Source organism: Vombatus ursinus, unplaced genomic scaffold, assembly GCF_900497805.2.
Source record: "Vombatus ursinus unplaced genomic scaffold, bare-nosed wombat genome assembly UNPS02011572.1, whole genome shotgun sequence".
NCBI lineage: Eukaryota > Metazoa > Chordata > Mammalia > Diprotodontia > Vombatidae > Vombatus > Vombatus ursinus.
The window spans coordinates 1,782,240-1,840,281 of NW_020951350.1; the positions used below are offsets into that span (position 1 = coordinate 1,782,240).

At 38.2% G+C, this 58,042-nt stretch overlaps 1 protein-coding gene across 1 annotated transcript; it reads right to left on the reverse strand.

The window, feature by feature from the left end:
* Positions 1-23,960: 23,960 nt before the first annotated feature.
* Positions 23,961-53,258, reverse strand: LOC114039017 (alpha-1-antichymotrypsin-like). Its single transcript, XM_027856591.1, has 5 exons — positions 53,156-53,258; positions 49,744-50,393; positions 40,789-41,062; positions 36,687-36,834; positions 23,961-24,341 (listed from the first exon to the last, which is right to left on the reverse strand). Exons 2-5 carry the CDS (start codon positions 50,375-50,377, stop codon positions 24,144-24,146), a joined length of 1,254 nt encoding a protein of 417 aa, XP_027712392.1. The 5' UTR covers positions 50,378-50,393; positions 53,156-53,258; the 3' UTR covers positions 23,961-24,143.
* Between the last annotated feature and the right edge of the window lie 4,784 nt (positions 53,259-58,042).

The window sequence follows — 58,042 nt, forward strand, 5'->3', positions numbered from 1 at the left end:
GGGCCATATAGTCTTGTAAGGAGGGCAGTTAGGTGGTGTAGTGGACACAGTACTGGCCTAGGGTCAGAAAGACTCTTCTTTGTGAGTTCAAAATCTGACCTCAGACACTTACTAGTTGTATGACCCTGGGAAAGTCACTTAACCCTGTTTGCGTCAGTTTGTCATTTGTAAAATGAGCTGGAGAAGAAAATGGCAAACCACTCCAGTGTCTTGGCCAAGAAAATCCCAAATAGGCTCACAAAGAGTTGGATGTGACTGAAATAACTGAACGACAACAACAACAATAACAACAACAAGTCACATGAGGAAATATGAGAACCAGAGGCAGAAAGCACAGTAAAGAAAATTTGGGTAAAGATGAACAGGACAGGAACAGAAGCAGCATCACCATTCATGTAAATTACTGCAAGAGAATTATGAAGCGCCTCCTATACTTGATCAATCCTCAACCAGCTATTTGACTCATTTTTATCATACTAGGTCCTAAAATAACACCAAGGCATTTTGGAATATTTTCTCATTAATTGTCAACATTGCCATCTCTTTCTCATTAATTTATCAATTGGCTCACCCCACCCCCTCTGGCACCCCAGTTTATTGGAGAGAGAGAGTGACTAGACCTGTGATAACGTTATGATAGGGAGCTCCTTGGAAGGATCTGTCTCTACCAATAAAGATTGGCACCTTATATATACATCCAAGGCTGATGCTCTATCCACTGTGCTACCTAGCTGTCCCCACAACTCATATTTTTAGAGAGTTGTCTAGAACATTAAGAAGTTATGTGAACTGGGGGCAACTAGGTGGCACAGTGGATAGAGCACCTGCCTTGAAGTCAGGAAGACCTGAGTTCAAATCTGACCTCAGACCACACACTTGACACTTACTAGCTGTGTGACCCTGGGCAAGTCACTTAATCCCAATTGCCTTTAAAAAAAAAAGTTATGTAACTTGCTTGGAGTCACAAAATCATTATGTATTAGAGTCAGGGCTCGACCCTAGGTCTTTCCAGTACCAAGGTCAGCTCTCTCCACTGTACCAGTTTATAAGGTAATTATTTAACAGAATGGAGAAACCTCTTTCCTCATAAGTAACTGTTTACCCCTCAAAACTTCTAATCCCTTAGGGTTAAATACATAATAAATATGTGGGCAAATATTTATTAACAATGTAGTCCACAATAACACAAAGTCATAAACAATTACTTAAGATACTTTAACTGTATAAAAACACACACACAAAAAAACTACAAAAAAGTCACTTCTACCTATCACTTTCAAAGCACATGACTTCTGAAACACAATTCCTACATTCAGTTCACAGAATATATAATCAAAAGAAGTCCTTTCTCAAGAATTCCCTTCATCCTTTTCATGAGATGTCTTCAATAGTTCTCTTAAACCATTTCCATTATCTTTCTCTTCCCAATCTCTCAAAAACTGCCATAATAGAACCCACAAAGAATGATAGTTAAAAGGGATATTCTCAAAGCATCCCTACCTCATAAATAGATTATAAACAGGAACTAGAACCTCTATGAGAGGGACTTTTGAAGTTACAGGCCACCTGGATGGAAAGAGAAAAAAGGTGAGGGAGCTCAGGGAACAGATCACAGGTGTGGCACAGAGGTACAATACAGCAGTGGTAGAAGATTTCAATTGTCTAAGCATTTCTGGAGCTCTCTGGCAAAAGTAGAGCAGCTAATAGTTTCTTGGTTTCCCTTAAATAAGGGCTGTTTTGAAATGTGGAGGAAGTGCTTTAACATGAGGAGATCTGCTATTTTGGACACAATTCTAACCTACAACTAGTCAGGAAAGATTGATGAAGTAGAGGTCATGAGAACTCTGAGGAGAAGGGACTACTCCATGTTAAAAAAAAATTTTTTATGGAAAAGGAGAAAGAGGCAGAGAGCTAAGATGACAGAGCAAAGGCAGGGACTCAATAGAAGTCTCCCCCAAATCCCTCCAAATACCTTTAAATATTGACTCTAAACACATTCTAGAGGGGTAGAACCCACAAAAAGCTGGAGTGAAACAATTTTCCACCCCAATATACCTTAGAAGGTTAGCAAGAAAGGTATTTACACCAGGGTAAGAGAGGAACACAGTCCAGTACAGGCTGTGCCAATGCACACCAGGCCTCAACAAACCAGAAGCTGGCCTCAGGGGGACTGAATCAGTGGCAGCAGCGGTGGTTTCCAGACTTCTCAGCCCATAGACATCAAAGACAAATTAGAAGGTCAGCAGAAAAGGTCTGTCACACCTGGGTGAAAGTGACGCACAGTCCAGCACAGGCTGCACCCCCATAGTCCCAGACCCAGCAAACCAGGAGCTGGCCTTAGGAGTCACTGAATCAGTAGCAGCAATGACTTCTGGAGCTTTCATCCCACAGACATCAAGGGAGTCAAACAACTGGTCAGAAGGACATTACAGGGGTCTTTTTGCTAGCACTGAGTCAGGACTGTTGCTTTGCCCATACTTGGATCTGGGTTGCAGTCCTGGGTGACAGTCCCAGGGCAAGGGGGAGAACCAGCACACCAGAGCTTGTGGCTACAGTAAAGTGGGGACCTTCCTCAGAGTTCCAGGGCAGAAAAGAGTGCTTGTGGTCACTCACAGACCAGAGCACAGGCCAGGAGAGTAGTAAACATCTCTCCTTAGATCATACCACCTTGGAAGAACTGAAAACATACAGGTCCCCAGGAGTATCTGAAAACAGCTGCACAAAAGCCCTGAAGCTTGGGACAGTGCACCTTCTCCCCTGGAAGCAGAGCCCTACCTTAACAAAGAGTTAAAAGTCAAGTAATATCCTGGGAAATGAGCAAACAACAGAAAAAAAAACTCTGGCTACAGAAATGGTGACAAGGAAGATCAAAACACATACTCAGAAGAAGACAACAAAGTCAAAGTTCCTACATCCAAAGCCTCCAAGAAAAATGTGAATTGGTCACAGGCCATGGAAGAGCTCAAAAAGGATTTTGAAAATCAAGTAAGAGAGACAGAGGGAAAATGGGGAAGAGAAATAAGAGTAATGCAAGAAAATCATGAAAAACAAGTCAACAGCTTGCTAAAGGAGACCCTAAAAAGTACTGAAGAAAATAACACCTTAAACAACAGACCAGGCCAAATGGTAAAAGAAGCCTAAAAAGCCAATGAGGAGAAGAATATCTTAAAATGCAGAATTGGCCAAATGGAAAAAGAGGCACAAAAATTCACTGAAGAAAAATCTCCTTGAAAAGAACAATTGACCAAATGGAAAAGGAGATATAAAAGCCCACTGAAGAAAATAATTCCTTAAAAATTAGAGCAAATGGAGGCTAATGATTTTATGAGAAATCAAGAAACAACAGAACAAAAACAAAGGAATGAAAAAACAGAAGACAACGTGAACCATCTCATTGGAAAAACAACTCACCTAGAAAACAGATCCAGGAGAGATAATTTTAAAAATTATTGGACTACCTGAAAGACATGATAAAAAAAAGACCTAGTCATCATCTTTAAAGAAATGATCAAGGAAAACTGCCCCACTATTCGAGAGCCAGAGGATAAAAAAGAAATTGAAAGAATAAACAAATAATCTCCTGAAAGAGTTTCCAAAATGAAAACTTCCAGGAATACTATAGCCAAATTTCAGAGCTCTCAGGTCAAGGAGAAAATATTGCAGGCAGCCAGAAACAATTCAAGTATTGTTGAGCCAAGTCAGGATGGCACAAGATTTAGCATCTTCTACATCAAAGGATCAAAGGGCTTGGAATATGATATTCCAGAGGGTAAAGGAGCTAGAATTACAACCAAGAATCACTACCCAGCCAAACTGAGTATAATCCTTCAGGAAGGAAATTGGCATTCAATGAGATAGAGGATTTTCAAGCATTCTTGATGAAAAGACCAGAGCTGAATAGAAAATTTGACTTTTAAATACAAAACTCAAGAGAAGCATAAAAAAAGTAAACAGGAAAGGGAAATCATAAGACACTTAATAAGATTAAACTGTTTACATTCCTACATGGGAAAACTATACTTGTAACTCATAAGAACTTTCTCATTGTTAGGAGAGTTAGGAGTGTATATAGACAGAGGACACAGGTGTGAGTTGAATATGAAGGGATGATATCTAAAAATAAAATTAATGGATGAGAGAGGATTGTACTGGAAGAAAGGGAAAGGAAGAAGTATAATGGGGTAAATTATCTCACATAAAAGAGGCAAGAAAAAGCTTTAACTGTGGAGGGGAAGAGGAAGGAGGTGAAGAGGATTGAATGAACCTTACTCTCATCAGAATTGTCTTTAAATGGGAATAACATACACACTCAATTGGGTATAGAAATCTGTCTTACCCTACAAGAAAGTGGGAAGGTAAGGGGATAAGAGAAGAGGGGTGATAGTAGGAAGGGCATATTGGGGGAGGGGGTAGTCAGAAGCAAACCACTTTTGAGGAGGGACACTTTGGAGAAAGGAGAGTGAGAATAGAATAAATGAGGGGGGTAAGAAGATGGAAGGAAATAGTAACTGAAAAAAATTTGAAGCAAGTTTCTCTGATAAAGGCCTCATTTCTCAAACATTTATTAGAGCTGAGTCAAATTTATAAAAATGAAAGCCCATTCCCAATTGATAAGTGATCAAAAGATACAAGTTTTCAGATGAAGTAATTAAAGCTATCTATAGCCATATGAAAAAATACTCTAACTCACTATTGATTTGGAGAAATGCAAATTAAGACAATTCTGAGGTACTATCTCATACCTATTAGATTGGCTAATAGGACAGAAAAGGAAAATGACAAATATTGGAAGGAATGTGGGAAAAATTAATGCACCGTTGATGGAGTTGTGAACAAATTCATCATTTATAGTCCAAAGAGATATAAAACCATTCATACCCTTTGACCTAGCAATACCACTACTGGCTCTGTATCCCAAAAGATATTTTTTAAAAAGGAAAAGGGCCTATATGTATAAAAATATTTATAGCAGTTCCTTTTGGGGGGGCAAAGTATTTGAAATTAAAAGGATTCCCATCAATTGGGAATGGTTGAACAAATTGTTGCATGTGATTATGGTGGAATACTATTGTGCTGCTAGAAATGATGAGCAGGATGTTCTCAGAAAAACTTGGAAAGACTTGCATGGGCTGATACAAAGTGAAATGTACAGTGTACAAAGTAACAGCGATATTGTAAACTGAAAAGCTGTGAATGACTTAGCTGTTCTCAGCAATACAATTCAAGACAACTCTGAAGGATGAAAAATGTTACCCATCCCCAGAGAAAGAATTGATGGTGTCTAAATGCAGACTGAAGCATACTTTTTAAAAATATATTTTTCTTGAGGGTTTTTCTTTTTGGTCTATGGTTTGTTTCACAACATCACTATTATGGAAATGTTTTGCATGACTATATATATATATGTATACATGTACACATACACATACACATACACACACATGCACACACACATATATTATATGTACGTGTGTGTGTGTATATATACATATGTATATATATGTATGTATATATATAGATATATATATATAGATATATATATATATCAAATTGTTTGCCTTAGTATCAGAATCAGAGGTAGGTGGGAAGGGAAAAAGGGAGAGAATTAGGAACTCAAAGTTTTAAAAACGAATGTTAAAAATTCTTTGTACATGTAACTGGGGGAAAATAAAACACTAAATAAATTTAAAAAGAAGAAGAAATCTAGTCATAGTCTAACATAGGCTTTTTAGGAGATTAGATTTCTAAGGGTATGAAGAAAGGATGTGAAGGATCCAAGGGCTTACAATTCTACAGGGGAAATTAGCTTAGGAGGGATGGGAAATTCCCAAGAATATTCTGAGGACATGAAGAGAAACATTTCTCATAAGGACATGTAAGAGTTGTCAATAGATAGAAATGTGGGTGAACAGAAAAATCAAATGCAAATGAAATGGGCTGCCTCCAGAGATAATGAGCTCTAACAGAGAACCTTGGGCAGCTCAGTGGTACAATAGATAGGGCACCAAGCCTGGAGTCAGGAAGATCTGAATTCAAATGTGACTTCAGATACTTACTGGTTGTTGTCACTGAGCAAGTCAGTTAACTCTGTTTGCCTCAGTTTCTTCATCTATAAAATAAGCTGAAGAAGGAAATGGCAAACCATTCCAGTGCCTTTGCCAAGAAAACCCCAAATGAGTTCAAAACGAGTTGTACATAACTGAATAACAACAACAACGAGACCCTCAAGAGTCAGTGCTTGACCTTATGCTGATAAGAGTTTTATCAATGACTTGGGCAAAGGCATAGATGGAATTCTTATTAAATTTGCCGATAACAGACAGTTGAAAGGAGTAGCTAACACACCATATGTCAGAATCAACAACAAAGTTCTTGGCAGGTTAAAACAGTGGACCATGTCAAGTGATATGAAATTTAATAGTGATAAATATAAAATTTTACATTTGCATTCAAAAAATTGATTTCACAGGTGCAAGATGGGGCTGGTTTGGTCAGACAGAAGTTCTTCTGGAAAAGATCTGGGGATTTTTGCAAACTGCAAGTTCAATGAGTCAACAGTATAATGTGATCATTAATGGAAATTTAGGTTGCACTTAGAGGAATAGAGAGCATCCACATGTAAGGAGATGATAATCTTCCTGTCCTCTGCCTGATCAGATGACATGGGAAGCATTGGGTTCCATTCTGGGCATCACATTTCTGGAAGAACTTTCATAAGTTGGTGGGTATAAAAAAGATGGCAGCTGGATTGGTGAAGAACATCAATCCATGAGGATTAGTCAAAGGGACTAGGGATTTTTAGCCTGGAAATAAAGACTTGTGGTAAGGGAATACTGTCTTCCATCACTTGAAAAGCTGTCATGTGGAAGGATTAGATTTATTCTGCTTGACCCTGGTGGTAGAACTAGGAGCAATTGGTAGAAATTGGGCCTGATATTAGGGAAACAAAACAGGACAAACCTTCCTAACAATTAGAGCTATCTCTAAATCAGGCCTACACAACATATGGCCCACAGACCACTTGTACCCGGCCAAAGAATTTGGGGTAGCCTGCAAAAAATGTAGAGGATGTAAAAGAAAGTGAAGATGTAACGAGTGCTTTATCTGTGCCCCTCTTAACTCGCCTTCCACTAGTCACTATTGTGCCTGCCATTTAACTTGGTGGGTGAGTTGCCACTTTGCACACTCTCCTGTTTGTCATGGGACCCACAGCAACCAACCATTGTCAGTCTGTCTCTAGTCTGAGAGGAGGGAGAGTTGTGTCTTTTCACTGTGTTTTCAGTCATTACTGGCAATGAACAGGGACAAAGTGAGTGCAGCAAAGTAATTTTTTAACATTAATGTGATTTCATGATGAATAAAAATCTTCAGTAATTAGTGTAATTAATTGATATTAATTGAAATTTCTTTTTTAAAATATGGGTTTTTTGCAAAATAGTTTAATCACTTTAATCACTTTAATACCTTTACTTGGAAAATAAACCACCAAAAACCTCTCTGTGGCCCCAAGAAGTTTAACCTATTTTAATTTTGGCCCCTGCCAACTGCCAAGTTGTGCAGGTCTGCTCTGAACAGACTGGGATGCCTAGGGATGGAGTAAATTGTCTCTCATTGGAAGTCTTCCACAGGTTGGGTGTGCTATTGTGAGGATTCTTTTGGAGTATGGGTATTAACTGGATGGCTGTTGTTTCCTTCCAATTCTTATGTTATATTGTTTTGTGAGTCTGATAATAATGGGGCCCAGTCTTCAATTATGCAAGGTTAGTGATTAGTATGATGGCTGTTGGCCAATGCTTTGAATTTAGAACTAACCTCAAGTGAAACAAGTCATCATTTGACCCACCTGGGTCAAAGCAATTTCCTATGGTCTTTTTCTAATTTTCCTGTCCTCTTCTAATCTTGTTTCCCCCAGCTCTGGATCCCAGACTTCTGATGTCTGACCATGATGTCTAGTCTAGTCTTTGGACTGGTTACCTCTTAGCCTTTAGATCTGGACTTTTGATCCTGTTTATTGTTTGGTCCTATTGCCTCCCTGGCACTCTGATTCTGAATTCAGGCCATATGCGGTTTTATTAATATCAGTTTGTTTACTGGCTGAATGACCAGAATTGAAACATACCTTGGCTAATCTCCTGTGTACTGGTGTGTCAATATAGGACATAGTGCTTTTGTTTTTTTCTTTTTACACAATAACAGCAATAACTGAAGTTAAACACTGTTCATTGACACAATGATTACAGACCCTCAGGTTTGGAAGGAATCTCAGAGGACATCTAGTTTACCCTCCCACCTAAGTTATAAAGTGTGTTTACTACACTCTCTGCAAGTGGTCATTCAGGATCTATGTGAAGAAGTCCAATGATGGGGAACTCTCAACCTCTGGAGGCAGTCTATTCCATTTTTTTTTGATAGCTCTAATTGTTAGGAAGTGTTTCCTCATGTTGACTTAATATTCATATCCATATAATTTTTACTAATTCTGACTATGCAGACAAAAAAAATCTAATCCTTCTTCTATTTGACCTATCTTCTTACCTAAACCTACTCTCATTTATTGTGGGAAGAGCACGTGACTTAACTGTGTGGCTTGGATAGAACACGTAATCTCTGTCTGCCACAGTTTCTCCATCTGTAAAATCAGGATAACCCCTCCCAGGGTTGTTATGAGCATGAAATGGCATAATATTTCTAATGCACTTTACAAACCATAAAGCATTTTACAAATGTTATTATTATTATTATCTAAGTTTAAGAAATTCTTTCCCCAAAACAGTATGACATACATAATCCAAGTATTATTATTATAATTTTACAGTTAAAGAAACTGAGTCTCAGTGCTTCTAGTCAGTCAATAAGAACTTTTTGGGGGGGGGGGGCTAGGCAATGGGATTAAGTGACTTGCCCAGGGTCACACAGCTAGTAAGTGTTATGTGTCTGAGGCCGGATTTGAACTCAGGTCCTCTTGAATCCAGGGTCGGTGCTCTATCCACTGTGCCACCTAGCTGCCCCAATAAGAACTTATTAAACACCTACTATGTGCCAAGCACTGTGCTAAGTTCTGGGGATTCAAAGAAAGGCAAATGACAGTCCCTGCCCTCAAAGCACTCACAGTCTAACTGGGAGAGACAGTAAATAGACAAATATGCACAAATAAACTATATACAGGATAAATATGAAATGACTAATGGAGGAAAGGTGCTAGAATTAAGAGGGATTGGGAAAAGTTCCCGTAGAAGGTGGGATTTTAATTGGTAATTGAAGGGAAACTAGGTAAGTCAGGAGATAAGAGTATTGTAGACTTGATGGACAGCCAGAGAAACTGCCTGGAGCTGAGAAAAATGTCTTGTCTGTGTTACATCAAGAAAATACAAAAGCTGAGAAGTAACAGGTAAAAGACTAGAAAACTGTGGAAAGACCTAGGTTAGAAAGGGTTTTAAATGTCAAACATAGGATTTTTTTATTTGATCCTGGACGCTATAGGGAACCACTGGAGCTTACTAGATGGGGGGAGGGGTGACATGGTTGGTCCTATATGCCTGCTCTCTCCTCCTCCCCAATGCCCCACTTTAAAGCTATGCATCCCTTCCACTTGCTCTCTGAAATGCTTATTCATTAGACTATAAACTTGCTTTCATCCTAAATCATTTCCTTTCCCACATCTTCCATCTTCTGGCTCACACTGAGACTTGACTTTATCCTGATGGCACAGCCTCCCTGACCGCCCTTTCCAGAAATAGTTGAACATTCATTTCCCCCAATTCACTGGTAAAAGCAGGGGAGTAAGAAGACTCCTTGCTCCCTATTGTCACTTTTAAAGTTTCCCTCTAACACCATCACTCAGTAACCTCTCCTCCACTGAGATTCACTCAGTCCAAATCTACCGTGTGATCAAAATTCTAGTAGCTTCAGTCTACAAGACTCCAGTATACTCCTTTTCACTTCTCAATAAATTCAATCCCTGTCTCACAGTCTTTCTCTTCTTCCCAATGCCTGCTTTCATGCTAGGGGACTTCCACATTACCATTGTTACTTACTCATTTCCATGATCTACTCTTCTACTCCACTTCAGCTATACACACAGATGGGCATGCCTTTGATCTTGCCATTGTATGCAAAAATAGCACTTCCATATCCATGAACTCTGAAATTCCCTTCTCTGTTCACAATGTATTGTCATTCTACCCCTCCTTTTGTCTTGAAACTCCAGACTCTATTCATTCTCACTGTGACCTCCAAACCTTTGACCCTTTGTTTCTTCCCCAGAACATTACCCCTGCACTGACTGCACTCTCCTTTCACCATCCAGATCCTTTGCTGAACCAGTTCAATTCTACACCCTCTTTTCTCTTGAGTCCTTTCCCTTTTTATCCTATCAAAGATACTGCTCTGCCAAGCCTCACTCCTAACATCTGCTCCCTTTGCTCTTATTTACCTGGTGATGAATGAAACTGGAAAAAAAAATCATGAACCTGAACTAACTGATTCCAGTACAAGTTTTTGTTACATAATCTCAACTAAATTATATAACAGCTAGGTGGCACAGTGAATAGAGTGCTGGGATCTAGAGTCAAGAAGATGTTAGTTCAAATCCTGCCTTGTGTACTTACTAGCTGTGTGACCTTGGGCAAGTCACTTAACCTCTGTTTGCCTTGGTTTCCTCATCTCTAAAATGCGGATAATAATAACACCTACATCCCAGAGTTGTTGTAAGGATCAAATGAGATAATATTTGTAAAGCACTCACCACAGTGGCTGGCACGTAATTAAGTGCTGCAGAAATGTTAGTTATTTTTTTAAAGTATATAGTTTTTCCAATTACATGTATAAAAAATTTTAACATTTGTTTTTTAAAATTTTGAGTATTTCAAATTCTCTCTTTCCCTCCCTCTCCTTCCCCTCCTTGAGACAGCAAGCAATTTGAAATAGATTATACAGATGCAGTCATGCAAAACATATCTTTGTATTAGCTGTGTTATGGCAGAAAACACAGTCAAAAAAGAAAGTATTTTTTAAAAGTATGCTTCTGACTGCATCCAGACTCCATCAGTTCTTTCTCTGAAGGTAGAGAGCATTTTTCATCCTGAGTGCTTCAGAATTGCCTTGGATCCTTGTATTGATAAGAATAGCTATGTCAAAATGTTAGCTATTTTTATTCATATTAACTGGACTATAACTGCTGTAAGGCAGTCTTTTTCTAGCTCCCAAATTGACTTGTTATCCCATCCAGTAAAGAGACTTTTCTAAACCTTTTCATCCTTCTTCAAACATTCCATAGTTCCCTCTCCTCCCATCCTCTCAGCTGAAAATCCTGCCACATATTTCACTGAAAATATTGAGACCACTCTCTGGGAGTTCCCTATTCTCCTCTCTTCATCTCGCATTACTCAGATGCCTTCTACAATTATCTCCTCCTTCATTCCTGTTTCATATGAAGAGATAAAGCCTTGCCAAGACTAACCCCTTTATATGCAAGTGTTCTCATCATTCCATCTTTTCTTTTCTACCATCCCCACTCTCAGTTACCTTCTATCTCTCCCTGTGTACTGATTCTTCCCTATTGCCTACAAATGTGCTCATAGTTCTCTAATTTTCAAAAAACTGTCCCTTGACTTATTTATCCCTACTAGCCATTGTCCCATATCTCTCCTTTTTGTGACTAAATTCCTTGAGAAGGCCATTGATAATCCCTGCCTCCACTATCTTCCATCTCTCTTAATGCTTTGTTCTTTGAGCTCCCAACCAGAAATCTCATTCTATCAGGATTAACTTGGACTATATAGGGATAAACATTATTTTCATCTACTTTCCTCCCAGGGTTTCATCCTCCATCAGTTTCCAATCTCATTGCTAGTATTTGAGTAAATAGAACTGACATAGATTTGAATGCTGTCCATATTTTAATATATAACCACATACACACTGAGAAAATACTTAAAATAATGCCATTTCCAGAAATAGCTGTTTTAGAAGAGGTCATAGATTTTGCTGAATGCAGGGGGAGTGTGATCAGGAGCCATGTGGCTAGCTTCTCTTCCACCTGTGTCTCCTTTAGAGAATGGATAAAGCATAGGAGTAGGATGGATAACAGCAGGTCAGAGGTGTCCACATTCCCAGGAAACAAAGGAGGGACAAAATGCCAAATAATGTCACCACAGCCTCATTCCTGCATCTTGGATGGTCACTGGCCACTTCTAAGATTCTGTTCCTAAAAACTTGAGTCTATCACAGGGAAATGGCAATATCTGACTTAGCTCAGCTGAACCAGCAAGAGCAGAGTTTAGAATATAGACTTCAGCTGGGATGGGGCTCTGGCTCCAACTGCCTCCATTTTCTATCCATTCCCTAGTTTAAAGTCTTTGGTCCTCTAAGCTAGCTTCTACCTATTTCTTTCTTTTTTTTTTTTTACTTTGCTCCCCCTCTACCCCATCTTCATGCCTCTTTCAAGGTCAGGGTTCCAAGGCAAAAAAAGCAATTCAAGTATTTTGCTCTCAGGTTAAGTCACAAACGTTATGAGCCTGGAGAATCTTGGAAAAGGGGGATGCTCTTCCACAGGCAACTCTGCCTCATCTCCCTTTCCTCCAGGTCCAAACCTTTTGTGAGCTACAGTAATGAAATATTTTCCACCTGAAATACTGCAAGAACTAAGATTCTGTAAATCTCTAAGAAAGATTCTTCAATTGTGAAATGTATGAGGTACAATGCAGATGAAAATCTCTCTAAATTTTAGCAAGTTTGATCCGAAAATGTGTTAGGTTACCTAAGTATTTATTGTATTCTGGAGATATTAAGATAAATTGGAGAGGTATGGGTTGTATTTGGGATTTTTGCTGTTTAACTAGAAATATTTAATTAGATTTAGAGAATTTTTTCTTCTCTTTGCCCTTTTTATATTTATAAAGTTATAGGTAGAGATGGATCCAAATGGTCAGAAATAAAAATAAAATAAACGTCAAGAAGAGATTGTTTGAAATTAGAATCCACTTCAGCTATTTTGAGTCTGTGATTCAGCATCTACCAAGCCTATGTACTACAATTCCAGAAGAATGGCTCTCAGGAACCACTGGGTCCAAGAAGTACCTAAATGACATCCCCCAAAAAAGGGCATCCAGTACTTGCTTAATGACCTGCTCATAGATCCTGGGGCCACTTATTCCACTTTTGAATAAAATTCCAATTGTTAGAAATCCTTCCCTGACATTTAGCATTCAACTGTTCTGCCTCTTTTCTAGCATTTGCCCATTGCCTCACCATCCCATATCCTGACTCCCTGCTGATGCTTCTACTTTTATGATCCCCTTTAATGAGAAATTCAGGAATGGGTTGTATCTGGGCCTCTTAAAATCACATATTACCTGCCACTAATCATATGTTAACTATGATTAACAGTTGTGTAAGTTCTTCCTTATTTGCTTAATAACTAAGACAAGAAGATCTTAATGGAATCATAATAAAATCCAGAGAAATGGTGAGGAAACTTGGAAAAATGTCATGCAAGGATTACCTGCATGGACTGGGGATATTAAGTCTGGAAAGTAGAAGGGAATAAGCAGCAGGCCATGATAACTGTTTTCAAATACTTGGAGGGCAGTCATGTGGGAAAGTGATTATACTTGTTATACTTCTTAATTCTAATAGATAGAACTGGACCAGTGAGAAAAAGTTATGGAGAGGGGGCTTAGACAGTGGCTGGAATATAATTCAATTTAATTCAGCAAATATATTCGTTGTCTGTGGACTGTTTTGTTGTTCAATCATTTCAGATACTGGAGTGTCTATGGCCAGATTTGAACTCATGAAGATGAGTTTTCCTGATTGCAAGCCAAGTGCTCTATCCGTTGGACCACAGCCTATGTATGGACTTTATTGTATACATTCTCTACTGTGGACAACACTTTCTAAAAGTGCTGAGGCTACAAAAATGAAAATTACATAATGCTTGCTCTCAAGGAACTAGGGATCAAATGGGGAAATACAATACATAAGCAAATATAAGGAAAATCACCTTAGTAATTAAAGGAATAGGTAGAATAGGTAGTGAGTACTTCATTACTAGAAGTATTCCAGATGGTCACTTGTTGAGAATGTAGTCCACTCATTAAGTAGGATGTTGAACTAGATGACCTCTAACATCATTTAAAACAGTGGAATTCAGTGATTATACTTCTCAAGTGACAAGAAATTAGGAGCATCATGACACCTAACAGTGTATTCTTCCTGACTTCCTCCTAATGCTTCTTTCCCTAATTTTTTTGACATTCCAAAAATGAATGGACAGAGACCTGGTAGTGAAAAAAAAGACAGAATGTAGGCAGCAATTCCTTCAGTGTTTTGGGATTACTCACATACAACATTTGTAATGGATATAATCCCACCAACAGACTGCTCTGTGTGTCACGTCTTCTACTCCTCACTGGATGGCAGTGAGAAACCAGCACGCTCAACTGATAGATTTGTTTCAACAGACTCTTGCCATATATCCCTGACCTTCTTTTCCATTACTAACTTGACAATAGTGGAATAACCTCTGTATTTGTTACATTGTCAGGCTACCACTGGATGTTGTATCTAGATATTCCTCTGAAAGCAATTCCTTCTGATCAACCTTTTTCCAATATGAACTTTTTTTCTGTTTTGCCTTTTCACAGCACTCTACCTTTTCCTTTCCTTTCTCCCCATATTCTTTTCTCCTTCCCTTCCCACCCTACTATTCATTGTTGGATTTTAAGTTTCAAATTATTTTTATGTCCAAATTCTACTCTCAGTACTTTGGGGAGAAGAGCGGTGATGGAAAGAGTGATTGCTCCTCTAGTTAGTGTCAGATCCAGGACAAAAAGTCCAGTTTCAAACAATGCATTCTTCAATTCCAAGTAGGCTCCTTCAGAATAAATTATAATATGAACTCGTAACTCTTAATTTGCTAATTGTTCTTCACTGCAACAGATACGTGCATTATTACCTTTTCTTGACGTCTTTGGTTCCTGAGAGAATTTTCAAAAGGACAGAAGAGGCAAACATGTTATATGGAAAAGTTTGTATTCATGAAGTATTTCATTGTACACATGTCTGGGGAAATTTGAAATAAGAACAGCCTCTCTTACTTTTGTTAGACATTAGACACCTGAGGCACACTATCTCATAAGTAGAGCACCAAGAGTTGTTACTTGAGATTCAAGACAGTCTATGGGTCCAGAGGCAGACAGATAGAGAGACCAAGAAAGACAGAGAGACAAAGATAGACAAAGGATGTAAGGATGGACTTTTTAATGAGACCTGTGATGTTAGTTTATGAGAAAATACTATGAGAAGTTGATACTAAAATTCTATAATAAACTTGGCGGAAGCCTTAAGCTGTTTTTGTTTGTTTGTTTATTTTGTTTTTGATTGCTGAAGAAGACAAAAAGAAAAGTCTTGACAAGAAATTAAGATTTTAAAGAGACTTTAATATGACATGGAATAAGTTGAATAATTTGTTGCCAAGTTAGAATCAAACATGGAACAACTAATGGGTTTAAGATTGGGGAAGGATTATGACAAGGATGTATATTATTGTCACCTTACTCATTTAACTTACATTCAGAATACATCATGCAAAATGCCAGGCTGTATGAATCAAAAGCGAAAATTAAAGTCCCCAGGAGAAATATCAACAATTTCCAATATGCAGATAATACCACTCTGATGGCAGAAAATGAAAAAGAATTAAGAAGCTTCTGGAGGGTGAAAGAGGAGAGTACAAAGGGTGGCTTGAAGCTTTACATAAAAAAAAAACAAACAAACTAAGATCTTGGAAACTGGTCCCATCACTTCCTGGCAAATAGAGGGAGAAGAAATGGAAGCAATGTCAAATTTTATATTGTTGGCTCAAAGATAACCATAGATGGCAACTGTAGCCATGAAATTAAAAGACGCTTGCTCCTCAGAAGGAAAGCAATGCCAAATCTGGACACCATACTAAAAAGCAGATACATCACCTTGCTGAGAAAGGTCCATGTAGTCAAAGATATGTTTTTTTGTGGTGAGGCAATCAGGATTGAGTGACTTGCCCAGGGTTACACAGCTAGTAAGTATAAATGTCAAGTGTCTGAGGTTGGATTTGAACTCAGGTCCTCCTGACTCCAAGACTGGGGCTCTATCCACTGTGCCACCTTGCTGTCCCAAAGCTATGTTTTTATCAGTAGAATGTATGCCTGTGAAAGTTGGACTATAAGGAAAGCTGAGAGCAGCAGAATCAATGGTTTTGAGACTTTTGAGAGTCCCTTGGACAGCAAGGAGATCAAAACAATCAATACTTAAAGAAATTAATTCAGGCTATTCATTGGAAGGTCAAATACTGAAGCTAAAGCTTGCTTTGGTCACATAATAAGAAGACCAGACTCATTAGAAAAGACCCTGACATTGAGAAAGAGTGAAGGTGAAAGGAAAAGGGGACAGCAGAGGATGAAATGGATAAATAATATTATGGAAGCAATGAACATGAACTTGGACAGACTTCAAGAGATAGTGGAGTAGAGAAAAGCTTGCTATCATCCATGGGGTCATGAAAAGTAGGACATGACTGAATGACACAAAAACAATAACAAATTCAGTGCTTTTAGACTGTTTTGGGGCAGCTAGGTGGCACAGTATATAAAGCGCCCAGCTTGAAGTGAAAAAGACTCATCTTTGTGAGTTCAAATCCAGCCTCAGATACTTACTAGCTGTATGTCCCCGGGCAAGTTACTTAACTCTGTTTGCTTCAGTTTCCTCACCTGTAAAATGAGGAGGAAAAGGAAATGGCAAACTGCTCCAGTATCTTTGCCAAGAAAACCCCAAATGGGGTCACAAAGAGTCAGACATGACTGAAACAACTGAACAGACTGTTTTTAGATAAGTAAAACAAAGTCAAATGAACATTTTTTTATTTTATTTTTTATTTTATATATTTTTAGTTTTCAACATTCACTTTTATAAGGTTTTCAGTTCCACATATTTTTCCCCTACCTGGCTGCCCCCTCCCAAAGATGGCATGCAATCTGATATAGGCTAGACATGTACAGTCATATTAAACATATTTCCACATTAGTCATGTTGCTAAAGAAGAATCAGAACAAAAGGGAAAAATCATGAGAAAGAAAAAGCAAAAACAACAAAAAAAGAGAAAATAGTATGCTTTGATCTGCATTCAGACTCCATATTTCTTTCTCTGGATATAGATAGCATTTTCCAACATGAATCTTTTGGAATTGTCTTGGATCATTGTATTGCTGGAAGAGCTAAGTTAGTCATCGCACAACATGGCTGCTACTGTGTACAATGTTTTGGTTTTTCTCACTTCACTCAGCATCAATTCATGTAAGTCTTTCCAGGTATTTCTGAAATCCATCTGCTCATAATTTCTTATGGAACAATAGTATTCCATTATATTCATATACCATAACTTGTTTAGCCATTCCCTAATTGACAGGCATCCCCTCAATTTCTAATTCTTTGCCACCACAAAAAGAGCTGCTATAAATATTTTTGTACATGTAGATCCTTTTACCTTTGTCAAATAAACATTTTGAAGGCTTAAGATGATTTACCCAGTGACATTTGTCACAAGAAAAAAGTATTATTTATTATAATAATATAATTAATAAATAATATAATTAGTATTATATAATACATTATTTGTTAGATAAATAGACAGATAGATAGATAGAGAATTTATTAGAGGTTTACCATGTACCAGGCACTGTACTAAGTACCGAGGCTATAGACACATGTAAGTAAAACTGTCCCTGACATGGAAGAGCATACATTCTAATGGGCTGCTGGTAAGCAAGGAGGGAAAGTGATGGCACTCACATAGTAGCATGAGCTAGAAATAAACTAGATATCTTTTGTTATTTTCATGTTTTTTAAAAATATTGATACACAAGAGTAATAACTATTGGGAAAGTATATCTGTGCTGAATTCAGTTCATATTGGAGTTGATGGTTAAATTTTCAGTGAGAGCATTTACACCTCAGAAGTCAGACAATGCTACAAATCAGGGATTCATGTCTTGTTTCATTGATTGTCTAGATTTCAGAAAATAATGGAGAAAGCACTAGTAATTCAGATTAAACTCCCAAAAAAGTGGTGGCACAGCTTGTCTTCCACTTCACTATTTTTTTTCTCACCAAGGACATTGATTCACCTGTAGGACACTCAAGGGATTTGGTTAATGACATATCAACTCAACTCATTGACTTTTGTTTCTCTCTTGTTGTTAAGTTCCCTTGAAATCTTTCTCTCATTTGGTCCTTTTTATTCTCTTGATGATTCTTTTTTTTCTTTTACTCCATAGATCATTCTTTCTCTCTTTAAAAAATAAAACAGTAACATCCAAATACATGCTAATTGATTTCATTATTTACACCTCCATTTCAATCATTCAACAAACATTATTAGGTTCTTAAAATGTATAAACAAAGTTTTCTGCACCCAGTGTCCATAATGTACAAATTTCTCTTTAATTGGGTCTAGGAAAACAGCATGATTGGCTAACCAAACAAGCTAACCACACTTCTGGGGGCTTTAAATGATGGGAGGAGGTTCAGCAAGTGCTTAGTCAAAGGGACAGTCAGTCTAACCATGGAAGAACTCCAGTCCAGAAACTTGCTTTTCTTGGGTGAGAGGGAGAAGAGAGACTGTCTCTCTTTCTTCTTCTCTCCTTCCCTTCTTTCTCATCCCTGCTCCTCCCTCTCAACTTTGTATACCTTATTGGAGATATGGAACCTCTAAGACATAACACATCCAGTCAGGAACAAAGAGAAACATATTGTGGACATCATGAGAACAAATCTGAATAAACACAGATGCAGAAAGGCACTTTAAGGAGGAAACAGTATTAGGGAATATGACTCCTCATTGGAGAGACAAATGATGACTATGGACTCTACAAAGATACCAATGCATGTCACCCAGCAGAGAGCTACTCCTAAGGGGAACTTGATGAGGACTCGATGAAGAGATAAAAGGATATCCAGTTGCCAGGAATTTCAAATTACCCCTTTGTCACTTGTGTTCTTGACATTCATGATTTATTACCTTTGGAGTTTGTTCCCACTCTCAAATGCCCCAGACTTTTGGTTTTTGGTTGTTTTTGTTTTTTTTTTTAGTATCAATCGTTCTTTCTACACTACCTTAGTAAAATACATTTTCTCAAAGTGAATTAAGTCCTACTGACTAATTAATGAGGAGATAAGAAATGGTAAAGGTTTGTTAATGACAGTATTAGAAACCTAGTCTCTCAGGCAGCTCCTTTCTGGAGACTCAGATCCCAATGCAAGTAAGAATTAGGGAAGTATCTCTATTTGAAGATATTAAATTGATCATTTTAATTATTTATTGTGGTTATTTAATGATTGGTGTTGTTTTCAAGTCAAATAATCTGCTTACCATTTTTTTTGCAAGAATACTTCAAATGCTTCTCTTTTTTATTGAACATTGATCTATTTCTTTTATGATTAGGTTTAGGTTTGCAGACTACCTCATTCTGGCTTGTAACTTGAGATCTATTGTTTTTTGAAATACATTCTTCCAGGGGTGAGGAACCTGCGGCATTGAGACCACCTGTGGCCCTCTAGGTCCTTAAGTGCAGCCCTTCTACTGAATCCAAATTTCACAGAACAAATTTCCTAGGCCTCAAGGCTGCAGATTCCCACTCTGCATTATTCCATCGCCTTCTTCAATGTCATGCAATAATCCATTTTTATTCAAATCACCTTTGTTTCATATTTGAAAATATTTCTTCTGGCTATTTCCACAATTTACTGTCATTGAAACTGTTCAGTTTAACCATTTCATGTCTTAGAATTAAAAGTACAGGTGTTATTTTTTTTTTCTTTTTCCTCGGAACAGGAAGACAGAGAGAAAGAGAGAGAGAAAGAGAGAGAGAGAGAGAGAGAGAGAGAGAGAGAGAGAGAGAGAGATAGAGAGAGAGAGAAAGAGAGAGAGAGAGAGAGAGAGGCCTCTGTCTTTGACAGAGGGACAGCACAGGGTTTATTTTTAAATTTATCATCTTCTAGGAGGCTATAATCTTTACATTAGCCCTGCACATCATATCTTCAAAGTCAGTTGGCTTGATTCTTTTAATATCATTGACTTTTGTCTCTCTTCTGCCAATGTTCTTCCACTTCATTATGTTCCCCCCACAAATATACACACACAAACCTTTATCTCTCTGTCTCTGTCTCTCTGTCTCTGTCTCTGTCTCTCTCTTCATCCCTCTCTCTCTCTGTCTCTGTCTGTCTGTCTGTCTCTCTCAACTTTTACCTCTTCTGGAAAGAGTATCTATCACGTATTAGATTTTTCTGATCTAGCTACACTGGCTTCCTTGCTGTTCCTCATGCATTGATGCTTAATCTGTAGTCTCTATGACTTTACACTGGCTATCCTCCATGCCTGGAATACTCCCCGTACTTACCTCCACTTCATAACCTCCCTCACCTCAAGAATTAGCTCAAATCTCTCCTTTGGTAGGAGATGTTTCTGGGTATTCTCTCCTTTCCATCACTCTTCCCCAGCACCATATCACTGAGATTACCTTTTATTGTGTGTGTATGTGTGTATGTGTGTGTGTTTGCATGTTGTCTCCCCCATTAGAATGTAACCTCTTTGAGGACAAGGATCATGTTTTTGCCTTTCTTTGTATCAGTTTATCACACTGCCTACCTAGCATATAGTAAACACTTAATAAACACTTATGGACTGACTCAACGACTAATATATTTTGAAACTTCTGGTTTCTTCTATATTGGAAGGTCTAATTTCTAAAATGAATTCATTCCTAATTTTTTCTTTTACATGTAACGAGGGTCTGATGCATGGCCAGGGTATTTTAGATGAAGTCTCAATGTGGGAGATGCTAAGGACAAGGTGGTATCTCTCCTCTTTGTCTCAGTGCTCTTGAGGGAGGTCATTTACTGAAGAAAATGAAGTCAATGATCTTTAGAACTGGAAAGGTTCAAAAGACTACTTAGCAGCTCATATTTCCAGAAATACGGTTTGCAGCCAAGAAACCACTGATAACCCATGGTGTGAAGAGAATGGATCCTCCCTGAGAATCCTGCCATTATAGAGTTTGGGTTCCTTAAGCCAGTATAGTACAATGCCTTGAGCAACAAGTAGGGACTTTTAGCAGTGACCTTTGGGAACTCATTCCAGGCATAACTGAGATGCATGCCACACTTGAATGCAAACTTGGGACCAATGCCATGCTGGAATGGAGCTAAATTTTGGGTCTAATCCATAAGCCATTCTACCATCTAAGCTGGCCTAGGTGGAGATTATGCTCCCAAGGTGTTGTGTGTAATGTTTATATGCTTTTTCTAACTATATCTGTGAAATGATTATCCCTTTGTAAAGCCAATTGATGTTAAGTGGTTAAGTGCTAGGCACTGGGCACCCTAACAAATGAAGGAACATAGGTAGTGAGGACTTGAACCAATGGCATTAGAGAGATGTCCCCAACTTCCTACCTCCCTCCAGAGAGGCATGTATAGCCTAAGAGAATAGGACCAGAGCTTCCATGTTACATCTGAATTTTATTTTTGCTTTAAATCATTCTGGAGATTTTTGCTGTTTCATGATATATGGAAATTCACTAACAAAGTCCATATACCTGTCTTTCATCAGTTAGCACTGGTTCACTATCCTTCTTATTGTAGCATTGGTTTAAAGTACTTTGGATTCTTTGAGAGTTTTAACTCATTCTTCTTTCTGCTTTCACACACACACATACACTAAAAGATCATCTCAGTGGTATGGTGCTGGGGGAGAGGGATGGAAAGGGGAAAATATTCTCTGTTGGTTTATTTGCATGCATACTTGGCTTTTTTTGAGGCTTATATTTTTGATGTTTTCACTTTCTCCCTCATATTTCCCCTCACTGTCACGAACCCTCGCCCTTCTGCTGATGCTGAGTTTGGGCTGCTTACAGCGTTGCCCTCTTTGTCTTGTAGAATATGAGAGTTGGTGGCATTCCTACTCTGAGTAACCTCAGGGAAGAGGGAACTGTTCCCAGGTTCCTTTCTGTCAAACCTTACAGTCTGATTTCTCCTATGCTATGACTCTGAACACAGCAGAGTAGAGTGGTGGGACATCAGATTGCTCCTTCTCTTCATTTTCTTTCCTTCACATGACTAAGCAGAGTAAGCACCTGTCACTTTGAGGAATGAAAGGTAGAAGGCTGCCTAGACAGAACCATTGAAGCTATGTGGCAAGCCTATGTCCCAATGTCCAGCCAGGAGCCTGAGAGATCACTTCAGCTGTCTGCCAGGGGTAAAGGAAGTCTTTTCTGGAAGGAGATACTGGAGTGGTTTGCCATTTCCTTCTCCAGTATGTTGCCATTTTACAGATGAGGAACTGAGGCAAATGCAGCATAAGTGACTCACACAGGTTGTAAGTGTCTGAGGGCAGAATTGAACTCAGATCTTCCTGATTTCAATCCCAGTGCTTTATTCACTGCACCACCTAGCTGTCCCTAAAAACAGTTTACTAACTCTGGATAACTGGATTAGATCAAGTTTGCTAAACTGATTATGATCAGTAGACCTTTGAATTCTGTGCCTAAATGTGGCTGACCAAACCATTATTGGGTGCATAGGAACAAAGTACATAGTACTTTGGAATAACAATCAATGGTGAGACCTGAAGGTACTTCTGTCAGCTAAGGCTTAGCAATAGGCCAGTCTTCTGAGAAGTTCTGAATGAGAGCTCTAAGTATTATAGTTCTTTGATAATGATTCTTGAGTATTTTGTTAACTTTGTATAGAGGTTTTTCCTATCTCATTTTAAAGCTAAAATTACTCTGTATTTTGGGCATAATTCCTTTCTCTGATATTTGGTGCTGAAGAAGTTTGCACAAAAAGATCTATTCTGCAATCTTGATGTTCACACAACTCCCACAAAACTATTTTTTACCATTCTCCTGGGGCAGCTAGGTGGCACATTGGATAGAGAACTGGGCCAGGAGTCAGGAAAACTAATCTTCCTAAGTTTAAATCCAGCCTCAGATACTTACTAGCTATAAGACTCTGGGCAAGTCACTTAGCCTCGTTTGCCTCATTCTCCTCATCTGTACAAATGAAATGAGGAAAGAAATGGCAAACTGCTCTAGTACTCTTGCCAAGAAAACCTCAAATGGGGTCATGAAGAATCAGACATGATTAAAATGACTGAACAACAAGCACCCTCCTAGGTGAAACTAGCTTCTTTCTCCTCCAAGTGGAAAGAACCTACATGTACAAAAATATTTATAGCAGCCCTTTTCATGGTGACAAAATATTGGAAATGGAGGGGATGACCATCAATCAGGGAAAGGCTGAACAAGCTGTGGTATATATGTATATATATACACACACACACATATGTAATGGAATACTATTGTGCAATAAGAAATGATGAGTAGGCAGATTTCAGAAAATCCTGGAAAGACTTGTATGAACTGAGGCAGAGTGAAATAAGCAGAACCAGGAAAACATTGTACCCAGTATCAGCAACATTATGTGATCACTCAACTATGAGTGATTCAGCTCTTCTCAGAAACATAATGATCCAAAACAAGTACAAAAGACTCAAAAAAGGAAATGCTATCCATATCCAGATAAAGAAGTGATGGACTCTGAATGTAGATTGAAGCATTTTTTTCCCTTTTATTCTTTCCCGTGTCTTTTTTTCCCCTTTTGATCTGGTTCTTCTTTCACAACTTGTGTCTACTATGGAAATATTTTTTACATAATGGCACATTATAAACTATATAGAACTGCCTGCCATTTTCAGAAGGGAGGAGGGAGAAAAATTTGCAGCTCAAAATCTTGTAAAAATGAATGTTAAAAAATTTCTTGATATGTAACTGGGGGGGAAATAAAACACTATAAAAATTAAGTAACTACAAACAATAAAAAGAAAAAATTCTCAGTTTCAAAAGGTTATTATATAATCGACACATACCTCAAAGCATATCAGGATGATTTTATTTTTTTCTAACAAATGCAGAAGGTCATGTTTACAGAGGGTACAGGACTAGCCTCAAGTAACTTGGTACATGACAGGCTGACCTGGAAATAGATCTCTTGTTCCCTTTACTTCCAAGTCTTTTCATTATTGAACCGTCAGCCCTTCTTCTTCAAGACGGCTATGCGTTTTGGGGGTTGTTAACTTTCCCCATAAAAAGCATATTATCGTCAACCAACAGAAAGACCAGGAATGGACTATTAAATTGAATGACTAGAGGTAAAGGCCACCTTGCTGAAGAAGTGACGATCATCATGCCTGTGGCAGCTGCAGCTTCTGTGCCCTCCTCATCCACATCTAGCACAGCCTTGTGGACCACCTGTGAGGAGAAAAACAACATTACTGAATCTGGAGGTGGGGATACAGGGAACCACATCATGAAGGATGCTGGGAGAAGTCCTGTATGGGCTTTGAGTATTGGACCATGGGAGCTTTTGGGGTGACTTGTGGCCAAATTAAATGAGGTTTCCCTAAAGCAATCCTACGATCACTACTACGTTGAAATCAGTGCTGAGAAATACAGGGGGAGAGGGAAGAACTTTTTAGTATTTCTCCTCTATTTCTTTTCTTTTCTTTTTTTTTTGGTGAGGCAATTGGGATTAAGTGGCTTGCCCAGAGTCACACAGCTAGGAAATATTATGTCTGAAGCTGGATTTGAACTCAGGTCCTCCTGACCCCAGGGCCCGTGCTCTATCAACTGTGCCATCCAGCTGCCCCTTCCTCTATTTCTGAGAAAATTAAATTGCTCCAAACAGTTGGTAATTGCTCTGGACAGTTGCCACTGCAGCTTCTTCCATCCTCATTATCCTCTTTTTAATATCCTTCCACTCTCCTCATACACTTCATTGTTCTTCCTTCCCACTACCTCATCCTCTCTTCCTCATCCTCTCCCTCCTACCCTCTTCATATTTTTTGCCTTCTCATCTTTTCCCTCTAACTTCTTTCTTTCTTCCTCCAGCCTCCTTATCACTTTAAATCTCCCATCCCTATTTTCCCTATCCTGTCCTCATGTCCTCCAGAATCTTCCTCACCTCTATGCCTTCCTCCTTTTATAAGGGAGTTTGTGCTTCACAGACCTGACCACAGAAAAGGGGCTTCAGAATGCTATTTAAATGGATTGTAAAGTAGCCCCATCCCTGCCCAGGTGAGCTTGAGCCAGTCCTCTGGAGGCTGGCCCTCTTGTATTGCCTGCTGCATGTGTGGTGGGAGATCTGGCTTCAGCTTGGTGGAGAGACTGCAGAGATTGTTAGAGTTCAAGAGGCAAGGGTGACATTTGAATGGCAGAAAAGAGATCTGGAACTGCAGCTCTGTGAGGAAAGCTAGCCCCTTTAGTCCCCAGTGCCTGCTTCCCCAGAAAGGGAGAGGAAAGGAAGAAGCGTTTATATAGTAGCTACTGTGTTCCAGGCACTGTACAAAGTGCTATCATTATTTTCATTTTACAGTTGAGGATATTGAGGCACAGAGAGGTTAAGTGACTTGATCAGGTACTTGTCACGCAGCTAGCATCTGAGACTGGATTTGAACTCATGTCTTCCTGACTCCAGTCTGGCAATCTATCCACTGTGCCACTTAGCTGCCACGTGATACACAATAGACAGCTGTAACTCTAGTCTAATACCCTTCTCAGAAAGAGGAAAATAAAAGAGAAGTGGCCTTCTTCTCCCTCCTCTCAAAAGTGGAAATCACAATCTCCTTTTGTAGATGGAGTAGGCCAGATCCCAGGATCAGGTGTCTAAAAAATTCCCTCAACAGCCAGCCTGCAAATACTCACTGCTTGGTCTTCTGCTATAATACTACCTCCCTGTGTGGTCTACTTAATTTGCCACACACAAGCCATCTATAGCCTGTGACATGAACTGACCTATGTTAGATGGGTCCTCATGTTACAATAACATTTTTTGCCATTCCAGGTGACCCCTTTATGAAGTATACATGATGGCATAGTTCATAGAAAGTTGCAATTAGAACCAGGAAGACACTAGTTCAAATCCTAACTCAGATGCTTATTAGAGGCATGACCATGGGTAAGTCACTTAAACTTACTGTGCCTCTATTTCCTCCTCCGTAAAGTAAGGAGACTGGACTGAATGACCTCTGAAGTCCTTTTTAACTCTTTAATCTATGATTCCATAAATCTGAATAGGACCCCATAGGATAAAAAATGATAGGCCATACTACTGAATCTTTTAAAGATGGGTCAATGAATCCAGGAGAGACTCAAAGGAACCTAGCTTCTGATTGGAGGCATATAGGAGATTAGGAAAGAGAATGAGGAGAAGCCAAGGGATATTGTAGACAGAGATACCTGCCACAAAGAAAGGAGCCAGGAGTCTGGGAGGGCGGCTGCTTGGGCATATCATGCATGAATAATGTCTATATTCTCTCAGATTACAAAGCTCAAGGCTCTAATCTGATACCTCCTTTTCCCTCTTAGACTCTATCGTGCAAGCCTGAAGCTTTTCTTTCTAGGCACAAAAAAGTCTGTTTCCTTTCTTTGTTTTCGTTGTCTTTATAAACTTTGTCAACCACAGTCCTTTGCTAGTCTGGTTGTACTTATTGGGAACAAGAAGGCAGTTGCAATGGGAGAATCTTTCAGAAAGAGGGAGATTCAGATCTAACACTGAGGTATTTTGCCTGGCTACAGGCTATGAGAGGATTACAGAGAATTTGATATTGTTTCTCTGCTATGGGAAGATATATTTATATCAGAAACCCATCTGGGCAGTGAGTCAATAGTAGGGTAAATAGCAAATAGGAGTGGTTGAACAACTAGCACTGTTCATCACACCATCCCACCACTTCCATGCTCATCACACCCTCCCTCTCTTCCCCTCCTACTTATTTCTTTTCTCAACCTAATCTTCAGTCTCTACTGCCTGATCCTTTCATCCTATATTCCTCACCTTTCCTTTCCCATTCTTCTCATCAATTAATCAACAGGCATTTATTAACCATCTACTATTGTGCCAGTGAAGTGCAGCTAAGTGGTGCAGTGGATAGAGTGCTGGACCTGGAGTCAGAAATACTCATCTTCTTGAGTTTAAATCTGCCCTCAGACACTTACTAGCTGTCTGACTTTGGGCAAGTCACTTAATTCTTTTTGCCTCAGTTTCCTCATCTGTAAAATGAGCTAGAGAACAAAATGGCAAACCACTCCAGTATTTTTGCCAAGAAACCCCCAAAGGGGATCACAAAGAGTTGGACACAACCAAAAAAAGACTGAAGTGTGTCAATGAATGAAACAATCTTTCCTCATCTGACTCTATTCATCTCCCTGACTTCTTTAATTTTTACTTCACACATTCATCTCTTTCTTCCACCTTTCATTCTTCACATAACATGGTACAGTGGAAAGAGTCCTGACCATGTAATCAGGAAGGCTGGGTTTTAAATTCTACCTTTGACACTTACTAGCTATTTGTTATGTTGTTCATCCTTTGTTCTCATATATGACCATAGACAAATCATGTAGTTTTTCTGAGCCTAATTTTCCTTGTATATGAAGCAGAGATGATTGTACTTGCCCCACAATGTTGTATGAAGAGATGAAAGGGACCTTAGAGGTCATGTAGTCTAACCCCCTCATTTCAGAGATGAGCTTCAGAGATGTTAGATGACTTTCTCAATGTCACACAGCCGAATCAAGTCAACAAGTATTGATTAAGTGCTTACAATCTGTCAGGCACAAACAGAAAGACAATACCTGTCCCCAAAGAGCTTATATTCTATTGGGGAAGTCAATACAGTTTAAAAAATTACCAGGAATGCAGGGCTGGTTCAATATTAGGAAAGCTATCAGCATAATTGATCATGTCAACAACAAAACTAACAGAAACCACATTATCTCAATAGATGGAGAAAAAACTTTTCACAAAATACAATACCCATTCCTATTAAAAAACACTAGAGGGCATAGGAATAAATGGAGCCTTCCTTAAAATATTAAATAGCACCTACCTAAAACCTTCAGCAAGTATTATATGTAATGATAAGCTAGAAGCATTTCCAATAAGACTGGAGGTGAAACAAGGATTTCCATAATCACCACTGTTGTTCAATAGGGTACTAGAAACATTAGCTTTAGCAATAAGAGAAGAAAAAGAAATTGAAGGTATTAGAATAGGCAAAGAACAAACAAAGCTATCACTCTTTGTAAATGATATGATGATATACTTAGAGAATCAAGTAAAAAACTACTTGAAATAATAAACAACTTTAGCAAAGTTGCAAGCTATAAAATAAACCCACATAAATCACCAGCATTTCTATATATTACCGACAAAGCCCAACAACAAGAGATAGAAAGAGAAATCACATTTAAAGTTACTGTAGATATTATAAAATATTTAGGAGTCTATGTGCCGAAAGAAACCCAGGAACTATATGAACACAATTACAACACACTTTCCACACAAATAAGGTCAGATCTAAGTAACTGGAAAAACATCAGTTGCTCATAGATAGGCCAAGCTAATATAATAAAAATGACAATTCTACCTAAGTTAATTTACTTATTCAGTGCCATACCAATCAAACTACTGAAAAATTATTTTATAGAGCTAGAAAAAATAGTAACAAGATTCATCTGGAAGAACAAAAAGTCCAGAATATCCAGGGAACCAATGAAAAGAAATGCAACAGAAGGCAGTCTAGCTGTACCAGATCTTGTATTATAAAGCAGTAATCATCAAAACTACTAGGTACTGGTTAAGAAATAGAGTGGTGGATCAGTGGAACAGGTTAGGTATACAAGATACAGTAGTAAATGACTATAGCACTTTACTGTTTGATAAACCCAAAGACCCAAGCTTCTGGGATAGGAACTCACTATTTGACAAAAACTGCTGGGAATACTGGGAAAGTGTATGGCAGAAACTAGGCAAAGACCAAAATATTACACCATATGCCAAATAAAGTTAAAATGGGTACACAATTTAGATGTAAAGGCTGATACTATAAGTAAATTGGGAGAGCAAGTAATAATTTACCTGTCAGATTTATGGAGAACAGAAGAATTTATGACCAAACAGGAAATAGAGAACATTATGAAATGTAAAATGGATAATTTTGACTATATTAAATTGAAAAGTTTTTGCACAAACAAAGCCAATGCAACCAAGATTAGGAGGGAAGCAGAAAACTGGGAAAGAATTTTTACAACCAATGTCTCTGATAAAGGCCTTGTTTCTAAAATAGATAGAGAACTGAGTCAAATTTATAAGAATACAAGTCATTTCCCAACTGATAAATGATCAAAAGATATGAATAGGCAGTTTTCAGATGAAGAAATTAAAGCTACCTATAGTCATATGAAAAAAATGCTCTAAATCACTATTGATTAGAGAAATGTAAATCAAAACAACTTTGAGGTACCACATCATACCTATCAAATTGGATAACATGACAAAACAAGAAAATGATAGATGTTGGAGAAGATGTAGAAAAATTGGAACATTAATGCATTGTTGATGGAGTTGTGAACTGATCCAACCATTTTGGAAAGCAATTTGGAACTATGCCCAAAAGACTATAAAAATATGTATACCCTTTGACCCAGCAATAGCACTTTCCAGGCCTGCATACCAAAGAGATCATAAAAATGGGAAAAGGACCCATATGTACAAAAATATTTATAGCCACTCTTTCTGTGGTAGCAAAGAATAGGAAATTGAGGAGATGCCAATCAATTGGGCAATGGTTGAACAAGTTATGGTATATGAATGTAATGGAATACTTTTGTGCTATAAGAAATGATGAGCAAGTGGACTTCAGAAAAACCTGGAAAGATTTGTATGGACTGACGCTGAATGAAATGAGCAGAACCAGGAGAACATTGTACACAGTAACAGCCACATTGTACAATGACTAACTTTATAGATTTAGCTATTCTCAGCAATTCAAGGATCTAAGACATCTCTAAAAGTCTCATGATAGAAAATGCTATCCAGAGAAAGAACTATGGAGTTTGAATGCAGATCGAAGCATGCTATCTGCTCTTTTTTTTTCCTCTTCTGTTTTGTTTTGTTTCTTCTTTCTTGTGGTTCTTCCTATTGGTTCTAATTCTTCTTTACAACATGACTAATGTGAAAATATGTTTAGTAGGAATGTATATGTATAGCATATATCAGATTGTATGCCATCTTGGGGAGGGTGGTGGAAAGAGATGGGGAGAAAATTTAAAGCTCAAAAGCTTGTGGAAATGAATGTTGAAAGCTAAAAATAATGAAAAAAATTAACTGGCATATAACGTCATAGCAGTTATTCAAATTTGGACACAAAACTAAAACTCTCCTTACTATTCTGTGTTGCCTACAATGACAACTCTATTATTAAGAAGTTAATTTTTAGGTTTTTTTAGAGTTCAAAGTCACTTTACTTTTATCTCCTCTCATTCTTTGCTAACTTGCTACACAGAGAATACAGAGATTAAAAAAAAAGGTAACAATTTGAATAACAGATTTAATAGAAGACAAATGAATTCACCTTATGATACTCCCATGACCAAGTTACAAGTACATAGATACTTCCATAATTACACTTCTTTCCCCACACATTCAATTCAGGATGAAATGAGATACTGTATGTAAATTGGAAAATGGAAGAAGGTGGAGAGAACAAGAAGTATGGAAACAAGTACAAATTATATGCAAAGTCTTTTCAGAGCTAGGAAAGCAGTGTTAACAGGGAAGACCACAATAGAAGGTGGAATTTGAGATGATTCTTAAAGGGAAGAGGGATTCCAAGAGGCAAAGGTGAGAAAGAAGAACATGTCAGGCATGGGAGATAGCCTATGCAAAGGTGTGGAAGTAGAAGATAGAATGTCTTGTGCATGGAACCATAAGGAGGTCAGTTTGATAGAAACATAGTGAGGCAGAATAATGTGAAATCTGTCTGGCAGATGGGTTGGAATAAGATTGTGATAGGCTTTAAATAGGCTTTATCTGAAGGCAATAAAGAACCACTGAAGCTTCTTGAGCAGATGCCTTTCTCCATTTCTTAACTTTTAAAAAATTTTTTCCCATTGTCATAGTTGAACATATTTGGACTTTCCTCTGTATGAATGAACGTGCGCATTTTTGTTTTTTTTTAAAGTGATGATCTAGAATGTGAATGTCCATTCCCTCTGTAAGCATTTCTGCACATACATTGTTGGAAACACAGGAAACAAAACAAGCTTCATTTGCCCAAGCAAAGAGCTAGGGATCTGTGAGAACTTGTAATAAAGTACAGAGCAGTTAGGAGAGCTAGAGGTCACAGATGGGCATGGGATCACACCTAGTAGGTGGACACCCAGATGGAAGAACTATAAAGGATGGTCCAGGGTCAACTGGATAGGATGGATTGGGTGAGTGTTCACTCACTCTTCAATCTGAACTTCTTTGTAACAAGGAAGAAGTTAACAAAAGTGAGTGAATTAAATCCCTCTGAGAAAGGAGGAGAGAGGCATGGTCTGGGAAGATCCAATCTTGGATGGGGTGGAAGGGCGGTTCTTTGTTTTCAGAAGAGGCTGAAGCCAGTTTGAATTGGCTCCAGAGAGCTGATTGTTAAATTTTTCTTGTAAGCATTTACACCTTGGAAATTGACAAACACTATAAATTTATTGTTGTGTCCATTTCCTAAACTTAAGAAAATGGAGAAAATGTTAATAATTAAGATTAAATTTAAACTTGTGTTTTAAGTATATTTTTTGGCCAGAAGGCTGGTGTTTAAACTGCTACACCTCTAGTCTTTTTCCTGGTGGGGATACCTTCTAATAATCTAGGCTCCAGCTCTTACTATTCAATTTGGCTAATAGCTGAACTGGGTGAATAAATGTGGGGAATTTGAGCCAGTGTTCATTCTCTCATGTCATTCCTTCATGCATTAGACAAATATTTATTTTACACCTACTATGCATCCATCGCTGTGCTAGGCGCTGAAAATGAAAGGACAAAAATTAAGCCATTTCTGCCCTTGTGTGAATGACCCTTGCTGAAGCCTGGTTGTTGCCATGTAAGCAGCCACTTCTGGGTCCTAGATGATTTTTTTTAATCCCAAGTTCACTTTCCAGTACATACACTGATGCCAAGGTAGACTTCCAGATTCAAGAGTGTTGGAGAAGGGACTCCAATGAGCTGACTTCAATTGATGTAAAAAAAAATTAAATTTGCTTTGGAAAATGTACCAATAGAAAAAGTGCTGCACTGCACAGCTGTCCAATTTTTTTGTTCAGTCATTTTTTTCAGCCATGTCTGACTCTTCATGACCCTAATTGGGGTTTTCTTGGCAAAATACTGGAGTGATTTGCCATTTCCTTTTTCAGCTCATTTTGCAGTTGAGTAACGAAGGCAAACAGGATTAAATGACTTGCCCAGAGTCACACAGCTAGTTCAGTGTCTAAAGCCAGATTTGAATTTGTGAAGATGGATCTTCCTGACTTTGGAACCGGCACTCTATCCACAGAGCCATCTAACTGCATCAGCTGTCCAATAGTTACTTAAATTATCAATGGCAAGGACAAGAATGACACATGTAAATATCAGAGGATGATGCCAGGTGTATTATGTTTGAAAGAAAGGGGCATAGAGAAAGTATATTAGAACTGGAAGGAAGCTCAGAGATTTTCTAGTCTAACACTGTGCCCCTCTCACTCTCAATAATCACTTTAAAGAAAAGGAAATTAACTCATAGAGAAATGAGGTGACTTGCCCATGATCTCAAATTCATGTCTTTTGACTGTCTGGCTAGGGCTCTTTCCACTCTACCATACTGGCTCAAACAGAGACAACTTTAGAAGTTTGGGAATTTTGTTCAGTCCAACAGGAAATAGAAAACCCCAGAACCCCACCCATGCTAATAATGTGCTACAATTAAGGATGTTTAGAAGACTGAAAGTCAGTGTATTTACTGGTCTCTGTCAGCAGCACAGATGTGTCAGGCACATAGGAAGCACTTAATAAATGTTTGTTGATTGATTATTAGAACTGTATGTACAAACATTCTAGCTATCTTCACAGAGCTAAGGAATCAAACTTTTTGGACTCTTTGGGGGGAAGGAAGGGAGTACACATCTATAGCAGTAACAGAACTGTTAAAGAGCAAGAAGCCCATTTTTGTGGGTTGATGATGCCGAAACATTCAGCCACCGATCTCCCTGATCTCTAAGGAAACTGGGGCTTGGAGGGAAAAAAAATCTTCAACAGTACAAAAATGCAGCACCAACCAAAAGGTGCATTTAATTATGAAGAGCAATCATCCACTACAGCAGCGTATCCAGGAGTTATATTACTGTGTATTGATAATGTTATTCTGAAAATCCATTGGTCAGGATAAGCTTATTTGAAGTGGCCCTGAAGCAACACTGGGCTTATTTGAAATTATTTGGCATGACTCAAGGAACCATGGGACTTCTTTGTGACATAGCTGTCAGGAAAGATGATTCCCCTGAACAACAAACAAAATCCTTGACTTGGCATTCAAGGCCCTCCACAATCGGATATCAATCTGAGTTTTCAGCATCGTCTTACATGCTTTGAAGAATAACAACTAATTTATCTATTTCTTTCAGGCTTGCAAAGCATTTTCTTCACAACAACCTTGTAAATCCAATGCTGATGAAAATGAAGATGAGAAAAGAGAACTGGTTTGCCCACAGTCACATACCTAGGAAATGAGAAGCTTATCGTGGAGTAAACTTGTACTGGATTTAGGGTCAGGAAGAACTACATTTGAATTCAGTCTCAGAAATGTAATAGCTCTGGGACCTCAGGCAAGTTATCAATCTCTCTTGGACTCAATTGCCTCATCTTGAAAAGAATAACAGCTATTATTTAGATAGTCCTCTAAAGTTTGCCTTACCTATGTTGTCATTTGATCCTTACAACAACCTTGTGACACAGGTGCTATTATTATCCCCAGTTTTATAGATAAGGAAGAAGGAGGCACAGAAAAGTTAAGTGATTTGTCCAGGTTTACCCAGTCAGAGAACGTCTGAGATAGGATTCAAACTCAATTCTTTGTAATTCCAAGTCCTGTGATCTATCCATTGCACCACCTAGCTGGAAGGTAAATGCTATTAAAAGAATAACATATATCTCACAGGTTGCTGTGGCAATTGAATGAGTCACATACCCTCCTTAGGCCTCATTTCCTCATTTGTAAAATGATAGTGTTTCTACTAGAGGGCCTCTGAGGACCTTTCCAGCACTAAATCTATGATCCCGCCTATGTCAGGTAATTTTTTTCATTTTTATTTTCAGTTCTAGATTCTCTCCCTCCCTCCACCTCCTCCCCCACCCATTGAGAAGGCAAAAAGTATGATACCAATTACATGTATGATGTCATGCAAAACTTATTTCTACATTAGCCATATCACCAAAAAAGCAAGAAAATTAAAGTGAAAAAATATTCTTCAAACCGTACTCAGAGTTCATCAGTTCTCTGAAGGTTGATAGCATTTTTTATCACAAGCACTTTGGAATTGCTGTAGATCATTGTATTGATCAAAATAGCTAAGTCTTTCACAGTTGATTATCATTATAATATTGCTGTTACTGTGTATAATATTCTACTAGTTCTACCCATTTGATTTTGCATCAATTCACAAAAGTCTTCCCAGGTTTTTCTGAAGTCATCCCCTTTGCCATTTATAACAGCACAATAATATTCTATACCAATCATATTCCACAACTTGTTTAGCTGTTTCACAATAGAAGGGCATCTCCTTAATTTCTAATTCTTTGCCTCCACAAAAAGAACTACTATTAATATTTTTGTATGTATAGGTCCCTTTTTCTTTTTGATCTCTTTGGGATACAGACCTGGTAGTGGTACTGTTGGATTAAAGGGTATGCACAGTTTGGTTTCAAATTGTCAACCATTTTACCTCTCATGATCCTCTCCGTATCTTATTTGGTCATGAACTCTTCCTTTATCCATAGATCTGTCAGATAATTTTTCCATGCTTCTCTAATTTGCTTATGATATCACCTTTTATGTCTAAATCACGAAATCATTTTGAACTCACCTTCATATATGGTGTGAGATGTTGGTCTATGTCTAGTTTCTACCAGATTGCTTTCCAGTATTCCCAGCAGTTTTTGTCCAATAGTGAATTCTTGCCTTAATAGCTAGGACCTTTGGGTTTATCAGACACTGGGTTATGGTGGTCATTTACTTAACTTATTCCATTAATCAACCACTCTATTTCTTATCCAGTACCAGATTCTTTTGATGACTACTACTTCATAGGATAGTTTGAGAACTGATACTTCTAGGCTACTTCCTTTCACTTTTTTGGATTGATTCCCTTGATATTCTGGATCTGTAATTATTTTTTCTTGTCTTATTGCTATAGCTAGCATTTCTAGTTTGATATTGCAAAATAATGGAGGTAATGGACATACTTTCTTCACCCCTGATTTTATTGGAAAGGCTTCTCATTTATCCCCATTACAGAGAATGCTTGCTTTTGGTTTTAGAAAGATACGACTTATCATTTTAAGAAAAGTTCCATTTTTCCTAAACTTTCTAGTTCTTTTAATATAAATTGGCATTGTATTTTGTCAAAAGCTTTTTCTGCATCTTTTATTATAAATATATGATTTTTGTTGTTTTGTTATTGGTATAGACAGTTATGCTTATGGTTTTCCTAATACTGAATCAGCCCTGCATTCCTGGTACAAATCCAGCCTGGTCATACCATATGATCTTTGTGGCATATAGCTTTAGTCTTCTTGCTAGTATTTTATTTAAAATTTTTGTGTCAATATTTATTAGGGAACTTGCTGTATAGTTTTCTTTTTATGTTTTTGCTCTTCCATTTCTGTTTTTGCTTTCCCTCAGGCACTTTATACATTAAGCTAGGTGATACAGTGGATAGAACACCAGGCCTAGAATTAGAAGACCTGAGTTCAAATTCAGCCTCAGAGACTTATCAGCTGTGTGACCTGGATAAGTCACAAACTTTGCCTTAGTTTCCTCATCTGTAAAATGGAGATAATAGCACCTACCTCTTAGGGTTATTATGGATCAAATGAGAGAATATATAAAGCTCTTTGAAAATCTTAAAGAGTTATATAAATGCTTTTTTTTTTCACCCACGTCCAACTCTTTGTGACTTCATTTGGGTTTTTCTGGTAGCTATGATTATTATTTATTAGGTGTTGGATGTGTAGCTCAAATGGGTCTGCCATTCATTGGCTTTGTGTTCTTCAGCAAATCATTTCCCCTCAAAGCTTCCCATTGCCAAAGTCTTTCTGACTTAGATCAGGAAGAAGTGAATTCAAATCTAACCTAGCTATGTGACCTGTGGCAAGTTTTCTTTATCTTTACAGCCATAATTCTTCACTAGGTACCTCAAAAGGTTATTGTGATTCAGATACTTTGTTAACCTCGATACCTTATAGGTATGTGAATTATTACTGTATTTTCAGGGAGCCAGATTGTATTTGAAAACATGGGCTAAAATAATAAGTTATCTTATTCTGGGTTCTATGGAATTTACAAGAATTATAGCAGTCCATGGGATCCATAGGCATATATTTTTGTCATTATTTACACCACTGCAATGTTACCAGCATGACCGTGTTCACCTACCTTACCAAAGCAGAACTCAGTATCCTGCCCACCTCAATCTCTGCACCTAAAAACTTGAGAAGGAATTATTTAAAGTTGTTGAACCTACTTTGGAAACTCTGAGGTTGTTTTGTCCAGTTATTCCAGAAAGATTAGCTCGGTTGGTAAAGACTTCCTCAATACCCATCGTGGAAAGTATCTTCTCCAGTTCATAGTCACTAGAGATTGAAAATTTTGGCAAAAAGAGATTGATCTCTCTGTAAGAGAAAAAAAAAGAATGAGAAAAGAACACTGTGAACATTTTATTCTCTAGCACCTTTGGAATGAGTAAACCCATGAAACCATCTTGATATTCAGTTTAACAAGTATTTATTGAATGCATTAGGACCCTAGACAGAGACTCTTAGAGCTAGAAGTGAACTTGTCAAAACTCAAAGGGCCTTCAAATCTTGGCATGTTAGCATGTTGAAAGTTAGACTAGATAGCTAGTATCTTCATATCACAGAATGTTAGCCCACATTTTTTTTTTGTTGAATCCTCTCTTATGTTCTGCTGTATATGTGGAAATGTTATTTTTCTTTTCTTTTCTCATTTTGTATTTAAGTTTAAAATGAATAAAAGATTTACCAAAAAAAGAATGTTAGATCGTGAGAATGTCAGAATTGAAAAGGGCCTTATAGTCATTGAATGTTAGAACATAAAACATGAAACATTAAAGTTCTAAGGTACTTTAGAATATAGAGTATTTAGAACAGAGAATATTAGAATTGAAAAGCTTCTTAGCAATTACTTTGTTCAATCCCCTCATCATAAAAATGGGAAAGATAACCAATTATTTGACCAAGATCCCACATCAGAGTACCCAGCATTGTACAGAAGATGAATAGTATACAGTTTTTGGCAGACAGTTAGGTGACACAGTGGATAGAGATCTGGGCTGGGAGTCAGGAAGATTTGAGTTCAAATCTGACCTCATATACTACCTAACTGTGTGACCCAGGGCAAGTCACTTAACCCTGACTGCCTCAGTTTCCTCAACTGTAAAATAAGGATAATAATGAAAACAACCTACCAGGGTTGTTGTGAGGATCAAATGAGATAACATTTGTAAAGCTTAGCATAGGCCCTGGCACACAGTAGGTGATATATAAAAATAGCTGTTATTATTGTTGTTATTATTACCCTTGAGGAATCTATTTGGGGAAAAAAAACACCATAGTATAAAAATTTTGATGAACATTAGAAGACTATATTTGATAAGATCCATGAGTGACACCAATCTACATGTTATTAAGATTCAGAGGAGAGAATTCTTTGGAGTATTCAAGGAGGGCTTCAAAAAGGATAGGGGAACTAATATTTTAACCTCTCCATATAAGTTGCCTTTATTGGTGAATTAAGTGGAATAAGGGATAAGTTGGTGTTTGAACCTTCAGAAGATGTGTGTTTGTGTTTGTGTGTGTGTATATGTGTGTGTATGTTTTCAATCATTTTTCCTTTACAAGACTACCCAAGACACAGAAATGAAAGATCTATGGCTATGCTCATATTACTTTGGCCTTTCTAATTTCTATGTTCTAAGAATCCCTTCTAGTTCTAGAATTCTGTTTTAACATTCTTTAATCTAATTCTAAATCTTCCAGCTCTAGCATTGCTATGTTCTATTATCTAACAGTCCATGTTCTAAGAGATGCTCTAATTCAGACATTCTCTCTTCTCACATTTAAATTTTTTATCTCATAATCTCTATGAAAAATCTCAGGTTGCTGGAGACCACCTTAATGCAGTCCTCAGTAAATCAGATTTTTAAAAATGTTCTCACTTTTAGAAGAAAGGTGCAAAATAATTAGTAATAGGGATTTTGTTTAAAAGAAAAAAAATCCCACTTCTAACATTAGCTCTAAGGTTAGAGCTTTCTGCATATTTGATTGACTTTCATACTCAGAATGGTGACTATTGGTATCTGCAAGAGCCTCAATAATGTGTAAGACAGTCTATCAGTCAATAAACATTTATTAAACACCTACTATGTGCCAGGCACTATGCCTTTACAAATATCTTATTTGATCATCACAACTCTGGGAGGGAGGTGCTATTATCATCTCTAGTTCCAGTTGGACAATTCTCCTTTCTTCCTTCTTTGTTTCCTTCCTTCCTTCCTTCCTTCTTCCCTCCCCTCTTTCTGTCCATGTGGGGACTCATACCTTTACATGTGGGTACTCTACCCAAAGGAATAAAAATTTTGATTGCTGGAGCCTCACAAGATATCTTGGAGTTTGGGAGCTAGATTTTTTTTTCTCTTCTATACTTATTTATTCTATCATTTTTTTTAAAAAACTGGGACAATTAGCTCTTTTATCCCATGTTTCATTTATGTTTGCTTGAAATAGAGCTCTGGAAAACCAGGCTCTGATAAAGCCCATTGGGATTCAAATGGAACTACTTAACCATGCCCTAAATCCAAATCACTCTGGCTCTCACTGATTTGCCAATACTATGTCCCAGCCCAAGCCTCACTTGGTCATTGTTTGGGTTTTGGTGGCTCAGAATAACTGCAAATAGCAATTGTTTCTGTTTTGGCCAGAAACTTTGAGGGTCTTCCCCTCCCAGTTTAATTTTTTTTTTCTTGGAGTGGGCAAACTAAGGCCATCTTTGGCCTCATTTCTTACCTAGTCTTAAATCACTGAATGGGTATTGCTTCAGACAAACTGACACATGGGAAAGACCTTACCTTAAAAAGGTCAAGGTCTCCCACTGCATCAGAGGTCATCTCCAGTCCTCCTGTGTCTTGCCACTGTACTCAGATGGCTCAGGAGAGAGTGAGGCTGGTGACTTTGCACAGCCCTGCCTCACTTAAATCCAATTCACTTACAAATCAAGACATCACCCTCCTGTGTCATTGGTACTCTTCAAGAACAAAAGACAAACAACAATCCATGTGTTATTATCTAATGCTTATATTTGTATCTCCTAGCTTCCTGTTCTCTAGATGCCATACACAGTAGATGCATAACAGGTGTGTCATGAATTGAAAAATTTAGAATGTCTGAGTTGAAAGAAATTTTAAAGAACCATCTATCTAGTCAAACCCACCAGTTTTTGTTAAATAAGTCCAGAAAGAAGTGACTCAGTGAAGTCATTCCAGTGGCAGCTGTGCTGGGATTCCAACAAAGACCTTATGAACATTCTTTGCTCTGCTACTGACAACTGAATTGAATTGAAAGAATTAAATTGAATCAAATAAAATTGATTTATTTCTTAATTTGTCGTGGTAATAGATGTGCAATTGAGTTATTGATGAGTTGGTTTCCTCCTCCTGTGTCTTGGGGATATTATTGGTTTCTAAGAGTCCAGTAAAAACATAAATAGTCCTAGGATGGAAGGCAAGAACTGATTTCATTCTCCAGTTTGACTTTGTGGTGAAATAGAAAGAGGCTTAGATTGACAGTCAGAAGACTTGGAGTGTTGTTCAGGTTCTGGCACTGAATTGCTGAATGACCTTGAACAACTACTTAATCCCTCAGTTTTCTTATCTATAAAATGAGGGAAATGTTATCTACCTCTCAAGGTTGTCATGAGGAAGCATTTTGCAAACATCAAAGTTTTATAGCTTTGTGAGGTTATTTATTTATCAGATCTATTGCCTGTCTTCCAATGAAGTGACTTAGGTTCCTTTCTAATGCAATTTTTTGTTTGTTTGTTTGTTTGTGTTTTGGTATTTATGTAATTTACTTATGTGGTATGTCAGAAAGATTCCTGAATTTTGAATCGGTTTGAATCTCTGCTAGTTGTAACCTTGGTCAAGTCATTTTGGTTTTCGAGCCTCAGTTTCTGCACCTGTAAAATGAATTTATTTGATGACTTCTATGGTCCTTTCTAGCTCAAAAGTCTATATTGTAATTTTACTTATAAAAAAAGAATTGGGAAGGCACACGTCAGTTTTCGATATACACCTTCGCTGGGGTTATTGGCAAATAATTAGGCCCTAGGCGTATAAGAAGCACAAAAATGAACAAACAGAAAAAGCACCTAGATTTCCTTATTCTTAAGATTTTACTGAAGACTATTGTGGTATTTACAGTAAAGGATGATGTTTAGAAAATAATAGAGTCATTAGGGATGGAGAGAACATTAGAACACAGATTAAAATAAAGAATGAGTGATGTTAAAGCTGGATACTATGCTAGAGATTATCAACAGCAGATATTTACCTTTTTCGGAGTGAATTTTTCCACTTTTTCAGTACTTCTGGGTTGAGAGCATCTTCAACATTCTTCATTTTCTCTTCATCAGGAAGAATGAAAAGTGCTGCAGCATTGCCCTGATACTTCAACTCTACAACTGTGCAGAAAAGCTCCTTGTCTTGGAAAATACGGGTGTAAAATTCATACAGCTGCATCATGGGAACTTCAACAACCTTGTCTTTACTCACAAAAAATTTATCCTTTGTAGTGACATATGGATTGAATGGTGTTTGCCATTTAGCTTAAGAAAGGGAAGAAAAGATATAGGAAAATATTGTACATGAGAGTCATTTTATAGTAGTTATCTACAGACAGGGCAAGCTGAACTGGATACCTCTAAATCAGGGGCTCTTAATTTTTGTATGTGTCATGAATCCTTTTGGCAAAAGACCAGTGAAGCCTGAATAATATTTTGTTGCCTACATTTATAATTTAAGAAAATGCTAAAATTAGGTTAAAAGTCAATGGAAATGATGTACATTTTTTAAATCCAATTTAATGAAACCCCTGAGATCTCTCCAAGGACCCCTGGACTCAAATTTAGAATCCCTGCCCTAAATTGTAGACTCACAACTTTTTTTTTTTAGCTAGGATCCTGAAAAAAAAATCATTTAAACTACTCCCTCCCCTTTCCTCATGACATCATTTTCCTGCTCCACAGTTCTTGTTGGCATGGGACAGAAGAAATTTAGACAAGGAATATGAAAAAAAAAGAGAGAGAAAAAAAACCCAGAATCTTGTCCCAAAGGATCATGGGATCATAGATTTAGACAGTAAAAGAGCCCTAGAATTACTCTAGTATGGCACCATCTTTTTACTGATGAGGTAGATGAGCTTCATGCAGGTTAAATGACCAAACTCTACAAGGCATTCAAGTGCAGAGCCAGGGTTTAAACCTCAATTCTTTTGAGACATCCGGAGCTCCTTCCCCTTGGCCATGCTGCCTTTCTGGAGATGCTGGAGAATATGGAGACACTGAAGCAAATGATAATGGACTTGGAGCTGCAAGAGACCTCAGAAGCCATCTGGTCCAGCCACCTCATTTTACAAAATCTGGTCTATTTTGTCAGAGGTCACTTCAATTACAGGTCAGTCAACTGAATGAAATTAAGTAACGGGATGTGTAGAGAAAGGAACAGGGAGTGAGCTTATGGGTAGAAAATGAGAATCAAAACTGAAATTGAACCTGGAAAGATAAGTGGATCTAAGATAAGGAGAATAAGAGAATAAGTATTTATTAAGCACCTACTACATGCCAGGCACTGTGCTAGACACTTTACAAACATTCCATCATTTAATTCTTAGGAAAACTCTGTGAGGTAGGTGTTAATGTTATCTCCATTTTATAACTGAGGAAATTGAGTCAGAAAGAAGTTAAGTAGCCAGAGACCAGAACTAGGATCAATGGGTGAAAGTTATAGAACTTGAGTTTGGTTTGAAGTAACAACAACAAAATCTTTCTGATGATCAGATATACAATAGTGTAATGAGCTGCTTTGGCAGGTAGTGAGTTCACTATCATAAGCAATATTCCAGTAGACACTTATTGATTACTTGTTCTAAATGTTGTGCAGAGAAGTCATGCTTCATGAACTTGAAGAGATCTAAGCCTCCTTCCACTTTTTCAATTCTGTAATTGGCCTGGTGCTCTCCAAGTTCAGTGTTGACCTTTATGTGCTACCACCCCCATCCTGGTCCAGCAAAGTTTTGGAGAGCAGTGAGGTTAAATGGAAGATTATTAGTAAGAAGACCTGAATCTGAGCCCATAAACCACCACTTTGTAACAATGTGACTGAGCAAGTCATTTCTCCTCAGTGGGCTACAGTTTCTTCTGTAATGTAGGAATGATAATCCCTATCCTGTCTCTTTAGGATGGGCATTTTTTAGTTAACAGTAGAGCTAATAAATCCATATTACTCTATAAATGTTAGCTAAATTACTCCCCCAGTCCTTGAAAATCTCTTGCCTACCACCAACACTGTCCCTGACATTACCTTATAGCCAGAACAAGTTTTAGCCACAACTAGTCTTTGGCAATTCTGTGGGCACAGTGTTTGCAGGATCTCTGTGACTAACTAAATTGTTATCTCTAAACTATAGTAAAGACTAAAGAGTTGAAAACCCTTGACCTGAAGCAGCCTGCCAGGATAGGTTGGCTTTGCGGCTGGGGAATTCTGCCAAAGCAACCTCCCTTCTGTCAGAACAATTGCTGGTCATGTAGCCAGACCCCACAGCAAGAACTCTACCCAAAGAAGGAGAACTCCAAGTGTATCCTAGGGATGCAGGATGACCTTAGTGGAGTGATATTTTGAAATCTAATTAATGCAATAACCAATCATGGTTTCAAAACATTAACAGCAAAGCAGGCTTCCCTCCTCTCTTCAGGGGGCTGGTGGCATGTAGACATGGCACGAGGAATATTCTGTAAGTCATGGCCAATGTATTCATATGCTTTGCTTAACTTCTTTTTACAAAGGAAATTCTCTTGATGGCAAGAGAGTCATTGGGAAGAATCAGTGATTTTTTAAAAGAGCACCAATAACATATTTTTAAAGAAATGTTTTTCCATAGCCATTATAGCATACAAAATGTAATGGATCAGCAAAAAGGTGAAACTACCTTATCTACTGAGACACAGATAGATAGACAGGTTCAGGGAGTGAATTCAGGGTTCACTCTACTTTTAGAAGGACTGCAGACAGTATTGGTTGGCCTCACCAAAGAGGCTAACCCATAGAAGCAACTGCAAACTGTAATTTTGGTTTCTAGTTGGGATCGTCCCAGAAAGAAGGGAGTAGCCTGAGTAAATAATGAGAACCAGACTACTCTGGTTCATAGGCCAATTGTACCTCCCACAATAAATTAATGTCTTGGTTTTCTCATCTAATTCATTCTTTTTCATATGAGCTTGGGTAGCATGAGTCAAGAATCCCAGAGATTAGTTACTCTTGACTGAGTCAACCCAAAGAACTTGTGATCAGACTTTGAGGAATTTGACATGATTCTGGAAGCCTAGTGCCACCATCAGTCTCTTTCTCTTCCTATATGCTTTACTTTCTGCTGCCAACAATCTGTCACTTTAATGGTTTGGGATACAGAGTATGGACTGGTTGGTAGATGCCTTCCCAAAACAGAAAAGCCATGAAGTGGGAGTTAGGAGACTTGTGATGTCATTCTTAATTCACTATGTGATTCTAGGCCACTCATTTGCCCTTCCAATGTCTCAATTTCCTTATCTGCAAAATGAGGATAATTCCTGTCTTTACACATTCAATGCCAGGCACTACCTAACTCACAAGACTGTTGTAAGGATCACAGAAGATAATGTGCTAGAAGTTCCTTTTAAATCCATAAAGTCTACTGCAATGTGATATCATAATGTAATATTATCATCACTAATCAGTCAAGGGTCATTTAAACTCTTCCTGCCAAGTACTATGTCAAGTACTGGAGATAAAGAGAAAGGCAAAAACAGTCCCCGTCCTCAAAGACTTCACATTCTAATATGGGGAACAACACGGGAGCTACTAAGTACGTACAAGTCGGTTGCTCAATATCCTTCATTCTTGAAGAGAACCAAAATGACACTTCAATGTCAGGGACAAAGTACAATGTGTCCAACTATATGAGTAGATGGATGGTAATCTCAGAAGAGAAGGCACAAACAGCTACAGAGACTGGGAAAGGCCTCTTGCAGAAGGTGGGATTTGAGCTGGGTCTTGAAGAAAGTCAGAGAAGTCAGGAGGTAAGAGGTGAGGAAGGAGAGTATTACAGGTATGGGGAACAAGCCAGGGCACAGGCTTCAATTAGGAGAGGGAGTATCCTGGGTAAGGAACACTAAGTAGGCCAGATTAGCTGAATTTTAGAGTGTGTGGAGAGGAGTCAAATGTAAGAAGACTGGAAAGGTCGGAAGGGAAGAGATTGTGAAGGACTTCAAATGTGATATAGAGTATTAGTCCAACACATCATTACTAGTATTATGAGTCTCTCTCTGCCCGTTCTCATCCTTCATTCTCATTCTGCCTTTACTGTCTCAATTGACATGAGTTTTAAGCATTGGAATTGAGCCGAGGAATACATTTCCATGACTGCTACTAATAAATCAGATAGGCAGAAATAAGTGGACTTCTGCAGTTCGTTCACCTGCAAGTCCTAGAACTTCAATACTTTGGGAAACATAGTGTCGCATGGACATGGGGGAATGCACAGGTACATTTGGAGGCTGACTGTGTGACTGTGGGAACCCAAGAAATGCTACAGGAATGGTTTTTAGTTTTTTTACACATAAGATTTTATACATGAATCCAATCTCAATACTGAGGAATGGCCTAGGAATAAATAATCAGAGCAGAGGTAAATATCGAACTTGACTGATCACATCAAAGGAGTCAGAAATCATATTCTTTCACTTGAAATGTGTTAACAATCCTAAAGATACATGATATACAATGGAGAAGATGCACAATTCAAAACTACAAAAGAATAACAGTCTTTCATGAACAGTTATTATCCTCATTTTACAGATGAGGAAATTAAGACAGGGAAAGGTCAAATGAAAGGCTTAGGACTACACAGTGAGTCAGGGATGACAGGATGACATCACAAGTCTCCTAAATCCCAGATCCTGGCTCTTTTCTTTTGGGAAGGCTTCTTCCCACCAGTCCATATTGTGCAGCCCAAACCATTAAAGTAGCAGATTGGTGGCAGCAGAAAGTTTATGAAACAAACACATAGACACCTACATGGCTAGGTTGAAGGAGAAATAATGATGGAACAGTGATAGATGTGAGCGGGGCCAAGCAGGGAAGAAAATTTGGGTAAAAAGAGGAAGAGTTGGGGCAAGTGCTCTCTGAGAAAAAGAGTAGGAGAAGAGAAAAGATAGGGTGTCATGAAACAAGCCTGAAAATATCAAGGCACAGTTTACGGTCTGGAAGTCAAGAGAGAAGATTTTTAGTTCCATCTCTGCCATAAACTAACTCATTCCTAGAATACACTCCCAATTCCATATCTTCAATTCCATATCTTAGACTCTCTAGAGTCTAAGTCTTTTCAAAACTCAATTCAAGTACTACCTTCTGTTTTCATTTTTTTTGTTTCTTTGTTTTTGGGGGCGGGGCTAGGCAATGGGGTTGAGTGACTTGCCCAGAGTCACACAGCTAATAAGTGTCAAGTGTCTGAGGTCATATTTGAACTCAGTTCCTCCCAACTCCAGAGCTGGTGCTCTATCCACTGAGTCACCTAGCTGCCCCTAAGTACTACTTTCTGCATGAGGAATTTTCTGATCTTTTTGCTGCTAGTATTACTTCCTAAAATTATCTTGTATTTATTTTGTATGTATTATATATACATATATGTGTGTATACATACATACATACATATATATTCATTTATTTACTAATTTATTAATTCATTCATTTCTTTAAATTCATTTTGTTTTCCCTGAAAGGATTTAAGCTCCTTGAGCCTAATACAATAAATGGCATTGATAAATGCTTTTAAATAGATTGATTGACCTCCTCCACTTCTAACATTTCATTTTCTATAGCTATAAGAATATAATGGAATGGAAAGATGATAATAATCTTTCCAGCTGTAACATAGATTCTAAATTCTAACATTTACATCCTATGATTCTATTGCCCCTTCCAGTTTGGAAATGTTCTAGTTCTATGACTCTGAAGCCCTTGCTAACTCGAACATTCTATTGGTCTCAATTGACCAAAATAAACTGTTTCCAAGTTCCCATGCCCAGGGAGGGATGTGTCCATGCTATCTTCATCAATTGAATGTAAGTTCCTTGAGCACAGGAGCTTTTTCTCTTTGTATGCTAGCACCTACAGCTCCTAAGACAGAGCAGATGCTGAAGAAATGCTGATGGATGCTGCTGTAGCTACACCATAAGCAATCTTGGAATTAAACTAAACTGGGAAACACAAGCTGTAATTTGTTAAACTGAGACAGAAAAACAATTCTTCCTATCTGGGTGTGGTCCATTTTTTCCATACCCAAATTCTAACAACTAACTGAAGAAAGCACATTGGCCTTACAAGTGGTTTGCATAATCATATAGTTGGCTAAGCCAATACACAAATAGCCTGTGGTGCTGCACCATACCCTTTATTGGTGAGGAACTGGCAGTATTTACTGAATGTTAAAATGTTTATCTTTTATGAATCCAGATTCTAGAAAACCCCAGGGAGGAATCATGGAAGATCAGAGGTATGGTATAAGGAAAGACTGTTGGATTTCATGTAAGGAGATTGGAGATTCATGTAAGCTGTAAGGGAAAAAAGAGGGGATGATAATATTCACACATCTTCACATACACCTTGGGTAGGTGCTATAGATGTACAAAAAGCTGGAAACAGGGTTAATAGAAGACATTGGATCACATTTGGGAAATTCTTCCATGCTTCTAATGATTGGAATCTCTTAAATCCCATTTATATCCTACTGATGATAACATACGTAAATAATGAACAATCATGATCCCGAAGAGTTACTATTTCAGGTGACCAAATGGTAGACAGCAATAAGCTGCAGCAAGATTTGTACCTGAGAGAGAACATAAAATACATGAATGAGTGCATGCACTGCCAGAAAGGGAAATGAGGTTGTCATGTCGTGAGAGGGAAAATTAATAGAGAGAAAAGCCAGTGCTACTCTAACAACCACAACATAGCCATTAAAAAAAGCCTTTAACCCATAGGATGGGTCTATGGAAAATCTACGGAAAGACATGAACAAGAATTGCATAGAATCAAGAAGTATGGAAGGGTTGTGATCTGTACCAAAGAGAAAGTACCATGTCCTAGATTCCGAATCCAGAAGTGGGACTTATGATACAGGATGATAGTGAGAAAAATGCATTGAATACTTAAAATTATGTATAATTGTGAGTTATAATTATTGCCAGAAAAGTAAATAAAAGTGAAGTACCAGTGGCCAATCATCTCAAGGTTTCCAGTGAGCTATAAACCAGAAGAACAGAAAATTGGTAGGAGGGATTTTGAATTGGAAAGAAAGTAAGTTTATTTTTGCTGGAAGCACCATTGGCTAATGAAAAGTGATCATTGTGGTCCAGGCTTCATGGGTTTTGGCCATATACATCCAGAGAGAAGATTGTCCTGATGTCATCCTATAGCAGTAGGTGGAGAAGTCACCCAATAGGGCAGAACCAGTTGTCGTAAGCAACAAGTAGATAGATTTACTTCAAGAAAACCCACCAGAATAGGACAGGTCAAAGAAAAAAGAGAATTTCAAGGGACTGGAGTCATGCAAAGCTCCAGGGTGGTATAGGAAGCGCGAGGTAAAGAGGAGGAATTTTTTAAAGCTGGGTAGTGAGGGACTTCCTGCACAGGGATATAAAGGCTTCTGGGGACTTGTAGTCACAAAGGCTTAAGGTTGAGGAAGATGACTTCAAACATTTTGCAAGTAATATGAATCCCAGGAAGTCTACTCTTAAGAAAGTGAGAAGGGAAAGAAAAAAAAAATGTCTTGACAGAATTCTGGTCTCCTATCACTTTTAATACAAATTGACAATACAGATTAGCCTTACCAAATGGAGCCTAAATCAGATGGGAACCTAGAGCATAATCCAAAACCCAATCCAGATGGGACTGAGTCAGCTGTCTAGGAGGACAAGATCTGGAGAGGAGTTCATTCCATTCAAGAAAGAGGGAACTACAAAAGACTAATTCCTTGTATGTTTGTATCAAGGTCCAGAATCAACACATAACTTAACACCTTACAAACATCTTCTCTGTTCATTCTCATGACCCCTTCTGTGTTTCCTCTCTATTACACCTAGGATCATATCTAAAGTCCTGTGTCTGGCATGTAAAACTTCTCACAACCTGGTCCCTTCCTTCCTTTCTAGTCTTCTTACAATTCATTCCCCTTTCTGCACCCTACAATCCATCTCCACTGACCTTCGTGCTGTCTCTTGTTTAATGTCTCATTGCCCATTTCCATGTCTTTGCACTGGGCATCCCCCATGCCTGGAATCTTCTCACTCCTCACCTCTTTCTTTTAGTTTCCCTGGCTTCCTCCAAGACTCAGCTCAAATCCCACCTTCTGCAGGAAGCCCTTCTCAGTTCTCTCAGCTATTAATGACTTTCTCAGCTCATCTTTCACTTATTCTGTATAAATCTTTTATGCACATAGTTTTGTTTTGTTTTTCATGTGATTTCCTCCATTCCAAGCTAAATTCCTTGAGGACAAGGACTGTTTTGGACTTCCTTTATATTTTCAGTGATTAAAACAATGCCTGGCACATAATAAGTATTTAATGAACTCTTGTTGACCAATTGACCTATATATAGCCTGGAAGAGTAAGCACTGGGAGAAAGTTTGAGTCTTAGCTCTGGCACTCATTTCATGTGTCACCTGGGGCAAGTCCCTTTCCCTTACAGAGCCTATGTAGATGGTCTATCTATAAGGTTTCTTCCAGCCTTAATATTCTATGATCCCATGGTTACAACAAAAAAACAAAATGAGAATCTACAAGAATCACTGTATGTTAATTGTCAAGGCATCAAGCAGAAGTGGAGGGAAAACTAAATCCTCTTTACTTTTTTTTTTCCAATTGATCATAGATGTGAGAGCTCATGCAGTTCAACTCCCTTACTTTACAAAAACAACAATGACAAAACAAAAACCCAGGCTCAATAAGGAAAGTGACTAGTCCAGAGCCACTGAGAGATTCAAACCCAGTTCCTGTAAATCTAAATCCAGTAGTTTTGATCATGAGGACCCTAGGCCAAGAGGAAAGGTGATAGAAGCAAGAAGCTAGTAGGAGACTCCAGTGGAGCAAACCTTGGAGGCTTGCCTGTGAGAAAATGTGTGAGCTCATGGGCCCAACAGTCTTATAATTTTTTTTCCCTTGAGAATAAACCATCCAAATGAACCCATAATTCTTACCTTTTAAGACTATGTAATTCACAAGAATCATTACTGTGTTTTCATCAAGTCTGTCAAAAAAATCCGTGATTTTCCCTTTGGTTTGCTTCTTTACATAATCATTGATCTGTTCTGTTGCCAAATTAGAGTTCTGGAAGTTAGCAGGGAAAACTTCTGTTGAATATAGAAACATGCTGTCTTCCCGGAACTTCTCTAGCAGTTCCAAACTTTTGTTGATAAACAAGGCATTGCCTGTGGTTAGTTGGAACATCTTATTTGGGTGATTGAGGGAGCGTATGAGCTGCTGAAAGCCTCTGTGGATTTCAGCCTCTGGGGTCTCTGTCAAGTTGAATCTCAGGCCCTCTAGGATCTGAGTCTGGGTGGTTTCTCCAGCCCCCAGAGACAGGAGGGCAAAGGCAGTTGATATACTCAGGGGAGAGAAAAGGACATTTTTGTCGGGGTTTTTTGAAACAAGCAACTTGAATAGATCAAACGCAAATTCATTGCTTCTGTTGCGTAGTATAGAAAAATCTGAATTTATCCATTGCTCCTCCTGGATCTGGTCACCAGTCTGAGCTTTCTCTGGGTTGGGGTAACACAGCCCAGTGACACAGAATACAGCCACGAGCAATCCCAAAATATAAGCAGGCTGCATTCTTCCAACCTCTAATCTGTGGAAAGGAAGGATTACTAAAGTTATTACTTGCAAAATGCTAAGCAGGACTGGACTTGGGCAGCTAGGTGGTACAGTGGATAGAGCAGGGGTGAGGAACCTGCAGCCTCGAAGCCACAAGTGGCTCTCTAGTTCCTCAAATTTGGATTCAGTCAAAGGGCCACACTTGAGGACCTAGAGGGACACGTGGCTTTGAGGCCACAGGTTCCCCACCTCTGGGGTAGAGTGTTGAGCATGGAGTCAGGAAGACTCATCTTCCAGAGTTCAAATCTGGCCTCAGACACTTACCAGCTGTATGACTCTGGACAAGTCACTTAACTCTGTTTGCCTCAGTTTCCTCATCCATAAAATGTGCTGGAGAAGAGACTCTTGTCATTATCAGTCCTTTATTTACTCTCAGGGTCAGAGATAGCTGTAGAAAAAAACTGTAAAGTTTGTCTTTGGTCCCTGCCCATGAACTCCTTTTCCTCCTTCCTTGTTCTCTTTTCAATCCTCTCATTTCCCCACACACCGGCAACTCCCTCACCTCCCTATATAATATCTCATTGCTACTAATACCTACTAAGATATTAACTGATAACTGAAGCTTGGCTTAGTGCATGACCTTTCCCCACTGAGATATGTGCATTTAAATCAGGGTTACTCAAAGACAAAAAGCCTTTGCAGACTCAAAGGAATTGATTGATCATTCCTTGGTACTGATGGGGTGGTTTAAGACAATGATGGGATATTTCAAATCATAATCTATTCCTAAAAATACATGAAAGATTGGATGGATACAGAGGGGACCTTAGAACCAAGGTCATCTCATCTTCTTATGTTATAGATAAGGAAGAAACTGATGCTCAGAAAAGTGATGACTTGTGATCACACAGATACTTCATCATAGACCTAGAATTAGAAGGATCTTTCATCTAATTTAATCTACTTTAATATAGAAAGGGACTTTGTTGTTATTGTTCAGTCTTCGTGACCCCATGGACCATACTGTCCATGAGATTTTCTTGGCAAAGACACTGGAGCAATTTGTGTTTCCTTCTCCGGTGGATTAAGGTAAACAGAGGTTAAGCGACTTGCCGAAGATCACACAGCTAGTAAGTGTCTGAGGCTGAATTCAAACTCAGGTCTTCCTGACTCCAGGCCCTGTGCTCTATCTACTGAGTCATCTAGCTTCTTGAAAGAAATATAGGGACCTTAGGTATGATATAATTCATTCCTTTCACTTAGCAGTTGAGGAAACTGAGGCATAGAGACAGGAGAGGACTTACCCAAGGTCACACAGTGAGCTAGTGAAAAAGCAAAGATTAAAATCCAGGTCTTCTGATTCCTTGTTATTTCTTATATACCCCCTCCTCCTAGGCACTTGCCTTTGATTTGTTCATTCCCAAGAAACTGATCAATTCCCAGGAGAACAAAAAAGTTCTAGTATCATAGAAATGCAACTCAGTGCTTTATATTCAATCAAATAATATATAAGCAAGCATCTATTAAGTACAAGGGTATAGTGATAAGTGTTTTAACAACCAGCTGTCCCAGAAAACAAAACTTGTGCTCATGACACACTTTGAAGTTTGATCTGCATTATTACCATTTTTTCTATCGCTTTCTTTACTTTAGACAATTGACAAAAATAAATAAATAAATAAACCAAGCTCTGATTTGTAGCTGGTATAGATTTCCAAGGGCTAAATGCTCACATTGAAAATGTAACAGCTGGTTCTCCCAAACTCAGCACACCTGGATTAAGTGCCGACCGTGTGTCAGGCACTATGCTAGTTTCTGGGGACAGAAAAGTAAAAACACAACAGCTTTGTGTCTCAAATATCAGTGAAGTAGTCTATCCTTACCTCCTCTTTAATGTAAGGCACCTACTATAGGGAAGTGAGAGAAAACTTTGTCTTCACCTCCAGGCTAATGACAATGAAAATTCTAAATGAGCTTGTGTATTTTAAAATATATTGTCCTTTTACATCACAGAGATGATTCAGTTCTCCACCTCCTCAAAAAAAGTCATCAGTAGGGGGCCAGTGTAATTGAAAAAAAAAAAAAGGTCGAGACATTGAAAATCATCTTGCCATCCTGTGCTTACAAAATCAGGTTACTTTGGCATAGGCGAGCCCTCAGTAAATCACAGACGTTAAAGAAGTCAGAACTGGAAGGAATTTTAGAATATAGAATGTTTGAAAACTAAATACAGACTGTTAGAAATTGAAGGCACCTAAACCAAAGAACGTCAGAATTGACAAGACCTTGGAGTATATAATGTCAGACCTGAAAGCTAGATAGACCTTTAGATCATTATACTTATTCTTATTTCCATATCACTGTATGGTTTACAAAGCATTTCCCTCAAAACAACCCCAATAAGGTAGGAAAAGCAACTATTAGTATGCACATTTTATGGATGAGAAAACTGAGGCACAGAGTTACACAGCTAGAAAATTACCCTGCTTTTCTGCCATGATGGCTTCCCTTCTAGTTCGTGGCAGAGCTGAAATGAGAAGATAGGTTTTTGGTTGAATGAATTCCTAGGGTGTACTGGAAAGAGTCCTGGAGTTAATCAAAGGACCTTGAATTTGAATCATGATTCTACTACTTAAATCTGTGTAAATTTAGGCAAGTCCCTTTCCAACTGTTGGCCTCAGTTTCTCCATCAGCAAAATGCATTTAATATTCTCTGATTCTATTAGCCAAATATCAAAGAGCAAAGAGATTTATTTACCTTAGCAGAGAACATTGAAAGAGAAAAACATTACTTACCACTCACTCCCAAAGTAAACCGAGCTGCTCACTTTGCTCACTGTCAATCTCCACTCTTATTTGTCACTAGAAAGAGCTCCTCCCCCAGTTTAGTAAGCAGAAAATGGAAGCACACGGGGACTTTTTAGTGCTGACATTGGCAAAGCGATGATTTCCAGTAAATTGATTTTCCCATTTATCTGCCTATTCCCCACATAGAGATTAAGGCCATATATTTAAGCCATGTGTTTCACAATGCATTTTCCCATATTTGATTTCAGTCAGAAGGAAGAATTTAATCACAGAGCAACAGGAAAACGGGGGAGGCCAAAATCAATTAGTTACTTAATCCATTTAGGCAATCAGAAAATTAAGATTGTACCTGTGTTATCTTGGCCAGATTTATTGCAAATTCGGGGATTGTGGATAAATTAGGGATTGTTTCAGCCTTGACAGAGTACCTCAGTGAAAATTATTTAAATTATGCTCGTATTAACTACTCCATTCCTAAAGGTACTGGGTTTTATTGTTAATACTTATTTTTTTTTGAGTTTCGTTTTGATGTGTTCAATGTCTAATAGTTAATTTATTAGATGACAGAATCAGAATCCTAAAAAGTCATAGAAAATCAGATTCAAAAGGAACATTGGAAATCATCTTCTCCAGTTCTTTCATTTTACAGATAAAAAAATTGAGACCAGGAAAAAGAGAATAACTTGACTGAGTTAGAGGTGGTGTTCAAACCCAGGCCCTCTGTCCCCTGATAAATCCAGGACTCCCTCCACTACACTGAGTTACTCTTGAAAATTTTCAATCACTACATAAATGCTAGCTGGTATTACATAGGCTTTAGGGTTTGCAAAGTGCTTTACGTGCCATATAATTTGATCCTCCCAATAATTCTGGGAAGTAGGTACTACTATTATCCCATTTTATGGATGAATCAACTGAAACAGACACAGGCTAAGTGATTTGCTCAGGGCCCCACAGCTAGTAATTGTCTGAAGCAGGATTTGAACACTCCTGAGTCTTAGTCTAGCATCCTGTGCACTGACAGCTAGATACAGTATCCGAGGCAAGGGAGAACTGGCTCCACTATCCTTTGTTCTGACCATATCAAGTCTACAATACTACATCCTGTTCTGGGCACCAGAACTCAGGAAGAACTTTGATAAATTGGGTTATATCCAGAGGACAGAAACTATGATAAGGAGAGGACTGAAGATGGTGCCAAATGTGGATCCGCTGAAAGAACTACGAATGTTTAACCTCAAACATAATTTGTGTCTTCAGATAGTGGAAGAGATGTTCTATGAAAGAAATTTAAAATTATTTTCATAGATATTGGAAGGCAGAATTGGAACATATAGGTGGAAGGTATAGAAAGGTAGATTTCAAGTAAATGTAAATGTAATATTTCCTTTGGACTATCACCCAAACATGCACTTACTTACATGTTGGGTCCCGCAGTAGGCAGCTGCTATTGCACTAATTTTGTGGGTCTTTGTCTCCGAGCACTATAGCTTAAAACTCTACACGGTAGGTTTTCCATTAACAGTCAGGTTAACAGTAAGCTAGTTTTATAAATATTTTTTATTCTTAATGTAAACACTAAAAATTAATAAATAAATATACACAGGAAAAACCTCAAGAGGATTCTATATGAAACCAAGAATCTCTACTTCATACCACTTTTTTTCTATGATGTGTATAGTATCTAAAATATATAACACACTTGAATATACATATATAAAACTAAAGGGAAGCTAGGTAGTACAATGGATAGTGTGTTGGGCCTGAAGTTAGGAATACTAATCTTCCTGAGTTCAAATCTGGCTTCAGATGGTTAGTAGCCATGTGACCCTGGGCAAGTCACTTAACCCTTTTTGCCTCAGTTTCCTCATCTGTAAAATGAGCTGGAGAAGGAAATAACAAATCACTCCAGTATCTTTGCCAAGAAAACCCCAAACGGGGTCATGGAGAATCAGACATGACTGAAATGACTAAACAACAGAAAATAAAAAATGCTCTAACATATATCTGATATATACTGATACATATATATGTATAATAAATATATATCATAAAACATAAAAATATCATATATTTTTATAAAATATATAATAAATTTCATATATTACTTTAAAAACTATTCTGCTTGTATATGCTTTCTTTTGAACTGAGAAGTCTATACATTCTTAAAAATGTGATTATGATCTGGGGGGGAAGGGAACATTACTATTGCTTCTACTCTTTCTTCTCACTCTCTCCCTGATTTAAAACTAAGAGAGACAGAAATTTAAAAAAAAAACCCTTGTAATAAATAAGCACAGACAAGTTAAATAAATCCATTAAGAAGCCACATTCAAAAATGTTTATCTCTTTCTGAACTTTGTGTCCATTACCTCTCTGTCAATACATGGGTAACATACTTCAACATATATCCACTGGAGACATGATTGACCCTTGCATTGATAGAGTTCTTAATTCTTTCTATTTGCTCATTTTCCATCCTATTTTTTGACTTTTAACTCTGTGCTAAAGCGAGGCTCTGCTTCCAGAGTGGAGGGGATACATTCCCAAGCTTCAGGTTTTTTGTGCAGCTATTTTCAGAGGTAATTTTAAAGACCTGTAAGTTTTTCAGTTCTTCCAAGGTAATATGATCTATAGAGAGGTATGTTTACTACTCTCCTGTACTGTGCACTGGTCTTTTAGGGACCACAAGCACTCTTTTCCACCCTGGAACTATGACCTGGAACTATTGCTCCTTTTTGCCCTGGGACTGAGACCCAGGATCGCAGCCCAGATCTAAATACGGGCAAAGCAACAGAATCTTGCCTCTGGTGCTAGCAAAGGGACCCCTGTAATCTCCTTCTGATCAGTTGTCCAACCCCTTTACCCTCTATGGACTGAGAGCTCTGGAACCAGCAACTGTTGCCACTGATTCAGTCACCCCAAGGCCTGCTCCTAGTTTGCTGGGATCCAGTCTGTGCCAGTGTGGCCTGTGCTGAATTGTGCTCCTCTCTGACCCTGCTGAGACAAACCTTTCCTGCCAACTTTCTAAGTTTTCTTGGGCTGGAACCATTGTTTCACTCCATCTTTTTGTGGGTCCTGCATATGTGTCTTTATATATATATATTATATATATAATATATATATAATATATATAATATATATAATATATATAATATATATATTATATATATTATATATATATATATGGATATGGATATATTCCACTACATGTTTATACACACATTTCGCAGATATATCTGTGTACATAAAGAAGTAGCAGAGTATAGCCTTAAGCTGAAATACCTTGAATCCTAACTGCAAATACTAATCAACTGTGACCTTTAGCAAATTACTTCACCCATCCCAACTGTCAATGTCAACATCCTACACACAGGTATCCAGGCTCACAAATTTGGTGTCATTCTTAACTCCTCACTAGCACTCATCTCACATATCCAGTCTGTGGCCAAGTCCCACCATTTCTCCTATATATCTCCTCTTTTCTGATACTGCTGCTATTAGGTGCAAGCCATCATCACCTCATCCCTGGACTATTGCAGTAGCCTTCTGTTCTCCTTAACCTGAGTCTCTCCCCCACTCTAGTCCATTCTTCACTCAGCTGTTAACGAAACAGTCTTCCTAAAGTAGAGATCTAACCACTGTCACCCTCTACCCCATTCAATAAACTCCAGTGATTTCCCATTATTCCAGGTCAAAAATAAAATTCACTGTTTGACCCTTGAGGACCTGGCCCCTTCCTACCTTTCCAATCTTCTTAAATTTTACTCCATTCCATGTACTCTGAGATACAGTGACACTGGTCTTCTTTGCTCATTGCTACATGTAAATTCCCATCCTACAGTAAATTTACCCTTTAGAAAGCACTGTTCATGAGGTGATTTTCTGTTTTTGCTTTTTTCTTTGCCTTCAGCTAAATTCTGCCTCTCTATAACTTCCACTCGCTATTCTTCATTGTGTCCACTGGAGATAGGACAAATCTAATCCAACTGTGTGATTCTATAAATAAATGTCACTTTGAGATGATAGCCCCAGGGACATACTCTGCTTTTCAATGTAGTGATTCCACCCAGTTAAGGCAAGATCACTTTATTTTTTTTTTATTTTGGGCAATTGAGGTCAAGTGACTTGCCCAGGGTCACACAGCTAGTAAGTGTCAAGTGTTTGGTCTGAGGCCGAATTTGAACTCAGGTCCTCCTGACTTCAGGGCCAGTGCTCTATCCATTGCACCACCTGCATGAACACTTTAATTGGAAAGCAGAACACACAGGGCTGGTATTCCAAGGATTGGTTCTTCAGCTGAGTCCTTTTCCCATTGTGCCACACTCTTCAAAAGTGGTCCATTGGAAGAATGAAAGATTGAAAACCTCTAGTCTAGAGGGGACATTATTCAAATCAATGATGCTAGTGTTCACTAAGGTCCTAGTTGGGACCATGACCTGTGTAGAATAAAAAAAGAATTATATTTCATGTTTCTTGCCATGGAATTTTTTTCATTTCAAATGAAGCTGAGGGTAAGTGATATTTAAGGTCTTTATAACATTTATATTCTGTATTCTAAGGTCCCTTCCAAGTCCAGCACTACAGGATTCTGTGTTCTAAAACTATTTTTAAGGTCTCTCTCAGCTCTATACTTACATTGTTTGCTGGGTCCTTTCCTTATTCACTTCCCAGCTGCCCTCCCTTCCCCTCACTTCCAAAAGAATCACACTTGGCAATCTTAAAGAGTTAACTTCCCTTCAACTGCTTGCTTCTCCACCTCTCCTCCCATCCTAGGATCTTTTCTACTGTCTCCTAATCTCACCTCCCATCACATTTTTTCATGATATTATAGCAGTTTGTGAGAAAAGAGAACTTGCATATTATCAATATATG

Bases quoted from the DNA above. Each gene is read 5' to 3' on its own strand.
- LOC114039017 (XM_027856591.1), bottom strand. From the start codon at position 50,377: ATGCAGCCTGCTTATATTTTGGGATTGCTCGTGGCTGTATTCTGTGTC. The intron at 41,063-49,743 runs GTAAGAATTATG...CCCTTTCTTAAG, and splicing joins GAATTACATAGTCTTAAAAG to CTAAATGGCAAACACCATTC. The intron at 36,835-40,788 runs GTAAATATCTGC...TTTCTCTTACAG, and splicing joins AAAAATTCACTCCGAAAAAG to AGAGATCAATCTCTTTTTGC.